At 46.7% G+C, this 71,718-nt stretch overlaps 2 protein-coding genes and 1 long non-coding RNA gene across 3 annotated transcripts; all 3 read left to right on the forward strand.

Moving 5' to 3' along the window:
* Positions 1-2,635: 2,635 nt before the first annotated feature.
* On the forward strand, positions 2,636-18,645 carry ZNF212 (zinc finger protein 212; the record flags this gene model as incomplete). The annotated part of the gene is given in 6 exon segments (XM_082847046.1): positions 2,636-2,683; positions 2,685-2,783; positions 13,871-14,260; positions 14,393-14,519; positions 15,745-15,834; positions 16,637-18,645. Coding segments are annotated over 6 exon segments (1,623 nt in total). The 3' UTR covers positions 17,506-18,645.
* A 79-nt stretch (positions 18,646-18,724) lies between these two features.
* LOC309966756 lies at positions 18,725-20,430 on the forward strand. Its single transcript, XR_014326479.1, has 3 exons — positions 18,725-18,913; positions 19,939-20,177; positions 20,263-20,430. It is a non-coding gene; the product is annotated as an uncharacterized lncRNA (long non-coding RNA).
* A 4,142-nt stretch (positions 20,431-24,572) lies between these two features.
* ZNF783 (zinc finger protein 783) lies at positions 24,573-37,322 on the forward strand (the record flags this gene model as incomplete). The annotated part of the gene is made up of 7 exons (XM_082847045.1): positions 24,573-24,596; positions 27,270-27,671; positions 27,750-27,876; positions 28,040-28,168; positions 33,416-33,544; positions 34,624-34,734; positions 36,484-37,322. The coding sequence occupies 7 exons, from the start codon at positions 24,573-24,575 to the stop codon at positions 37,320-37,322; spliced, it is 1,761 nt and encodes a 586-aa protein (XP_082703171.1).
* Positions 37,323-71,718: the final 34,396 nt, after the last annotated feature.

The following is a 71,718-nucleotide window of genomic DNA, read 5'->3' on the forward strand; positions in this document are numbered from 1 at the left end:
GAAGGGGGAAGTGCTAGGCTGACAAGGTTAACAGGTACCTACTACGTACGTATATACAGCGGGGTTCGGGGGTCAGCTTGAGCCAAGGAGTGTTCATTCTGGGGTTCTCACTGACCCAGAAGCTGAGTGGAATATGCTCCCCAGGGGGTTATTGATGGGAGAGGAGCACAAAAGACATGGTCCCGGACATCTAGAGACTTGCAGGGTAGTAAGGGGAACAGACTAGAAAGGGTCTCAAAGCTGTGGTCTATAAACGTTCTCGAGTTAAAAAAAATGTTTGGGCATACATATATGTACATAAATGTGTTAATATGTATGCTATAAATCATATGATAGAAAATTAAAGGGACGAGATAAATATTTTACAACATTATTAAACTTTATATTATTTGTGATTCAAAGAATACTTTTTTCTGTCACTGAAAATGAGGGTTCGGGTAAGATGATGTCTAAGCTTGCTCTCAGCTCTGCATGTTACGTTCATAGTGTACAGATGTGGAGATGACAGGATACAAGTACTAAGAGTATATTTCCTTCATTCCTCTAATACCACTGCCACCAATGGGAATAACTGTGAACTGCATTTAAGTTTATTTAAAGGCATGTGTCAAGATCTGAGTGTCATTGGCAAAGGACAAGTGGGTGGCATCTAAGAGATGCAACAAGGTGACATTTATCTTGGTGAATTCATTGCAGTTCAAGGCTTGGACCTTGCCAAAGCCAAAACAAACCAAAATGAGAAATTGCTTGTTACCGAGCGCTTGCTCTGTGTTAGGCATTCAGCTGCACAAGCACCTTACTTCCATCTGTTATCTTGCAATGAGTAATAGGGATCGGAAGTGCTTCTTGAGCTCCTAACCTGTGACAGGCACTGTTCTAAGCACTTGATTTGAACTAACTCATGTAATCTGCACAATAGCTCTATGAGATACGTGCTACTATTATCCCTCACTAATAATGAGGTCATGGAGGTGCTGATAAGTTCATGACTTGCCCAAGGTCCACATCTAGTAAGTGGCAGCGCTGGGCTAGGGACCCAGATGCTCTCTCTCCTCATCCCACTTTCTAATCACTGCACCATCTCTGCAAGCCCGTGAGGCTGCAAACCAGCACCTGGTGCTACCTCCCTTGCACATTGGGAATTTGATCTAAATATTTTCCCAGAGTTCCAGGCAGGGATGCTAAATCATGCTGACTCTCAGAGACTGACAGATAAGGCAGAGAATCAGTTTAATAATTTCCAGGGGTGGTCTGGACATTTGCATCCGTCTGACCTGCATGTTGTCTCCCAGAAGCTACACGGGAACCTGCATCATCAGAAGTTTGCCTGGTGGACATAGAAACAGAATAGAGAGTGTGAGTTCTATAACTGAACCGTTTAATCCTTTGTCCTGATATGTCTGCCTCCACAATCATAATACTTTTTTTTTCTGTATCTGACAGTAAGTTTTTGTTGGCCTGAGACATATCTCCAAGGCTGACTAATTTGGCCTGAGACATATCTCCAAGGCTGACTAATTTTCTCAGCCTGTCCCATTTTTTCTTTAGGTGTATTAATGATTCAACCAATCCCCTGTCAGTCTGGTTGCCCTGGACATCATGCATTCTCTTGGGGCTGACTTTTCCTATCCTTATCTTCTGATTCACCATTCAATCATCCAGAAATATTCATGAGCATTTCTGTGTGCAAGAAATGGAGGATAACAATGGAGATATTTTAGTGAAACATAATTACTATGCAAACTAATGAAAAAAATGAGGCTATTTCAGATAGTGATAAATGCTATGAAAAATTTCGGGCAGGATAACAGGATTGAGTGTTGGGATGGAGGAGGGTGTTGGGCTGTAGACAGGGTGGACAGGGAATGTCTCTCGGAGGAGGTAAGGTCTGAACTGAGCCCTGCACACTAAGAAGGAGCCAGTCACGTGAACATACTTTCCTGTTGATCTTAAGAGTTTAGCTCTCAGGGGAATTGCTTCATGCCTATCATTCGAAGTGGAAATTCATCGCCTGTCTCTATAGAGAAAATGTGGCACAAATTACATAATTATGTTGCATTAGTGTTGTGTGTTGCGTACTCAAATGGTAAGATAACCATGCTTTTCAATCCAAAACGCAGAATGCATGGTTTAACGTGTAGCGTGTGGGCTGGGTATGAAATCAGGGCTATCTTGGATTTTCCAAGGCATGATTACTATCATTGATAAGCTTCAGGGGGTTGGCCTGGGCACCTAACCCACTGCTGATATGAGAAGTGTATTTCTAGTTTCTAAAAAGTGAAATAACAGGTGTACTTTTGGAATAAAACTGCTTGCCATTTGGGACCGTATCTCTTTTCCCCAACCAGATTACACGTTCTTCCCTCAGAGCAAAGTCTGATTTTTATACTTTTTTGAATCCCTCAAAGCACCTACCAGAGTGCTGGGTACGTAGAAGACACAAAAAGGTCCATGGGTTTGCCTTAAATTCCGAACATGCACTTGACTGGGAAGCACCGAGTCCTTTTGTCCCTCTCGGGCTCAGAGTGCCGAGGTGCTGTTCACCCTCCTGCCGCATGGGGGCGCAAAGGGAATGCCGCGCGGTGAGGAGGAGCGGCTGGAGCCGGTATTGGCCCGGGAGGGCCGAACTCCCATAATGCACCTTGTGTCAACACGGCGTTGGGGGCAGCTTCGAGGAGGTGCCGGGGGCGCCCAGTGGACCCGCACGCACCCCGAGGCGTATCAGGCGGGGCCCGGGTGTTGGGGGGCGACTGGCAGCCATGGCGGAGTCGGCGCCTGCTCGGGTAAGAGTCCTCCTGGCGCGGACCCGAGGGCGCGTTCGGGACGGCGGAGCCCCGGCCGGGGCGGGGCTTCGAGGTGCGGGGCTGGGCGGCCGTGGTCCGCAGCTGGCGTGGGTCAACGCCGACCTCCCCGCGCAACCCCAGAGTTCTGCCCTCCCCCTGTCGGTTTCCTCCGCGTCGGGCCACAGCCCCAGTGCCACGCGCCTTCGCCGAGAAACTTCTCGGAGGTTTGTTTCGTGTTCTTGGATTTGCTACCGTCCCTACACGTTTTCGTCCCGCCCTAAGAGAGCCCGTTTCCAGGCTGGCGAGGGGGCGCGGATTGGAAACCCTGGGTCCCCGTCACTGCCAGTGAACTTGCCCGGTGCTTCGGGGACCCCAGGACTCTGCCTCTCTGCGACCAGCTCGTCCTCGGGCTGATGGGTTTCCCTCGTTTCTTCTGCCGTGCTCTCCTGCTACAGACTCTGCCCTGGGTTGCAGCCGCAGGTTGAAGTCAGGCTGGGCTTCCTCTCCTTGGGACAGGTGTTATCTCACTGTGTAGTTGTTGGCTTTTGTCTGTGAAGCTGTCGATCTCTTTCCCTCTCCCCCTTCCCCAGATGTCCCCATTCAGGGAATGGCAAGACGTGGAGCTTGGGCACGGTGTCGGGAAACTAGGTGTCAGCCGTTACTCAGCTCTCAGCTATCCACTTTAGTGATTTTAGGCAACTTTGTTCACTTGAAGCCTCCTTTTCCTTAGCTGTAAGTTGAGAGTGTTGGACTAGTTACTAGACGATCTCTAAGGTTTCTGGCAGCTCTGACACTCTCATATTATTACAAAGTGGTGGTTATTTTAATGATACAGGATGATTTGTTATAGGAAGGGTAGATGGAGTTTAATTGGTTTTTAGTGCAGCATTTCTCGATCTAGAAACACTTTCAAAATCGTGTGAGACCTTTGTGAGGATAGAGGGCTAAGGAGATCCTGTAGTGAAAACTTGACCATGAACTGGGTGCATTGTATTTGGTTCTTGTAGGAAGTGGGTAAGAACTAAGAGGGGAAGGATTGGAAGACTTAAAGAACACAGTGTTTGCTTTCAACAAATTATGGAAACAAGACACAGATGTTCATGATATCACAATATTTACCTCGTTTTGATTCCTTTAAGTTAAGGTGATCCAGTCAAAGACTTGCCTTTTCCCCAAGATCAAATTGTAGTACTAAAGTCGGGCAGGAGGACAAGTTACTAATTTCCAGAGTACTTCTTGACTGGTCAGCGCCGTTACCTACATGTCTACAACAGACCTTGTTAAAAAGAAGTCTTGGGTTTCCCAGGTGCCGCAGTGGTTGAGGGTTCGCCTGCCGATGCAGCAGACGTGGGTTCGTGCCCCGGTCCGGGAAGATCCCATATGCCGCGGAGCGGCTGGGCCCGTGAGCCATGGCCACTGAGCTTGCGCGTCCGGAGCCTGTGCTCCGCAACGGGAGAGGCCACGACAGTGAGAAGCCCGCGTACCGCAAAAAAAAAAAAAAAAAAAAAGAAGAAGGCTTAAAGATCCTCCAAAATCCCCAACTATCCTTTAAGTAATTTATGGATCTGTCATTGCAGAACGTATTTAAATTGTCCTTGAGCATATTTCTTTGCTCATCTTCAGATGAAGATTCTGTACCTCTTATTTGACAGTATGGCCAAGTGGGTGCCCTGATGAAAACAACTAAAAATGCTGAGGGGGAAAACAAATATATTTGAAATGTAGCTAGTAGAGAATACATGGAGGGGCTTCCCTGGTGGCGCAGTGGTTAAGAATCCGCCTGCCAATGCCAATGAACCTGGGTTCAATACCTGGTCTGGGAAGATCCCACATGCCAGGGAGCAACTAAGCCCGTGCACCACAACTACTGAGCCTGTGTTCTCGAGCCTGCATGCCACAGCTACTGAGCCCAAGTGACGCAACTACTGAGGCCCATGTGCCTGGAGGCTGTGCTCTGCAACAGGAGAAGCCACTGCAATGAGAAGCCCGTGCACCACAATGCAGAGTAGCCCCCGCTCGCCGCAACTAGAGAAAGCCTACACGCAGCAACGAAGACCCAACACAGCCAAAAATAAATAAATAAAATAAATTAAAAAAAAAAAAGAATAAGTGGAGCCCAAAGACTAAGTGGAAAATGGAGTGCTTAAGAGGTAAGCAGAGTTCTGAAGCCAACTTTGAGGGCATTTGCTGAACATTCATCTGTAGTGTTTATGACCTCAAGGGGCCTGGAAAATAGAAGACAAAACTCAGAGCCTATGGGTGGGGAGTCTAAGACGCCTCCTACTCCAGTCTCATAGAACTGAGACTTCAAAGGGCTACGTTCAGTGTGAACTGGAAGTAAGCTCTTACCCCCAAGGAGTGATTGCAAAGAAAATCATGTCAAACCTTGGTGCTGGGAGATGGGTGCAAGGTGCCCCTTGAAAATTCATGTTGACTCTCAAGTGGGTTTATTGCCTGAATTCACACGACCTTGGTGTCTGGGAAACCTTAAGCCAAGAATTTAGTTTAAAGTAGAGCCTCCAGCCGTCTATAAGAAATAAACACAGATCTTCTCCAGAGGAGTCTACACTTAACTCAGACTTCAGATAATTCTCAGATAAAATTCCAAGAAAAATGAATTCACAATAAAAAGTTATCCAAAAAGCGATGAAAAACTATGAGAAAAAGCCAGTAAAATTAATGGGCAACAAAATTAGACCTTCAGAGATTTCAGATATTGCAATTCCAGAAGAAAAACATATTGGAATTCCAGTAGGAAACACACACACACACACACACACACACATGCACACACACAGTCTGCACTGGAGGACATATTTGATGAATATCTAGTGGCTGAGGATATTGTAGGACTGATGCAAATACTAATACTTAGAAGTCCCGTAGATCCCAATCAGGATAAACATAAAGAAATCTCTACCTAGACACGTAATAGTGAAAGTACAGAATACAAGGCAGAGAGATTTCTTAAAAGCAGCCAAACAAAAAAGATTAACTTCAAATGAACCATTGTAAGGCTGATGAAGTTCAGCTTCTCAGCAACAGTGGAAGCCAGCCAACAGTAGAATGGTTTCATCAAAGGGCTAAAAGAAAATAACTATGTAATCCCATATTTTAAAACTGTGCAAAAGTACCTTTCAAAAAAAAAGGTAAAATATTTTCAGACAAATTAAAACTGACAATTTGTTACCAATATACTCTTATTAAAGGAAGTTCTAAAGGATATACTTCAGGTACAAGGAAAATTATCTTAAGTGGAAAGTGAAAGTGTAAGAAAGTATGATGATCCATTAAAATGGGTAAATCTAAACAACTATTGACTGAATAAAACAGTAATAATCTCTTGTGGGTTAAAACCAAAGGCAGAATTAAAATACGTGGCAGCATTGATGTAAACGTTAGGAAGAGATAATCAGAATTCAGATATTTAAAGGTCTTTGTAAGTAATTTCTAGGATGGTTGCTAAAAGACTAGAAATTGGCTGTATAACTTACAATTTAAAAGGGGAGATAATAGAATAAGAAAAAATTATCTAAAAGAAGGCAAGAAAGAAGATGGGGTAAATAGCACAAAAAAGGTAAAAATAAATAAAAATAGGTCAACAATTACAGTAAATGTAAATGGACTAAATGTTCTAGTTAAAAGGCAAAGATTGATAGGATTGGTTAAAGTTCAGCAAATGGCTTATAAGAGATACAACTGAAAGATAAAGCTATAGAAATGGTTGAATATAACAGGATATGAAAACATGTACCAGGCTAATACTAATCAAAAGAAAAATGGCTTAACTGTATTAATATTGCTAGAGATAGACGGCTACTACTACTTTTATAATAGTAAAAGACTCAATTTACCAGGCTGATAGGACATTTCTAATCTTATGTGCACCTAATTATACTGTCTCAAAATATATAAAACAAAAATTGATAGAACTACAAGGAAAATCCATTATCATAGTAGAAATTTTAACACAACCTTAGTATTTTATCAAGCAGAGAAAAACTAGTAAGGGTGTAGTGCATTCAATAGAACTTTCTGAGATGATGGAAATATTCTCTCTGTCCTGTTCAGTGTAGTAGCTACAAAGTACATGTGGCTATTTGAGCACTTGCAATGTGGCTCAATAGCTGAGGAACTGAATTTTTAATTTAATTTTAATTAATTTAAATTTAAGCATCCACATGTTTCTAGTGGCTGTTATATTGGACAGCACAGATATAGAGGATAATACTAATTTTTTTATCCACATATCAATATATAATTTCAATGTTCAGAGAGATTAGTGAAAAAAGAGAGAAGGCAAAAATACCCCATTAGAAATGAAAGTGTGTTCTGGTGGCTGATGCTGACTGTAGGCCGGGACCTTAGGGTTGTTGAACAGAACATCACCATCACCACCACCAACATCCCTCTCCATGTGGCTTGGGATTCTTCAGGTGATTCCAGCACCTACATGCCTATGATTTGCTCTGCTTGACATGGAGTGGGGCAGACACAAACTGTCCCTGACAAACCCTCCTTTAATTGCAGATTCGTGAACAAAATAGATGTTGTTGTGTTAAGCCACACAATTTGGGATTATTTATGATATAGCAATTGATGATTGGAACAGATACCTATGGAATATATTTAAATACCAAAAGGTATTAAAAAATACCTTACAAAAGGGGTATATACTGTGTGTGTGAATTGAAACATTTTATCCTAAAGATGTCACTTCTCAAATTTATCTATGGATTTGATGCAGTGCCAAACAAAATCTCTAAAGATATTTTTATGAAACCTTTCGAGCTTGTAAACTATCAACAGGCCAAAATTAGTCAAGATACTCCTGTAAAATAAGGAGGTGGGACTTGTATCAATAATTATCAAAAAGCTGTGGTCATTAAGATGGTAATTTTGGTAAAGCAGTAGAAAAATTGACCCATAGAACAGAACAGAGATGCCAGAAACAGACTGACTGTATGTATGAAAACTTGATTTATGACAGAGATAACATTAAAAGTTAGTGGGTAGGGCTTCCCTGGTGGCGCAGTGGTTGAGAGTCCGCCTGCCGATGCAGGGGACACGGGTTCGTGCCCCGGTCCGGGAAGATCCCACATGCCGTGGAGCAGCTGGGCCCGTGAGCCATGGCTGCTGAGCCTGTGCGTCCTGAACCTGTGCTCCACAGTGGGAGAGGCCACAACGGTGAGAGGCCTGCATACCGCAAAAAAAAAAAAAAAAAAAAAAAAAAAAAAAAAAATTAGTGGGTAAATGATGGATTTTTCATTATATAGTATTAGATCTATTTATTGACTTTCCGTATGAAAATGAAAGCTTGCACTGTACACAAATACTGTCTCAGTTCTAGTTGAGATAAATGCTTAAATGTGAAAGTCAAAACTATCAAGTGTTTAGAAGACAGTATTGTGGGATATAGATTTTTTTTTTATACCTGACACAAAAGTTCAAACCACAAAAGAATTAATACTGATAAAACTCAACTACATTAAAAATAAGGGCTTTTAATCAAATGATAATAAAGAGAATTTTAAAATGAGGCACAAATAAGGGAAGTTATTTGTAACACATATGACTGATAAAGATTAGTATACAGAATTTACAGAGAAATTGTATGAGACAACTTCATAGATCCTATGAGAAGTCAGATAACCCAAAAGATAAATGGATTAAAGATTTCAGTCAGAGGAAGTTTGAATGGCCAATAAACATAAAAAAGTTGCTTATCCCTTGTTAAAAATCAAGGAAAATGCAAGTTAAAACCATGATGAGGTATCATTTCAGATCTACTAGAGGGATGCAAATTTTAGTTTGACAGTAACAAATGTTGATGAAGCTGTGGAACAGCCAGAATACTTACAGACTTCTGACAAGAATGAAATTGGTATGACTGCTTTGGAAAACATTTGACATTATCTGCTTAAGTTCAGGATGTGTATATACCCTATGAGCCAACAATTCCCCTCCTAGGACTATACCCTTGGGAAACTTGCCCATGTCCACTAGAAGCCAGACACAATTCTATTTATCATAGCACTGCTTGTAATGACAGAGATGGGGAAACATCAATAGTGGAATAGAAAAATAAACTGTGGTATAGTCACACGATGGAATATTATACAGCAATGAAAATGAATTAATTAAAGCCACCTGCAACAACAAGCTATTCCCAGGAGTTGTAGAAGAGTGACTTGTTCATATAAAATCCTAAAACATGCAAAATTTAAAGAATATATATTTTTTGGAAACAAACGTAAAAAAAAACAAACATGAAAAAGGGCAGTTAATAGTAAAAACCAAATTTCGGATAGTAGTTACTTCAGAGAGTTGCACAAAGGACTGTAAAGGTGATATATATAAAACACACACACACACACACACACACACACACACACACACACACACAGGCATACCTCATTGTATTGTGCTTTGCTTTATTGCACTTGGTAGATACTGTGTTTCTTACAAACTGAAGGTTTGTGGCAACTCTGTTGAGCAAGTCTGTCATCGACCATTTTTCCGTGTTTGCTCACTTTGTGTCTCTGTGTCACATTTTGGTAATTCTCAAAATATTTTGAACTTCTTCATTGTTTTTATATTTGTTATGGTGATCTGTGAACTTTGATGTTAATATTACAGAAGGAAGGCTCAGATGATGGTCAGCATTATTTAGCTGAAAAAATTTAATTTTTTAATTAAGGTATATACTTTTTTTAGATGTAATGCCATTGCATTAGACTACAGAATAGTGTAAACATAACTTTTTCTATGTACTAGAAAACCAAAAAATTCATGTGACTTGCTTAATTGTGATACTTGCTTTAAGAACCCACAGTATTCTCCGAGGTATGCTGTGTGCATGTGCATATGTGTGTGTATATACATATATATTTAATTTTAATTAATTACTTTTTTAAACTGAGTGGTGGTTACATGGAGATTTGTTGTCACTACTTTATATATTTTATGTATTATGTAAATATTCTTTTTTAAACTATTCAGTAAGGCATGGTATCTCAGAGTTAGAAGTGACCTTAAATATCATCTAGTCCAGCTTAAGCAAGTATCACTTTAGAGCGTTATTTAATTGTTCAGTGTTTTACTCAAGCAGATTGTAGGTGTCTTAACAACAGGGGCTGTGTCTTGTACTTAATGGGTTTCAGACCATGGCTGCAGGCCCAATGTATGATACATGATCTGACACTATGATACAATATGCAAGCAGGACTGTCCCAGAAAATCTAGAAATACAGTTAGTGTAAGTATACTTTTAAAACATTTCTCACTACCTTCAGGAATTTTCTTATATATGGAACTTAAGAAAAAAATTATGGAGGAATACGTGTTTATTGAAAAAGTCAAACAAGCAATAGTTTATAATCAAAGATTAAAATTCCTCTCTCTCATATCCTGAGGCTGACTCATGTTAGTATAGTTTGGTGAATACCTTCCCAAACCTTTCTGTGTGTGGAAATATATACACATATCTTTTCTCTTCTTTAGGAAAATGAAGTCAGAATAAATATGTTTCCCTAAAAGTTGACAGCCTATCAATGTATGATGAACAGTCTTCCAAACCATACATATAGATCTAACTCATTCTTTTTAACAGTTGTATAACATCATCTTTGGTCGTGCCATAATTTATTTAACCATCCTCTTATTAATAGACATCTAGAGGGAGTTCCCTCGTGGTCCAGTGGTTAGGACTTGGTGCTTTCACTGCCATGGCCCGAGTTTAATCCCTGGTTGGGGAACTAAGATACCGCAAGCCACGCGGTGTGGCCAAAAAAAAATATTAGACATCTAGATTATTTCCAAGTTTTGGCTATTCCAGAGAATGTTGCCAGTAATCATCTTTGTATGCATGTCACTACACAGTAATGCCATTTATTTTTGAAGATTCCCATAGCGGTACTACTAGGTGAAAGGGTTTTTAATGACTTTCTGGATATTTTCTTTCCTCAAAGTTTGTAGTATTTTTCATTCCTTCCAGGAGTGTTATGGAAGTGCCAGTTTTACCACGTCATAGTCAGCTCTGAGTGTTGTTCCTGCCCCTTTCTTTCATATTTCTCAACCTCGTGGGTGAAAAGTGGTTTCACTTGGTTGTATGTGCATTCCTGACTGCTAATGTGGCTGTCTTTTCATTGGCTTATTGACCACCTGCATTTCCGCTTTCGCAAATTATTTATAGTTGCAGTTTTATCTTTGGGTTGTTTATCTTTCCTTTGCACTTCATATCCTGTTTACAGATATTCTCTCCCAGTTTGTTTTTAGACTTTGTTTATGGTATCTTTATAATAGCTAATATTTTCTCCTTAACATTCTGAGTGTTGCTTACTGAGATATAATGTACATACAGTAAAATTTACTCCTTCGGCATAACTGTAGTTAAGTGAGTTTTGAAAAACGTGTAGCCATCATATTACCAAGTTATAGAATATTGTCATCATCCCAGAAATTACCCCTAAGTAATTAATTTCCCCCAATCCCCGCCTCTGGCAACCGCTGATCTCTGTTTTGTGTCTGTAGTTTCGCCTTTTCCTCAATGTCACGTAAATGGAATACAGTATGTAGCATTTTGTGTCTGGCTACTTTCACGTAGCCTAGTGATTTTGGTATTTACCCATGTTGTTACAAGTCTCAATAAGTTGTTCCTTTTCATTGCTGAGGAGTATTCTGATATACGATATGTCTTTCCTAGGGCTGCTGTAAAAAAATCCCACCAACTAGGTGGCTTAACCAAAAAATTATTGTCTCACAGTTGCGGAGGCTAGAAGTCTGCAATCAGGGTGTCCACCGGGTTGGTTCCTTATGAGGACTGTGAGGGAGAGTCTGTTCCATGCCTCTCCCCCAGCTTCTGGTGGTGCCAGGTGTTTCCTTGGCTTGTTGCCGCATAACTCCAACCTCTGCCTCCACTTTCACGTGGTTGTCTTCTCCTTGTATGTGCCTTCACATTGTCTCTTCTCTCTCTGTGTGTTTGTCTCTGTCCGTATTCCTCCTTCTTTACTAGGACACCAGTCACATTGGATTAGAGCCCACTGTCATGACCTCATTTTAACCTGATTACTCGGTAAAGACTATCTCCAAGTAAGATCACATTGTGAGGTACTAGGGGTTAGGACGTCCACATACCTTTTTGGGGAGACACAATTGAACCCATAACATACGAATGGACACAGTTTGTTTGTTTATCCATTCACCAGTTGATGGACATTCAAATTGTTTCTGTCATGATAGATAATTTAAAACAAAAGAAAAGAGGAACCTTGGCTTGCCTGCTCTTTTTAGCCTTTGACTATGTGGAAGAGGAGAGATGTTATTTCTCTGCTCAGATCCCAACCCACCTTCCTGTTTAGAAAAAGTGCTAGAAAGCAACACAGTGCTGGCCACAGAAAGGAAAGAGGAGATTCCAAAAAACTAGAGACTTAGAGACTTAAAGTTAAAAGCAGAACATGTGATGAAATGAATTTACCCAGTAATCTAATTTTTTTGTTTCATTTGTATTTTTCTTTTACATTAAACTTTCCTTTAAATCTTTTTTAAGGGGGATATTTAAGCTTTTGACTGTATGCTCAATAATGAACTGAGTTGGTTAACTGGAGTAGGTCATGGCCAAACTTAAGAGTTCAGTTCTGTGCCGGTTGGTTTCATCTTGTCCCCTCTTTCTCCAGACCATAAGCTCTGGCCCTAGCAGTTCTTTCAAAGATATTTCCTTTCAGTGCCTTGTTCTCAGTGTCCTCATTATGGTTAGAGAAGCAGCCTTGAATCAAGTGTATGCTGTTACACTTGAGAATATGAAGTTTCAGGGGTTTAGGACTGAAATGAACATGCAGTGAGACAGTGAGGGCAAGAGGCAGTTCAGGAAGACTTCCCAAGTGTTGGTTTTAGTAATTTTGAGGTTCAGCCACAGTGATTTTTCTACTGTCTGGGACAGACCATAAAAATGTGAAGTCTAAGGACAATGTCCGAGGACTTAGTCAAGTCATTTAAGTAAATGTTTATGAAGGATTTAGTAGGTGTTTTCACTATACTAGTTGCTAGGGTGCAAAGATGAATGAGGTGAGTCTTGTAGGTCCTGCTAAGGAATTTTGTCTTGATTGTGGGGAGCCACTGAAAGGTTTTTAGCAGGGCTGACATGATCAGCTACAAGTCAAGAAGGAATGTGAAGTTGAGTGTGGATGTAAGCTACATCATTTATCATAGCGAAGTGTTAGAAATAGTCCAAAATATCAAGTAGAAAGAAATGGGCTTAAAAACTGAATACTGATGCAGGAAAGTCTTACGGAATATGCTGACAGTGAAACACAGGTAACAAAACATGTACAATATGATTGCAGTTTTGTTGAAAAAGAAATAAGTTAAAAGATGAAAAAAACTTATAGGAAATACACCAAAATTCCAAGCTTATTTCTGGACGGTGGTATTTTACATACATTTTTCTTTCTTTCTTCTTTTCAGCTTTTTCTTGTTACAGGATAGATGTATAGTTTGCAGCATCAGAATGTAAAAGCACCTGCTTTTTATTTTATTTTTTTATGTTTTTCATACTTTTATTAGTTTACTGCGTGGTATATGCCTCTTAATCTTTTTTTTTTAAATAAATTTATTTATTTATTTTTGGCTGTGTTGGGTCTTCGTTGCTGTGCGCGGCCTTTCTCTAGTTGCAGTGATCGGGACTACTCTTTGTTGTGGTGCGTGGGCTTCTTATCGTCGTGGCTTCTCTTGTTGTGGAGCACGGGCTCTAGGCGCGCAGGCTTCAGTAGCTGTGGCACACGGGCTCAGTAGTTGTGGCTCACGGGCTCTAGAGCGCAGGCTCAGTAGTTGTGGCACATGGGCTTAGTTGCTCCGTGGCATGTGGGATCTTCCCGGGCCAGGGCTAGAACCTGTGTCCCCTGCATTGGCAGGCGGATTCTTAACCACTGCGCCACCAGGGAAGCCCCGCACATGCTTTTTAAATTGAAAAGAAAGAAAAGAAGTAGAAACTAGGTGCTGTAAGCGCTCCTGGACCCACTGGACCCATTGTGTTTTTTCACCTGTTGTTTGGAAGTGACACTGACTGCCTGACGCCGTATCTGGTTCTTCAGCACAGGAGGAAGCGCCGCTCCACCCCTTTGACTTCCTCCACGCTGCCCCCACAAGCACCAGAGGAAAGCTCCTATTTGCAGACCACAGATATCTCACTCTGGACAGTGGTGGCCGCTATTCAAGCTGTGGAGAAGAAGATGGAGTCCCAGGCTGCCCGGCTGCAGAGCCTGGAGGGCCGGACGGGGACGGCTGAGAAGAAGCTGGCCGACTGCGAGAAGACGGCCGTGGAGTTGGGGAACCAGCTGGAGGGCAAGTGGGCGGTGCTGGGGACCCTGCTGCAGGAGTATGGGCTGCTGCAGAGGCGGCTGGAGAACGTGGAGAACCTGCTGAGGAACAGGAACTTCTGGGTCCTGCGGCTGCCCCCGGGCAGCAAGGGCGAGGCCCCCAAGGTAAGCCTTGAGGGTTGAGAGTCAGACCAGAGGGGGTGGGCCCAGCCCTTTGTTAGTGAAGATTCTCAGTGGCTGGCTTTTCCTTTGTGGCTTTGGTAGGAGACACTCACTATGTGACATTTGTGATTTCAGGTGTCCAGGTCACTTGAAAATGATGGAGTCTGTTTTTCAGAGCAGGAGTGGGAGAACCTGGAGGGCTGGCAGAAGGAGCTGTACACAAATGCGATGAAAAGCAGCTATGAGACTCTGGTCTCTCTAAGTAAGTAGCAGAGTTTTCTCCCTAGAATTTGCTCTCAAGCATCCTACAATTCTTGGCCAAGTAGCTTGTGACCCAGGCTGCATCTGTGATTCTAGTGGGCTGTGGATCCTCTCTTGGCCTCAGCCAGGTTGAGAAATGGGAGTCTCCAGGCCCTCAATTTATGAAGACTTTCGGAAAGGTCTTGGTGTTGTGCATTTTGTATTTCTTCCCTGTGCTCATGTAGTCAGTTCACCGCTGTGGCCTGTCCCGTTGCGGAGCACAGGCTCCGGACGCACAGGCTCAGTGGCCATGGCTCACGGGCCCAGCCACTCCGCGGCATGTGGGACCTTCCCGGACCGGGGCACGAACCCGTGTCCCCTGCAGCGGCAGGCGGACTCTCAACCACTGCGCCACCAGAGAAGTCCCCAGTCAGTTCTTGATAATATTTACTAATAGATAAGATGTCATCATGTGCCTTAGAGTTTAACATGGCTAGGGTTCCTCATGCTGCATTTAATACTTAGGACTGCTTGACAGGAAATCCTTTGTTGCCTGGGATGGGCAGACAGCATGGGCTCACCAAACACTGTTTCTTGGCGTTTACCTGGAATTACAGATGGTCCTTGTGGTCCCAGTGTTCATTTTGTGTTGATGAGAAGTGCCGATTGATAGATGTACATCTTTATATGTAAAATATAGGCTATTACATAATAAATGCATTTTGTTTGGTTGACAAAATCTTTTAGCACCTAGGTCCGTGGAGCCTTGTCAAGAAGGCCAGCGTGCCTGGAGCGAAGCGGGGGGGAGGGGAGTAGCAAATAGGTCAGAGATGGGACTATGTGACCTCGACTGGCTCACGTGTTCTGCTAGTGGCTGTTTCCTTGTCTGTCATAGTGGGGGATAGCGGTGCTGACCTTACCTTGCAGTGCTGTAGCCCAGATGAAGTTAGATACCCGGAGAGGAGCCCATGTCTGTGGGTGGCAATGGTGGTGTTGGAAGGAAAGCAGTGGGCTCTGAAGCCTGACCACCTGTGCCTCAAACGGCTGCGAAGGGGCATTGAAGGCAGCAGTTAGCTGAATGGATCACTCGAATTGGCCATAATTTTCTAATTGTCCCAAACTGCTAAGGGAAAGTGACTTTGAATCTTTTGAAGTTTTAATATCAGCTCCTTGACATTGGTCACCTTGTTCATCGGCAAATGACCAGTACTGTCTCCTGGGCTCACACTGTGCCGTTTCCAACCCAGAGGTGCTTGGCCAGCCAGAAGGAGAAGCGGAGTTGGGTACAGAGATGCTGGGTGACTTGGAGGAGGAAGACTCTCGTGGTGTCCACCCAGGTGAGTGGCTCCAGAATACTCCACCCCATGCCCGCTCCCTGCAGCCTGTAGTGAGCTGCCCCACTGCTAAACTGCCAAACACTGATTGTTAGTAACCTCACCTGGCATTTAGTTGTTCTAAAATCCTTTATGATTATCATCAGCTCACCTATTATATGTGTATCTTACCTCCTTAACTGCTGTGTGGAGTCCCTAAGGTTCACGGCCGTGTCATACTTCTGTATGCCCTGCAGACAGTGTAGAGTGTCTAACAGGCCTTAGTCAAAACCCACTGGAGATTGAGAATAGGGTTGGTCAGATCTTCAGGAGTGAAGCTAACTGGGTAAGGGGCAGGAGAAACCGTTGTAAACCAGGTAATTTGGGGAGAATATGCAGGAAGAAAAGAGCTGGATACGTGAATTTTTAAGCTATAGGATCAGTTGTTTGGTTTTTTTAGATTATTCACATGTATTATTTTAACACTCTGTAACACTTAAATTAGCTTAGGTGTTACCTATGTATACTTTACCATTTTCCACAGAGTTGAATACAAATTTGTGGACAAGCTTAGAGAATTTATAACACTGTTCTGTAAGAATAACATATTCGGATTTCTGATCAGCATGTCTCTACCTGAGTATAGGTTACTTTTTCAGGTCTTGCAGCCCAGTCTGTCTCATCCTCTTTCAAATTATCCTGATTCCCTTGATCCTGGGGTACTTTGATTTGAGCCCTTCTGAAATTCACAGATGTTTGTTCAGCTCTGAAAAAACCAAAGGTGCTAGAATGTGATCTTTTTTGTGGCTCTTCTTTGTCTTGGCAGCGGAAGGGGTTATGATCAAGCAGGAGATACAGTACACGCAGGACGGCTCTGCGGATCTTCCTGGAGAGTTCTCGGGCATTGCTGAAGAGCACGCTTTCCTGAGCCCGGAGCAGCCTGAGCTCTGGGATGGTCAGGGACGTTCTGTCCTCTTGGAATCAGGTCCCGGAGACACTAACCCAGAGGAGCCCATTGAGGGCAGTAGAGACCCTGGCAGTGGCAGAACTCTGGGCTGCCCCCCGAAGCAGAAGTCTAACAGGCAGCTGCAGCTGGGTCAGCAGCGTGGGCAGGGCCTGAAGCTGAAAAGGGACACTGCTGGCCCCTACGAATGTTCCGAGTGTGAGGCCATCTTCCGCTGTAAGCAGCAGCTGGCCGCACATCTGCGGACCCACTCAGGATGGGAGCCTTGCACGGCCTCGGAGCCAGAGGAGAGCCTTCGGCCCCGGCCCCGGCCCCAGCTTAAGCCCCAGCCCCGGAAGGCGAAGCTGCACCAGTGTGATGTGTGCACAAGGAGCTTCAGCTGCAGGGTGAGCCTGCTGACCCACCAGCGCTGCCACCTGCAGGAGGGGCCCGGTGCCGGCCGCCGGGTCCAGGAGCGGTTCTCACCCAACAGCCTGGTCGCCCTGCCCGGCCACATCCCTTGGAGGAAAAGCCGGAGCGCCCTCATCTGTGGTTACTGCGGCAAGAGCTTCAGCCACCCGTCCGACCTGGTGCGGCACCAGCGCATCCACACGGGCGAGCGGCCCTACAGCTGCCCTGAGTGCGAGAAGAGCTTTGTCCAGAAGCAGCACCTCCTGCAGCACCAGAAGATCCACCAGCGGGAGCGGGGCGGGCCAGCCCTGGAGCCCGGAAGGCCCAACGGCCTGCTTTAGGGGTGCCGGCCCCTCGCCCGACTGGGGGAGGCGGAGGGGGCTGGCACTGTCCCCCCGAAGAGACAGTGTAGCGTCAGGGACTGACTGCTTTCTGAGGGGAGTCACTTTGATTTGCTTTCCCTTGACCAGGCGCCAGGCCGAGCCCAAAGGCTGCCCTGAAAACCACGGAAGAGGAGGAGTCGGGGCCAGGCCTCTCCTGCTGTCTTCACCCTGCTGCCGAGTTTGCCATCTCTGTGGCACTGTCAAGTCTCTGCTTTTCCCATCCGAGTTGATAGTCGTGGGCTGGGGTTGGCTCTCTGAGCCTGCAGGGCTGGTGGCCTGTTCCAGGGCCCGTCCCGGCATTCAGGTCTTCCCGAGGGTTGAGTCGGGCCAAAGGAGCGAGCAGACACGTGGAAGCCCTCTAGCTGCTCTTCTTTTGTCATCTCCTTGTTAATAACAAGTAGAAGAAATAATTTAAATGAACTGCTTACCGTGCTCTGAAGACCCTTTTTTTTTGGAGTTAGATTTTAGTTGGTTAAAAAAAAAGTCTGACAATTTTTAGATTTCCAGAGTTGTAGAAGTTGTTCCTAACATGGGGACTGGGCCTGCCCTCTGGGAGGGGATCACTTATGGGGCTCTTTTAGCCCACCCACATTTAGTCAGGGCCGTAGTGCTGGGCTCCCTCTTGTGCGGGTGCTTGGCACTCCGGAACAGGGCTACCTGACCGAGAGGAGGAGAGTAGTAGGGTTAGACCCCAGAACCCCTGCTGGGAATGAAGGGTCCTGTAAAGGAGCTGAGATACGGTCCTGCTTCTCTGAGTTTGGGTTTCTCTCTGCTCTTCCATCCCATCCTTGCTGCGGTTCTACAGCCTCCCAGCATAGAAGACTACTTTTTACTTAAGGTTGTTCAGCTTATACCAGTCGTTACTTGAGTTGGTTTTTATTATACCAGTTGTTTCTTGAGGTTGTTCAGATCACACACTTTCCACAGTAGCTCTGGGATTGACTATTCCTGAAATGGTGGAAAAAAAGCACACAGATGCCCATCTCTCAGGAGTGTTGAATGCCTGCCCCACTGTTGTTTGGGGAGATGAGAGTGGGCTCCTGGGTCCTATGTGAATGTCCCGTTTGATGTTTGCAGTTGCCTAGAATAAAACTTAACTACTAGCAAAAAAAAAAAAAAAAAAAACCCCACAAAACTCCTGTTTGATGTTTTTCTCCATTTGTCAAGAATACCCTCCTGGGGCCAAGATGGAGGCGGTGCCTGACCTGGAGCAGTGCCAGAGGCCTGATGGCATAGCCTGACCTGCATCCTTCCTTAAACCTAGGGAGATGAGAAGAGGCGTGTATGGGAATACTCACCAACACCTGTGGTGGTCGAGGGCTGCAGGCAGTCTGAGCATCTGAACGTTGGGAGGTAGAGAGGGCAGGTGAGACACGGTGGGTGCACCAGGAGTCCTGGGGAGCACTTCGGGGTATTGGCTTAGCTACACATGTGGCCGTGTGGGTCCATCTTAAACATGGTGCTGAGTGGCGAATGTAAGAAGTTGAATGAGATCTATAACACAATACCATTTCTGTAAATTAAAAACATGTACACAAAACAAATCACTTTGTAAGAACACATAGAAGCGAAAAGTTACATACAGGCATTATGGTTGCCCATGGGAGGAGTGAGTGGGATATGGGGTTGAGAAGAAACTAAATAAATAGATAAAAATGAGCTTGGTCGCTGTAAGGTAAGGGATTATCTCGGTGTAGAAACGGAATGTGGAGGGAAGCTGTCGTAGGGCAGCGCCGTGAGAGGTGCTCAGCTTCATTGTATGGAGGAAAACGTCTGGAGCGTCTCTCCTAAACCCCTTCTCCAGTCTCCTGCCTGCGGGTTTTTGCATTAGAGATACCCCCTATCCCATCCTTGGCTATTCTTACCTCCCAGTGAGTGCTTTAGTGTGACCAGCCTTTGCCTCGCATCATGGGGAGAAAAAGTACAAGATAGGCTCCTATTTCTCCAGCAAAGTTAGGTGGTTCTTGAGGCAGGGAAATGATTGTCTTAATCCGTCAGACTAGTGTGATAATGGCTAATGTTTACTGAGCACTCATGTGCTAGTCACTGTTCTAAGTTCTTCACATAAAAGTGAACTTAATCCTCACAAGACCCTATGTGGTGGGTACGATTATTACCCCATTTCCCACGTGAGATGCGGGAAGAGACCTGAAAGGTGATGCAGAAGCAGAGGTGGCTGTGAACCAGGCCATCTTGCTTCAGTGCTCACACACTCCACCACAGGCTCTGTTGCTTCTGGCTGACCACGATTAAGGACCTCGTGTCTGGGTTGGATTCTGAGTCCTTGTTACCCAAAGTGTGGTCTCTGCACCAGAAGCATTGGCACCCCCTGGGAGCTTGGTAGAAGGGCAGGCTCTGAGACTCACTGAATCAGAATCTGCATTTTAACAGGATCTCCAGGTCATGCTCTGTACACAGAGTACACTGTTTTAAGTGATACAAAAAATCTTGGCCTGCTTCAACTGTCCTTCATTGAAAGTCTGCTCTGCTGGGTGATGAGAAGGAAACAGACTGTGCAACTGCCTGAAGGACAGGGATGATCAAGTTAGATTAAATCAGCATATAGTGAAGAGTGAAATGCCAAACATCAGAGACTCATCTGTCCAATCTTCTCCTTCCTATTCCACCAGGTAAGGGCCTAATCATCGCCCACCTAGTTTTCACTCAGTAACCTAACTGGTCTCCTACCCTTAATCACGTCCTTTTTGCTACCAGGGTTATTGTCCTGGAACACAGATTGGACATGGGCTTTCCTCAAAGCCTTGCAGTGCACTGACGCTACTGACGAAGAGCAAGCTTTTAAGTGTAGGTTCAAGACTTGGACAACCTAACCTGCTCTGGGTTTGTTCGCTTCTCACACTAAATCCTCTCTCCTGCTGCCACAGTGGGATTCCCGTCACTTAGTCAATAAGCCGTACTTTCCCACGACTGAATTCAGCTCAGGCTTTCCCTCTCCGGGGACTGCCCTTCTCTGTGAACCAAGTCCTATTTATTTTTCAGCACTCAGTTCGTGAAAGCTTCCCTTGTTCATTTCTTTTATTCAACAAATATATGTTGAGCACCTATTATTTAGGTACTGTTTTAAATACTTGGGGTATGTCAGTGTACAGAAAAACAGTCTTTGCCCTAGCTGAGTTTACATTCGATCAAAATACATTTCCTTTAAAAAAATTATTTTTAATTGAAGTATAGTTGATGTACAACATGTAAGTTACAGGTGTCCAGTATAGTGATTCACAGTTTTTAAAGGTTATACTCCATTTATAGTTATAAAATACTGGCTATATTCCCTGTGCTGTACAGTATATCCTTGTAGCTTATTTTATGCCTAATAGTTTGTACCTCTCAATCCCCTGCCCCTGTGCTGTCCCTGCCCCCTTCCCTGTCCCCATTGGTAACCACTAATTTGTTCTCTATATCTGTGAGTCTATTTCTTTTTTGTTATATTCACTGGTTTGTTGTATTTTTAGATTCCACATATAAGTGATATCATACAGTATTTGTCTTTCTCTGTCTGACTTATTTCACTTGCATAATACTCTCCACGTCCATCCATGTTGTTGCAAATGGCAAAATTCCATTCTTTTTTATGACCGAGTAGTATTCCATTGTATATATGTACCACATCTTTATCCATTCATCTGTTGATGGACGCTTAGGTTGCTTCCATATCTTGACAATTGTAAATAATACTGCTGTGAACAGTGGGGTGGAAATCTGTTCCCTTCTTGTACTGTACCTTTGCATACCTTAGATTTTGTTCACTCGTGAATATCTGAGTAGCCTCCATGTGCAGAGTCTACAGAGGGAGGGATAAAAGGTTAAATCAGATTTTGTTCTTGGGCTCACAGGCTGTCAAGGGACTTTAACAGAAGATAGAAAATGAAGCTAAAATTCTGTTAAGAGAACAATTACATTCAAGTTGCAGGACATTGGGAAAGGCTTTATGAGAGATGACATTTGAGCTGGACCTTTAAGGATGAGATGAAGGACATTCTAAAAAGGAGAGACATGACCAAACTAGACCTTATGGGGCATGTACCAATAAACACCAATTCATTCGACTTGTCTGGAGGGTGGAGTGGGAGGAGGGGAGTAGGGGGACGTGGTTGGAAAGAGAGGTTGGGGTCAGACTAAGGAGTTTGGATTGTATTGAGTTAGTAATGGGGAGCTGAGAGTTTTGAGCAAAAGGGTGACCTGAATCTAACTGCGACTTGGGACTGTTAACCTAAGAAGAGGTACAGCATGCTTTTGTTGTTGCCGGGGTGGGGGATATGTTAGAAGGTTTTTGAGTGAGAACAGCGAGAGCCAGTGAGGATCTGCCTGGGTGCCGCTTCAGCGCGAAGAGAGTGATGGACAAGATCACCGAGGTGGAGTCAACAGGAGGCGATGCTCTTTGAAGGCAGGGACCAGGTCTTAATTGTATCCAGATTCCACAGCTCTGAGCATGGGGGCTTCCCACATAGATGGTCACAGCACGTTTACTGAATGAACAGGTATAACAGGAATTCACAGGATAGGGAGCTCAGTGCTGTCTGAACTAGGGAGGGCTTCGTGGAGGAAGGGGGATTTGGTTATACTTCTGGTCTCCCTCTTCTAATACTTCCCCTCCTACCACTTTACAATTCTGGGTGGGTCCACTTTCTAATCTAAAGGTAGGGTGAGGGGGCCACGGGAATTCTCTCTGAGCTGCCCCATCTCCTGGCTGAGGGCACTAGCACTTGAGTATCTTGACCACCCCCCAACACTACGTGACCCTAAGGTGTTGTTTCAGTGGCCCTCACCTGACCAGCCCACCTTCTGCAGCACAGGCCGATGGCCAACTGTCTCAGAGTGGGCTGCACCTGGGTGGAGTCACCCCTGTCCCTGCAGGGTCTGTGCCTCTACTTTGGAAATCCAGTGTTGTCAACTCACCCAGAGGTGTTCAGGCCCTGGAGACCTGATCTAAAAAAGAGCAAATCCACAGGAGACAGATTAATAACGAAGGATGCAAGTAATTTTAATTTATATTAGAGCTATACCTGGCCTGACACCCAGGCTGGTCTGCTGTGGAAACCACATTATGGTGTCAAGTTTCTGTATTTTTTGTTCAATATATTTATAAAGTCAGAGCGTGGGAATGAGAGGCAGCTCTGGGAGCTAATGCACAGGGCAGTGTGATCATTCAACCAGTAGAAGCAGCATTTCATGGCAACTAGTTAGAAATGAAATTCTGGACTCCTACCCACTCCAGCCGCAGGCCTAGAAACTCTGAGACCGGTGCCCAACAGTCTGTATTTTAACAAGCACTCCAGGAGAGCATGATGCACACTGAAGTTTGAATACTGACTTACAGAAACTCTTCCAAAAAACTCAGACCAGCTGTCAAAAATTAGAGCACTCTTCCCTGAACAAAGCTTGTTTAATACTAGCATCTTCCTCTCCAATCCATTTTCCAGACTCTTTCTGTTTGCCTTGGACATTAACTCTTACTTTATGAGATCACAACTTATCAATTTATAAGAAATTTATAATCCTTAATATATTGGTCTTACCCCTGCTGAGAACCGAGGGATGCTCTTCCTGTCTTCAGCACAAGTTTGCAAACTGTCTTAAGGTCAGGTTACTTCAACAAGGATTTCCACAATAAACAATGCCATATATTGATTTGACTTCTTGTTACCTTAAAGTAACACTTCCTAACCTTGCCCCAAATTCTACCGGTGCACCTTACTTGGAGAAGGTATCAATTTACTTATGTTCTTATATTGATTGACCACACTTTTGCTTGGATCAAATACATGGGCAAATCATTTTCTCCCTCCCTCCCAAGAGAAAAATACTAAGAAAAGAAACAAAAACAAAGCATACACACAAAGAAACAAAACTGCAGAGTAATTTCTAGTGGGAAGAATTTCCGGGCTTGTTGGACAAAGAGTGAGGTGATTGGGAAATGCAGAAAAGATAGAAAATAAAAGTTAAATGGCATGCAGCATATTTTACTTTATATTCAGTGATTAACTGGTTTTCCAGAGCAAGGCTCGGTGGGTTGCAGATGAGGAAAATAGGTCCTAGATTGAGTCGTTCATTCAAGATGCCTCAGGGCCTGAATTAGTGATGGATTTACTCTTGCTGCAGAGGATCCCCAGCTGGTGGCTGATGCGCAAGTGAAGACTGGGCGTGGCAAAGAGGGCTTCAGAGCACTCTGCGGAGGATGCTCGAGTCGCGTGTCTGCTGGGAAGGTGGGCCCCAGGGAAGGACGAGGAGACCCAGGGTCCCCAAAGGGAGGTTTGGGGAGGGAGGTGGGGCTTTTTTTTTTTTTAAGGAAATAAAATTTTCCTGAGGTCTTTCTATTTGTTCTGGAAAACTAATAAAGTTTAAAAACCCTTATTGATCCCTCCCACCCCCCTGCCTTTTCCCGGGCAAAATGTATAGTCACTTTGGGTCCATTAGAGGTGTTCAAACGGCAAATCAAGTGCATACACTTGAGATTACCCGGCAATGACTGACCTTCTTCCCCCAAAGCTTCGAAGTTTCCTGCGCGTTTCCTTTATTAGCTCCCTGACTGGATTGCCCCAGCACCCCGGAGAGGGGTTAGGGTCCCACCGTGCCGGCCCTGCGCGTGGCCCGCGCCGCTCGGCGCAGGCCCGAGGGTCGCCTCCGCCCGAAGGTAGCCCGTCTGGAGGGCTCCGCGGCGCGTGAGGCCCGGCGTCGACTACCGCGGCCCAGGACGGGGCGGGCACCCCGCTCCCCCCGGGAGACCCCCGCGGCCGCCGCACCGGGTGGGCGCAGAAGGCCGCGGGCCGCGGGCGTGCGGTCCTTCGGGCTGCAGGGGGCGCTGTGCGCGCCCTCGGGCAGGGCCGCGAGCGCAGCTCTTGTTTAAAGGGGCGGCGGGGCACGTGGCTCGGACGCAGCTCGCGGCCGCCCGGCAGGAGCTCCGAGGCTGGGCGGCTCAGCTCCGCCTCCGCCGCCGCTCCGCGCAGCGCCGCGCCGGGCCCGACAAACCGGGCCTGAGGAGAGCCGCCCAGAGAAGGACGCGGGCAGCCATGGCCGAAGAGGCGCCTGCCCCGGTAAGCGCCCCCGCGCGGACGCCCAGCCCGACCAGGCCGCCGACTCCACCATCGCGTGGGCCCGCGCAGGTCTCGGTCGGGCGGCCCGAGCGGCCCGCGCGCCGCCTCCGCCCAGGCCCGCGCTTCGGGCCCTCTCGTGCCGCCTGGCCGCCCTCGTCCGCCTCGTCCGAGCGGCCGGGCGGCCCAAACGCGAGGCCGGGCGCGGCGGGCGGACGGCCCCGACGTCGGGGGACAGGCCGGGCTTTCTAGTTACACTTAAGATGACAAGCCCTCGTCTTTGAACCGAATGGCTCTTTCCCCGCCCCGTCCATTGTCTCACTGGAGGTCCGGCGGCCCCGGAGGCAGGCAGGGGGGCAGGGGCGCCGGCCCCATTCGGTTCTGACGACCGAAGTCTGGGGCTCGGGGCGGGGAGCGGTCCGAAGTCGCCCACCTAGTAGAGGCCAGAGCCTGACGCCCACCAGGGGCTCCGGAGTTACACCCCCATTAAGGCGCCCAAGTGTTCTTCTGACACCTAAGAGGTGTTGAGTGCTGTTTACTGGCGGGATTGTAGGTGTGGTGCTTTTGTTGTTGTTTTTCGTTTTTTTGTTTTTGTTTTTAAGATTAGTTTAGCAGATGTTACAATGTTGGCTGATAATGTGCAGTGTGTCCAATTCGGAGAAAATAATCTGTCCTTTTTTGACATACTCGAAAAACATTTGTAAAGAGCTCAATAAACGGTATCTACTATTATTAATACATCTTAATAAAGTGTTTGAAGCCGTGATCTTTCTGGATGCTGATTATTGTGGATGATTTTTAAGGAGGAACTTTTCTCTCCTCTTTAACTAGTGAGTTTGGTGTGTGCTTTTTTTAAGGGTCCTCTGAGTGCGAGGCAGAAGAGGATGGGAGTTCTTGGCGTTTATGGCCCCCAGGAAGGCCCTTCTGTAGGGGGACAAGTGACCTTTTCAGCTCCCACTTAGCCCAGGGCCACTTTCTCAGTACTCTTTCTGACCATTCTTATCCACCCGCCCCTTTTCCTCTGCTGTCTTGTGTAGCACCTGAGATCCCAAGAAACTCCTCAAACAGGACAGATTTGCCCTCAACTTTCGATAGCCCATGGTATCACACTGTTATTTATTATGACTATTTTTGTACAAAACTTTTCTCCAGGAGAAGGAAGAACCACATATTTTTTTCTGCATCCCCATTGCTCGTTTACTATGACAGATGTTCAGTAATTGTTATTGGATGAATGTGTTGTTTAATTGTTTAGTCAGTCGCTCATTCAGTAGGTATTTATTGAGCGTCTTCTATGAATGAGACAGTCTTTTAGAAACTTACGTCATCATGGAGCTTATGTTCTCATGGGGGAAGCAAACCATAACACAGGCATACACATGGCACGATCATAGATTATTAGTGCTGTGAAGGAAGGGACTAGCAGGGGGCCTATGTTAGATGTGTCCATCGGCGAAGGTCTCTTTGAAGCAGTGTTTAAGCTGGAGCCTTATACGAGAGGGAGCCAGGCGTACAGAGAGGTGTGGGAAGAGCTAACAGAAAGGTGGAGGAGAGAGCTGGGTGCATCATAGGAATCCAAGGAGACCAGGGTAGCTGGAGTGTAGTTGATAGCCAGGAGGATATAAGCTCAGGGAGGTAGGCTGGGATACGATACGAAGTTTAGATTTTATTCTGGGTACACGGGAAGCTGTTGATCGGGGACTAAAATGATCTAGTCTGTGTATTTAAAAGATTACTGATCACCCTGTGGAAAGTGTATTGTGGGGGGAGAAGGGCGAACTGGGGAAACCAGCTGGGCAGGATTGCAGTGGTTTGGGGGAAAGATGATTGGGATTTTGACTAGTCACGGCAGAGAAGGAGAAAAGAGGATGGATTTGAGATAGTTTCAGAAGTTACACGGATAGGACTTGATGGTGATTTGACCATGAGGATGAGTGCAGTGAAGGGATGAAGTGTCAATTCACCTTTCCAACAAAGCTTTCAGCGAGATGAACTGGGACTGAGACTTTGTCATCAGGCACCAAGGTAAGCTGAGGCACTGCAGGAGCTCTTTTCCGAGATGCTGAAGGACATTGTAATGAAAGAGGTGGAGGACGAAGGCCATATGAACTGCTGCATCCCTGAGCCAGAGCCACCATCGTCATCATCCCCCTCATGATCAACAACACAGGGCTCACATTTATTGAGTATTTGCCATGTGCTGGACATTTACAAAGACTGTACCATCAATTCTCACAATCCTATCATGTAGGCACTGTTATTACCCCCATTTCATAGATGTGGGATTGAAGTTGAAATGCTTAACAAACCTTGCCAAAGTCAGCCAGCTCGTGAGCAGTGGAGCTGCCAGCTGCACTCTGGTTGTTTGACTGCAGAGCTTCTGAGTTTCAGAGGAGGAGACTGAGACCCGGAAAGGAAGTCACCTGTGTGAGGCCACAGATGCTTTCCTGCTTGGCCATGCCTTTCCTCCTGTTCCCACTTGCTAACACCTTGGTCCAGCCAGTGTTTCCTGTCCTAGAGGCTGGATGTCCCCCCTCCCCATCCCCGGCTGCCTGACTGGTCGTCAGGATCCCAGATGGGGCTTCACCTGGGCAGGTGCCATTCTGAGGTTTCTTTTAGAGATGGACATTTTGACTGGATAATTCTGATAACATCTCTCTTTTCTCTTGTGGACAGGCTCCAGAGAGGGACAGGCAAATAGGGGATGAAAGGCCTTTGACGCCTTCTCCATCACCCCAGCTGGCTGCTGAGAAGAGCTCATACCTCTACTCCACGGAGATCACGCTGTGGACGGTGGTGGCCGCCATCCAGGCGTTGGAGAAGAAGGTGGATTCCTGCCTGGCCCGCCTGCTGACTCTGGAGGGGCGGACAGGGAAGGCTGAGAAGAAGCTGGCCGACTGCGAGAAGACGGCCGTGGAGTTGGGGAACCAGCTGGAGGGCAAGTGGGCAGTGCTGGGGACCCTGCTGCAGGAGTACGGGCTGCTGCAGAGGCGGCTGGAGAACGTGGAGAACCTGCTGAGGAACAGGAACTTCTGGATCCTGCGGCTGCCCCCGGGCAGCAAGGGCGAGGCCCCCAAGGTAAGCCCTGGGTGCCGGGGGTGGGACAGCCCGTGCCCGTCAGCGTGCGGGTGAGCGTGCGTGACACTGTGGTTCCAGGTGCCCGTGACCTTTGATGATGTGGCCGTGTATTTCTCTGAGCCAGAGTGGGGCAAACTGGATGAGTGGCAGAAGGAGCTGTACAAGCACGTGATGCGGGGCAACTACGAGACGCTGGTCTCCCTGGGTAAGGCTGTGTAGGTGGCACCCTGGGCCTCGGTGCACAGATGGGCCTCCTGTGGTCTGGGTCTTGGCTTTGGCTTCTGTTCCTCTGGGGGTCTCTGCATCTCTGTGGGCAACTGCATGGTGGGTGTGCAGTCCTGACCCAGCTGCCTCTGTTCTGTGTGCAGATTATGCCATCTCCAAACCGGATATCCTCACCCGGATGGAGAGGGGAGAGGAGCCTTGCCCTGAAGGCCCGAGGGGCCGGGAGGAGGGGAGTGACAGAGAGGAAGCACGCCCAAGGAGGCTGGGCGCTGGTGAGTGGGGGCAAGATGGGGGCGTGGCTGGGGACAGTCCATTCATGTCCCCAGCCTCCTGCGCTTCCGAGCCGTGAGGCCAGGACGGAGCGCAGGCCCTTAACCCAGGGTGGGCCGTGCCCTAGCCCCCTTCACCCGTTTCACCTACCTCCACCCCTCACCTCTGACAACCGCCAATCTGTTCTCTGTATCTATGACCTCATTTTTGTGTCTTTGTTTTTAATAGATTCCACATATGAGTGAGATCATACAATGCTTGTCTTTCTCTGACTTATTTCACGTAGCATAATGTCGTCAAGGTTGTCGCCAATGACAAGATTTCATTCTTTTTTGTGGCTGAATAATATTCCATTGTATGTATATGTGACATTTTCTTTATGCCTTCATTGATCAGTGGACACTTCAGTTGTTTCCATATCTTGGCTATTGTATATAAATAGTGCTGCTGTGAGCATCAGGGTGCAGATATCTTTTTGAGTTAGTGTTTCTGTTTTCTTTGAAAGAATACCTGGAAGTGGGATTGCTAGATCATATGGTAGTTCTATTTTTAGTTTTTTGAGGAACCCCTATAGTGTTTTCCATAGTGGCTACACCAATTTACATTCCCACCAACAGGGTACAAGAGTTCCCTTTTCTCCACATCCTTGTCATTTCTTGTCTTTTTGATAATAGCCATTCGAACAGATGTGAGGTGGTATCTCATTGTGGTTTTGATTTGCATTTCCCTGATGGTTAGTGATGTTGAGCATCTTTTCATGTGCCGGTTGCCCATCTGTATGTCTTCTTTGGAAGAATGTCCATTCAGATCTTCTGTCCATTTTGTAATTGGATTTTTGTTGCTGTTGAGTTGTGTGTGTTCTTTATATATTTTGGAAGTTAACCCCTTATCAGATGTATGACTTGCAAGTATTTTCTCGCATTCGGTAGGTTGCATTTTCACTTTGTTGATGGTTTCCTTTGCTGTGCAGAAGCTTTTTAGTTTGAATTATTCGCTCTTGTTTATATTTGCTTTTGGTGTCAAATCCAAAAAGTCGTTGCCAAGACTGATGTCAAAGAGCTTACCGCCTGTGTTTTCTACTAGGAGCCTATGGCTTCAGGTCTTACCCAGTTGCCTTTCTTTTTCTGATTGTGAGCCTTATCCTTCTGTTATAAAGTTCCCCGTCAACTTTTCACCTAATGATTTTATTAGCCATTGAAGATTGTTGCCTGGATTCATTATTTTATTAGGGGTTGCAAAATGGTGAAATTTGGTCATTACTTTTGTACCTAATAGCTGAAATTCTTTTTTTTGGTACGCGGGCCTCTCACTGTTGTGGCCTCTCCCGTTGCGGAGCACAGGCTCCGGACGCGCAGGCTCAGCGGCCATGGCTTAGGGACCCAGCCGCTCCGCGGCATGTGGGATCTTCCCGGACTGGGGCACGAACCCGCGTCCCCTGCATCGGCAGGTGGACTCTCAACCACCACGCCACCAGGGAAGGCCTGAAATTCTTTTATAAAGAATAATTTCCCTAACTAACTCTTAGTTACCTTGAAATATAGTCTGTACAGAAAAGGCAGGATAGGTGCTTAATTCTTTCCCTTCATCAGTTTTTAGAATGAAGAGTTGCTTCCTTAGACGCCTCCAAAGGTGACCAATACTTGGGCTTTTCTTTCTTTTTTTTTTTTATTATCATTATGACTTCATAGATTGTTAAGTATTTTATACATGCAATCCTTTGCAGCCATTATTTTCATGCTTAAGTTGTCCCATTTTTAGCTCTTGGGAGCCCCTTCAAGTTGACCTATAGGTCATTTTGATGTAACTTTGATGGCGTTCAGACACCGTAAGATGTTCTAGTTTCATCTTGTATATTTCCTTCCCCAGACCTGGAATAAGAGTTTCTCCAAGAAGTTTTATTTCTTTCAATAAGGAATGGTATTCTGAGGCTGCAGTATGAGTTCTAGTAGTTGCTAATTTTTGGCATTACTTCTAGGCCTTCTCAGAAAATATGTATTTTTGAGAAGAAAAAAATCATGAGTTCGTAATGATATTTAGAATTCAAATTTAATGTCCTTTGATTTTATACTTGTATGTCACTTTTACATGGACATCTTAAATTCCTCACTATATTAGCATAATTACTTACTTGCATTATTTTGTATCCAAATCTTAATATTTCATTATCCTATAATATCTTATTTGGAATAATAATAATTTGGAAATAATTTCAAATAATTGAGTCTGTATTACTACTAACAATTACACTTCTAATTGAAATTTGAGATTTCTTTGCAGCTCTTTTTGTCATCTGAATGCATATTTCATTCAGGACTTAATAGACAAAATAATGCCTTTTAAAGTCGCTTGAAATAATTATTTTCTCCATGTGGTTATGCCACCAACTTGATATACAGTTAAGTTTTTTTGTTTCTGCTTAATTTTACTTATTTATTTTTATTTATTTATTTAATTTACTTATTTTTGGCTGCGTTGGGTCTTCGTTGCTGCGTGCGGGCTTTCTCTAGTTGCAACGAGCAGGGACTACTCTTCATCGCGGTGTGCAGGCTTCTCATTGCGGGGGTTTCTCATTACGGTAGCTTCTCTTGTTGCGGAGCACGGGCTCTAGGCACGCGGGCTTCAGTAGTGGTGACACACAGGTTTAGTTGCTCCGCAGCATGTGGGATCTTCCCGGACCAGGGCTCGAACCCGTGTCCCCTGCAGGCAGATTCGTAACCACTGTGCCACCAGGGAAGCCCCTGCTTAATTTTAGGTTTTTAGCGATGGCTCTTTTTAATTATGATTTAATTTAACTTTTTGAACATGTAAGACATGGTTGCAAAGTCAAAATGATTTAACAGGATACACTCAGGGAGGTCTCATTTCCACCCTTATCCCCTCCCTCTCCCTATAGATAACCATTTTTATTAACTTCTCGTTTATACTCCAGTGTTTCCTTTTGAAAATATCACTAATACATAGATACCTTTGTATTCCTCCGTACTATTTGTCTTTGAAATACCTCATAGCAGTATGTAGAGATCTTCCTAGTTTTTTGTGTGAATATGGAATGTTCCATGGTGTGATATACCATAGTTTATTTAACCAGTCTTCACTGATGGATTATTTGGGGAATAGCCATTATATTGCTGATATAAATAATGCTGTAGGAAATATCTTGTGCATAAATCAGTTCATATTTTTGTCAGTGTATCTTTGGGATACAGTCCAGAAGCTGGACTGCTGGGTCAAAGGTAAATGAATATGCAATTTTTAAAGAATTTATCACCAAATCCCCCTCCATAGGGGTTGTATCATTTACATTCCCGTCAGCATTGTGAAAGAGGGCCTCTTTCCCCACAGCCTTGCCACTAGAGAATGTGGTCAGACTTGTCGGATTTCTGTCTGCATAATAGGTAAATACTTCAGTGTAGTTAAAAAAAATAGATTTATTAGAACTAATTCACTCATTTAAAGTATACAATTCAGTGCTTTCTATCATATTCATAGATAAGTGCAGCCAACACCACAGTCAATTTTATAACATTTTTGTCACCTCAAAAACAAGCTCTGTGTCTTTCAGCTATCACCCTGACCCCCTTCCCAGCCCCCCAGCCATAAGCAACAACAAATCTGCTTTCTGACTCTGTAGATTTGCCTATTCTGGACATGTCATGTAAATGGAATCACGTAGTATGTGGTCTTTGGTGTCTGTCTTCTTTCACTTAGCATAATGTATTCAAGGTTCATCTATATTGAGCTGTGTATTAGCACTTTATTTTTTTTCTTATTTTAGTCAAATACATATAACATAAAATTTACCATATTAACTGTTTTTAAGTATACAGTTCAGTGATATTAAATACATTTACCATGCTGTGCCACCATCACCACCATTCATCTCTTTTATTCTTTTACTGAAATTCTGTACCCATCAAACAATAACACTCCCCGCCTTTCTCAGTCCCTGGCAGCCACAGTTCTACTTTCTGTCTCCCTGAATTTGAGTACTCTAAGTACTTCATGTAAGTGGAATCGTACACTCTTTGTCTTTTTGTGGCTGGCTTATTTCACTTAGCACAGTATCATCAAGGTTCATCTATGTTGTAGCACATGTCAGAATTTCCTTTATTAAGGCTTTTATTATACTGAGGTAGTTTCCTTGTACTCTTAGTTTTTTGAGTAGTTTTTTCATAAAAGGGTGTTGAATTTTGTCAAATGTTTTTTCTGCATCAACCGAGATGATCATGTGGGGTTTCCCCCCCTTCATTCTCTTAATGTGGTGTATTCCATTGATCGTTTCATATGTAGAACCATCCTTGCATTCCAGGAATAAACTCCACTTGGTTATGATATTTGATCCTTTTAATATGCTGCTGAATTCGGTTTGCTAGCATTTTGTTCATATTGGGATATTGGTCTGTAGTTTTCTTGTAGTGTCTGTCTGGCCATGGTAACAGTGTAGCTTTGTTTGTTTATGGCCATTTTAATTTTTTATTCTGTGAAATATTCATGTCTTTTCCCGTAGGAAGCTTTTTTTAAAAATAAATTTATTTATTTATTTTTGGCTGCATTGGGTCTTCTTTGCTGCACGCGGGCCTTCTCCAGTTGTGGCGAGTGGGGCTACTCTTCGTTGTGGTGTGCGGGCCTCTCACTGCAGTGGCTTCTCTCGTTGCCAAGCACGGGCTGTTGGCATGTGGGCTCTGGAGTGCAGGTTCAGTAGTTGTGGCGCACAGGCCCAGTTGTTCCGCGGCATGTGGGATCCTCCCGGACCAGGGCTCGAATCCTCGAATCCGTGTCCCCTGCATTGGTAGGCAGACTCTCAACCACTGCACCACCAGGGAAGCCCCCTCCCCTAGGAAGCTTTTTAAAAATGCATGCTTCCTAGGCCCACCCAGAACTAACTGTTAAGAATCTTGGGGGTGCTCCCCAGGGGATCTTTATACACCAGCCTGGTGGAGGACCTGGGATTGGGAACTACCGTTGAAATGTTCTGAGCCAGGAGTCCTTAAAAAGCCAGACCTTTGGTCCTGCTGTGTCATGACCTGTGTGGTACTATCGGATAACTTAACATGCTATATATACCATTTCCTTTTCTCAGATATGGAGGCTTTAGTCTAGAATCTAGTTACTAGACGATCAGTAAAGTTCACTTAATTATCATACCCTGTGTTTGACCTGATGCTCCAGGTGACTGCATTTAGCCACTCCCCAGAGGCTCCTGGGAGACCTCTGCGTTGCCCGTAGTGTCACTGATTTGCATTCCCCAGGCCTTCCTCCATACCCAGAGCACACCTCCAGCCCAGTCAGCCCTGCCCAGAAGGAGCCAAAAGAAGTTCAGGCCTCCAAGCACCAGCAAGACTCAGAAACAAGAGTAACCCCACCCGAAACGAGCACCGGTGAGTGAGCGCTGGGCAGCCGTGTGAACAGGACCAGACAAGCGGTACTGAGCATAAGTGCTGCAGCTCGAGGCGGGGAGAGGTGGCTGGGGGCTGGGCCAGGCCGGGCAAGGCTGGACTGGTTTCCTGGAAAAGGGGCCCCTGAGACGGGCCTTAGAGGTAGATTTTGCTGGGAACACAGGGTATTTTCAGCGGGAGGAAACAGTCTAAGCAAAGGTATGGGTTACTTAGGTATGTTGGGGGCCAGGTACACTGATCGGGCTGGAGTGAGGGGAAGGGCACAGGAGGGGGACATTGGGTCTCTTCAGGGTTCTTAAGACAATCCCGTTAATGGGGCAGTACGTGCCGTATGCCTAGCAGAGTGCCAGCATGTGTGCTCCTCAGTGAGTGTCCTCTTCTGAAGACCGGTGAAGCTCCAGTCACCGCTTCCAGTGTTCTCTGCTTTTGTTTAAAGGAAATTCTTGCCCATCCTGTCACAAAAATGGAGTATATTCAGGGGGCATTTAGCATAGCACTTGGCAGGTAACCCAGAGCCTTGTTTTCTGTCTCCAGACTGCTCTGTGCTGGCTTGGCGTCCCCCTCCTGCCGGCCCGACCGTTCAGTCTCTGGGTTGCTTTCTATCCAGTTACTTCTGTGCATCTTCCCCACTGAATATGGGCCCCTGCAGTTGGAGGTGACACCCCATCCCCGCTTCCCTGTGTCCATCCTTCCCAGCCAGTGTGTAAGAGGACTGGGAGCTTCTCATTGTCCTTTTGCTCTGTTGCAAACCCGGTGCTGTGCCCTGGGGCCTCCCCAAACCCTCTGTCCTTTTGAGGCCCATCAGGGTGACCCCCAGATGCAGAGGGGCCAGTTGTTAGCACCACGTGCATGGGAATTGGGGGTGTGGCCTTCCCCGGTCTCCGCCCACCACTGAGCAGAGGCTGCGGGGTGGGGCACCTGCCACCCTTGGGACAGAACCCAGCGCTCCCTCTTCCTGGGCCTCAGGCACTTGAGCGTGTCCTGGACCTGCTAGGGAATGGCTGGGTCTCCCTGTGGGAGCCTGCTGTTGGGAAAGGCCCTCATGGGACTCTCTCTCACAGGACCACTAGCCAGCACTAGCGTTTTGTCCTCGGTTAAACGGGAGGAAGAATCTTCAGATGGGGAGTCACCCACCTCCCCTCCCAGGGACATCCTGCCCGGCATGGGGCCAGGTGAGTGAAGGGAAGAGGCCCCGTGGCCACAGCAGAGCCTCGGAGGAACTCGGGGGCCCTTTGGGAGTGGGTAGGGGTTGCATGATGGACCTGGTAAGGGGTTTCCTCTTGAGGGCTCCCTCCCTCACCCCCCAAGTATTACTTCCCTGGGGCTCTGGGGACCCAGATCACCTATGGTCCTGTTCCTCCCGCATCGTGGTCTGGTCTGGCTGGAAAGGTGCTGCTTAAAACAAGCTGTGTGCCACCAGGTGTGGCCTCCTCACAGCCACCCTGTGAAGTGGCCCAGCCCACAGCCTCTGGTGTCTTGCAGCTGGAGTCTGGAGGCCTGTGATTTAAATTTAGCTCTTCCTGCTTAGAGTCTGTGTGTTTTCTATAAACCGGGCTTACCTCCTGATAAGCAGGAAGAAAGAAAGCGATTATTGCCTATTTTGGCCCAATAGAAAGGGATCCAGCTGCCCTCCCATTCCATTCTGGTACCTGCTTCGGTGGGAGGCAAGCATGAGATCTGGGCCCGCCTTGGGGTTGTGGTGTGGCTGCAGATGGGCTGCAGTTGAAGAGATCTGGGAGCCTTGGCCTTCACAGAGAAGAGGGCCTGAGACCCTCACTAATTTCTAAGCCCAAGACCACCATGGGGGCCTCTTCAATGCAACAAGGTTTTACCTCAAAGTTTACATGATTCTTAGACTCTTAACGATTCTGTAGCTGGAGGACTAAATTAAAAACAGTGGGTCATTTCTGACATAGAAATAAAGTTCTGCCCTGAGTTAATTTGTGAGGATTACTGGGTGAGCGGTGAGCAGAGAACCCAAGGTCTTGCTGTCCGGTGCTGCCCTGGAGGTTCACCAGTTAAGGGGGCTCTTCCTCAGTGGCCTCCCGGCTTGCGGTTTAAGCTCAGGCTTCAGCAAGAATAGAAATCACTCTTGTCTTGGACCTTGGAAGTTGCCTAATGAGGGCTGTAAGTTTTCATTCTAATAGGCAGCGGGCAGGGTTCTCTTGTCACCGTTGAGCAGACTGTGCGGTCTAGCAGCTGAGGGTGCCGGATCCTGGGGGATGGTTGGCTGGCTCCAGAGGAAACCAGAGGTGACCAGCAGCTGGAGGAGGTGGGAGAATGCTGGGTTCCAGGCAGGGCTCTGCGGCCAGGACCGGCCTCCTCAGCGACAGGGACCCCTGGAGCTGCTGCTGAGACCACCTGTCGCTGCCTGAGTCCCACCTCAGAGTCAAGTGTGACCCACACTGAGGCCCAAACGGGAAGCCCAGGACTCGTGCCTGCTTTCTGTCAGGGCAGGTGGTGGACGCTCGGTGTGGACTTGTTACTTGGCTGCGTAGCTCTGAGGGGGGCTGAGTCACCCACCACCTCCAGGCCCGAAGCCTCTTACCTAGTCTGGGGGCAGTGGTGGCCCGCAGGGCTCATCGTCATTCACAGATCAGAACTAAAGTCGTCAGAACTTTGGGGGTTCCGCGTGGTCAGCATGCCGCAGGGCACAGGACGTAGGCCTCCCTTTGTCTGCCTTTCATTTTCCCACCCATCTGCCTCCCCGGTCTGACCCCTGACCCCAGCTCCTGGGTTTGCAGCAGTGTTTCCCTGCTCTGGCCGGGAGCGCTGGGAGGAAGAGGGGCCCGGGGAAGGCTGGGGGGTGGGGGCGGGGCTGGTGTGGCTGGAGCACGCCGGGAGGCCAGGACAGGGTCTGTGGCCCGGGTGGGGGCCGGCGGTGTGGTCCGCTTGAAATCAACGCAGACTCCATTTGCCAGGTGGTGGCGGTATGGTCATCAAGACGGAAGCACAATCTGAGGACGAGATGATGCCTGAGCAGCTCTACCTGGGGGAGTCCCCGAGCCAGCCAGAGTGTAGACTCCCCAAAGGGCCCAGGAGCAGGACCGGGGGTTCTGGCCGGCCTCACTCGGGGGCAGCGCCCAGGGTGCGGGCAGGGGACCCTCTGCCACCGGGGGCACCGGGGAAGGGGGGCGAGCCGCCTCGCGTCCTCCCCCGCCGGCGAGAGCGGGCCTTCCCCTGCCCTGACTGCGGACAGAGCTTCCGCTTGAAGATCAACCTGACCATTCACCAACGGACCCACGCGGAGGAGGAGCAGCGCGCGGAGGCCCGGGGCGGCTCGGCCTCCGGGGCCGGGGGACGTGCCCAGCCCGCGCTGGAGCCGGGGGAGGTGGTGGTGCCCGGCCCCGTCATCCGCTGGCTCCCAGAGGGGCCCGAGGGCCGCCGCTGCTTCGTGGGGCGGAGGCCGGCGGCCGCCAAGGTGTACCACTGCAGCGAGTGCCTGCGCTTCTTCCAGCAGCGGAAGAGCCTGCTGCTCCACCAGCGCCTGCACACCGGCGACAGCCAGGGCTGGCCCGCCTGCCCGTACTGCGGCAAGGCCTTCCGCCGGCCCTCGGACCTCTTCCGGCACCAGCGCATCCACACGGGCGAGCGGCCCTACCCGTGCCCCGAGTGCGGCCGCGCCTTCAACCGCAACCACCACCTGGCGGTCCACATGCAGACGCACGCGCGCGGCCAGGGCGGCCCGCACGTTCCGGCTCCCCCCGCCCGCCTGGGCAGCCCGCCGCTGGCACGGCCCAGCCCCTCCGAGGAGGGCTGACCGGGCAGGAGCCTGCGGGGCACCCCCTGCTCCAGGACCACCTCAACACCGGCGGAGCCCTTCCACTTGTGCCTGATGCTGGTTCCTCCTTCTGCGATGGCTTTGGAGAGATCTTTTTACATGGGAAGCAGTGGCCTTTTTGATGACAGAGTGTATGCGTGCCAGATGCCTCAGTTTCCTAAGTTTGTCACTCTGCTGCCTTTTCTACATTCCTGACTTACACAGGGGCCACTAAGGCTTAGGGGATGCCAAGCTTTGGTGGGGGCCTTTGACGGGTACCGTGGACAGGCAACAGGACCAGAGGCCATGGCCTTTCTAGTAGGGGGTGTTCGAGACACGGAGAGCCTGGGGTTTGATTTTATACACAGAGGTCTTGGCCTTCTGTCAACACGAGAAACAGCAGAGTGGACAGACAGCCTGAAGAATAGGCACTGGAAATTTGAGTTTTCTACTGTTATTTTGAAACTTTTTTTAATGGAGATTTTCTAAGTGCTTCTGTAAGTATTGTGTGTGGTTGTAAAGGGGACCAAGAACTCCTGAGGGGCAGGGATTATTCTGCCACCTTCTTGTGTGTGGGGATGGCAGAGGGACTGTCCAGACCAGCCTGGGAATGCCTGTTGATGGGGGTGCCTTGGCTGCTGCCCTGGAAACCAGGTGTCTTCCCAGGTGTGTGTTCCTTGGCCTAGACTGATTCCCAGTATTCCTGGTCCTTTCCCCAGTGGGTGTTCACATCCATGATTGCCTTTGGTAATCAGCTGAGAGCAGGGAACCGCAGCCTGGAGTGGATGACATTTCCCCCAAGGTCTCAGTGTTCACGGGTGTGCACGCTCCATGGACTGGACCCCACCTGACACCTGGGGGGTGGGGGAGGTCAGGTGCAGAGCGGGCCCAGGAAGTTCCTCCCGAGAGGAAGATCCTGGTCTGAGGGAGGCTGGTCAGCCCACGTGGACTGTGGGGTTGCCAGGCCTGATGTGTCACGTTAAAGGAGGGGGTTGTCTTCTAGAACTTGGGGCTCATGGCAGAGTTAGGCCAGGAGATCTAGGTGAATCTTTTAACCACCTCCATCCTCGTGTTACTTGTCTGTCGAAGGTGGTAATGACCCCAGTGCATCCTACCTCACCTTAGAGTTGTCAGGGTCATAATAGATTTAGAGGCAGCAGGACAAATAGGAAGCCTGATTTCGACCTTCCTTTCAGGTTCAGGGCCCCCTTTCTCTTTCATGTTGATCTTCCAGCCCTCTTCCCAGTCAGAATCACTCAAGAAGGACCTTTATTTTCTGGAGTGGAAGGTCCCACAGGTGCAAAGTGAGGTAAGACTTTCCCTTTGGGCTATATCCGCTTGGAGCCTTTTGTACCTCAGTGGAACAAATTCTCACCAAAGCAGTGAGGTTCAAACTGTGGAGGTTCGGGCTCTAGCGTCGCGCCTCATGGAGAAGTCTCGATGGCACCTAGCTTCTTGTGCCTCTTCAGTCACACCACTTTGGGCGCTCCCTATAAACCAGCCCTTGGTCTGGGTGACTTTGAAGCTGGAGTGATGGGTCCTCAGCTCTTCTGATTGTTGTCCTATTTATCTGGCACTATGTGAAGTGTCCAGCGTTCAGGCCTGCTTCCAGGTGCCTGGGTCCCTGGCTGTGCCACTTCCTCTTGCCCCCCTCTGACCCTCGTACCTCTCCTAAAGTCCTGAACAGGGTTGGGGGCAGATGGAAACATTGCTGTCATCTCTGGGGCGAGAGTATACGCGTCAGTGACTGCTCAGCCAAGCTCCTCTGGGCTTGGGAGAGGCGCCCCCCTCCCCTGCCATAGATCCTGCTTGTCTGATCTGGTATCCCCCAGCTCTTGCCAGGGCCCCCGCAGTCAGGGCTGGGCTGTCAGCAAGTGCTCATACAGGATGTGGTGCTAGTGAAGCTGCTGAGAGCTTAGCCCTCAGCTGCAAGAGCTAGTCTCAGGTGTTTCCTTGGAAGGCCTCAGGGCTCAGAGTTTCCAAGCTTTTCTAATGCTTAATGCCCTGTGTAAATACGCAAACTCTTAACAGACGCAGTAATCACTGTGCAGTGGTGCTCCTCTTCTTCCAAAGCATTCAATGTGCCGGGCTCCCGGCTAGGCCCTGTGAGTTTGCCTGGCACTCGATAGGTGTCCAAAGGACATTCTTTACACTGAAATGAGTCAGCGGAGGCTGCGTGACCTGGGAGGCTGGAGCCTGGTCTGACCCCAGTCTCACTCCCAGCTCTGGGTCTCGGGTTCCTCATTTGTAAAGCAAAGTTGGGGTTCTGGTGTTAAAAGGCCCGTAAGAACTGTGACGGTGGTGAAACCTTGGCCCCCATCAGTGCTCAATAAATATGTTGGACTCTGTACGTGCACGTGACCTGGTTCCTGCTCTCTGGGAGTCCGCGGCGGTGTGGAAAGTACCCCCCGCCACGCGGGTGGGCTGCTCGGCCGAGCTCGGGTCCGCATTCACGCTTGAGAGCGGCCCTCGCGCCGGGCTCTCCCACGGATCTGACGCCCACCCCTGCCCCGCGCCCACAGAACCTTGGCGCACGCCGCGGGGGCGGGGCCACTGGGCCGGCCAATGGGGGGCAGGCTCCGGGCTGCCGGGGTCGCCCGCGCAAGGGGCGGGGGCGGAGCTTCCCGGTCTGGCCAATGGGGAGCCGCCTCCGGGCGGCGGGGTGGGGCCCAGCTCGTAGCCCGGGGCAGCGCTGCTGCTCGTCCGGGTCCTTTCTTTCCCGCGCGTCCGGAGCAGCCCGGCCCGGCGGCCGCGAGAACACGAGAGAGCTTGCAGAGAGGCCGGGCGCTGGCCTGTGTGGGCCGCCCGGCGGCGGCGGCGGCGGCGGCGGCGGCGGCGGCGACTCCCCCGCCCGGCCGGACAGTGCAGGGCCATGGCCGAGGCGGCCCGGCTCCGGTGAGGGCGGCACTCACAGAGGATGTCCTGCCCCACCCCGCCCCTCCTGGAATTGGGGAGGCTCAGCCTGGGTAGAGGGTCTAGGAAAAAGACGCTTGAGGCCGAAGGGCCTGAGGGGAGCTGCCTGAGGTCTCACGATAAAATCCCTTCTCCTTTCTTGGCCCCGGTTTGCTCGCCTATAGACTTAACCACAATGTTTCCGAGGTTTCCGCCAGCCCTGACGTTCTGTGACCCGGCTCAGGGGCTCAGGGTGGGTGTGTGGGGCGGATGGGCTGTGACCATCCTCACTCCAGAGACACTCCAGGGCCCCCCTCCTGGACCTGTCTTTCAGCCCCCATCCCCTAAAATCATCTCAGGGAGACCGTGACCCCATTCTCATCCCTTTCCCGAGCTAAGATCAGTGCTATTGTCTGGTGACCTTATTTCCACTCCAGTCTAGGCCCTTGGCTTCCTCCCATCAGCAGTCTTGCCTCTGGCTGTGAGGGTCGTGTAAAGCTCTTCTAGGTATGAACTCTGATTCCTATCAGGATGTATTTGGGTGTCTGCTCACTCTTTTCTGAAATTGCCCAGGGTGTCCCTCCTATTGCTGCTAGGAGGGGTCTGCATCATAGAGGACTTCTGGTTAGTGGCTCAGGCTCAAGTTTGAGGCCATCCCTGGCCTGTGTGACAAGAGCCATCAAGATGAGGTTTTTCTATGTCTCTGAAGGCGGAGGAGTCATCTCCTGGTGGACATAACTTTGAGATGGTTTTAGGTACATTCCTGGATGCCAGATTTGTGACAGGGCACTGTGGGGAGATAAGCTGTTTTGTCCCTAATCTGTGGAAGTGGGGTCTGCCCCCTCTAGGCTACACCTTATACCGGTCAGAGACCAGACTCAGAGGTGGAACAGTTATGCTGTGAAGGAAGGAAGGGACAAGTGTGTGGTGATCAGTCCCTAGCATGTGTGGGACACTTGGCTAAGCGCTTTTATGGAGAAGGTGTTGGGGGGACCTCAGGTGCACAGAATTGGATTAATCACAGTCTTTGGTTTATAAACATTATGATCATTGGTCCACAGCCTTTATATTTGTTTTAGTGATGTAATACGTGCCAATATAACGCTCCCTGAGTGCTTTTCCATACCTACAGTGCATTTCAGCCTCGCAAAATGCACAGATTTCAAATGGCAGGATAGGTGTTGAGTCAAGTTCTAGCAGAGTTCCATTTCTAGGAACGTTTCCATTAAATATCAGTTGTCCCCACTGAGGCATTCATGAATTTCTTATTACTCCTAGTAATACACGGTACATTTTCCACCTCCCATGGCAGGATATTCTTTGAAATATTTCTTTCTTCTGACCACTCTTAAATGCTGGCTTTTGACTTTCTCTGGCTCCATCACCTGGCAGCTAGGACCTGGCCTCCTAGTGTGGAGACAACCCTGAAGCTGGTTGACAAGGCACCTGGGTCACGGGGACCTGATATCTCAGGCAGGTTAGGAGGTCACATACTAGTAAATGTCAGGGTGGAAGTGCCGTAGAAATCACATCACCAAGGCCAGAACAACAGGGCCTCGCTCACCTCTGTGCCCAGGAATGTGGGCAGTAGGTTTGCTCTAGAACACCCAGGAACTGAAATAGCAATCTGTGTGTACATTGGTCCCCTGAGAAATCTTCTGGATCTCACTCACTTCCTTTCTTCTGCTGGGCTGTGTTCTTGGGTGAAGTGGTTGGTTAAATAATTGACTAAGTTTATACCACTATTACGTGGTAGGGCTGGGATTCAAATTCCTTATACTGACTGTCCATTTATGATGGTAATGCTTTGTCATACCATTTACCATTACCCCTGGGTCTTGGTTCAAGATTCTTCCCACAGGAGCTCTATGGGGTCAGTGTCTGCTGTCTTTGACAGTCTGCCGGGTAGGGTCTGTTTGGAGGTCTGATCAGTGAGGCCTTCTAGCACCTGGAAGAAGTTTCCCCTTATTCCAGGGGATCCTGACCTTTCCGTAGCTGGGAATGGCTCTGGCCCCTTTCCTGGTGGCTGACGCACCTCCCTGTGTCTAGTTGCAGGCATGGCACGTGGGGACTGACCTCCAACGAGAGGCCCAGATCCAGTCTGCAGAGATTTCCCTTCTGGCCATCTTGGCTGCCATTCAGGCTGTGGGGAAGGTGGAACGCCGGGCCCATCCGACTTCAGAGCCTGGAGAGGTGAACAGAGACAGCCGAGGAGAAGATGGCTGTGGAGATAAAGAGTCCGCTGGAGGGCAAGTTAGGACCCTGCTGCAGGAGCACGGGCTGCTGCAGAGGTGGCTGGAGAACATGGAACAGGCAGCAAGGGGAGCCCCGCAAGGTACAGGAATTGGGTGTGGGTGGAGAGGGCCTGCTTGGACTCAGTGGGGTCCTCAGACTCATAGTGGAGGGAAGCCCGGTGGCTGCCAAGGCCTGACCTCTAGGTGCCTAATGCTAGTCACCAGTTGACTTTAAAGGGCTTGAAAAACGTCAGGAGGAAGGTGTGACACAGCAGAGATGTCTGCTGTGGCGGATGGCGTGGAGTTGGTTGGGGAGGGTGTGGCTGTGCGGCAGTGGTGTGCCTGCTACTCCAGGAAGACCTCTGAGCATGAACTCAAGTAAGGGAACTCACAGGACGTGTGTGTGCACTTAGGAGAGGGGATGAGAACCTAGGAGCCCTGGTCTTGAGTCCTTTTAGCCACTGGCCTCTGCCCTTTATCTGAAGTAAACGTGATGGAGATGCTTTTGCAGTTGCCCAGTGGTTTGGCCAGTGATGCCCTGTGGTTTGGGGCGAGAAAAGAGGAGACTGGAGCTGGTTTTAGCTGTTCTCTGAAATGGCTGGTGACTCACGTTGGCGCAGGTGACCTGTACTTCTAGGTGTGGGCGACTGCAGAAGATGGGGCCACGCGCTCCTTAGAGTCGGAGTGGGGCAGCCTGGGAGACAGGCAGAGGAGCTCTGCGAGCACGTCGTGAAGGTGAGCCCGGGTAAGGGGCCAGCCGGGCGACTTCCAAGCCTGAAGTCCTTGGAATAAAATCCTTTATTGAATCAAATGAGCCTCTAGGATCTGAGAGCTGGAAGCACTTTGAGATAATTTGACTGGCCCTCTGTCTTCAGGCAGGTAGAAGGTATCCTTGATTCTCATTTTTAGTTTTTATGAAATGAAATGCAGGGAGGTTAGCTGTCTTGCCCGAGGTCTCACGGAGACTAAATATGAACTGGCCTCTGCTCCGCACTGTCTGCCCTTCATGTAGCACCAGAGGCAGCTCTTACACACGCGTCTTCTCACTTGCTGGCGAGCTAGGGCCTCTCGTTATCTGTATTTGCAGCCCTCGGGCTCACCAAGCTGTACTCTGCACTGTGAGTACTCCAGAACAACTGCTGAATGAAGGATTCTTTGTGGGCCCCAGGCCCAAAAAAGGAGGTTCAGTCCTGGAATATTAAGTTCTTCAGGCTGTGGATTAAGAATAGGTGTGCATGAGCATGCGTGCTTGTGTAAGACACAATTAGATCTAAGTTTTTCAAGCTACCCCGGCCCCATTCCGTCCCAGCTTGCACACCCGGATTCTCCCACTGCTTTGAGCAGGTAAGTAGCTGGCTTGTGTCCACTCTCCCCTCCTAAGGGGGCTGAGGCCCAGAACAAATGACTTACTTGCCTTCACCTGGCCGCCAGGGTTCCTCTTCGGGAAGGGCGTCCAGCATGCTGTGAGGCCATGGGGAGAGGGAGGATGTGGCCTCAGGGGAGGCGGGGACTATGTGGAAGGGAGGACGGCGGGAGGCCTGCAGAGTGGACGGTGCGCCCAGCTGAGAGCTGACTTCCAGGCATGCCTGACTCCCCCTCCCGGACCTGTTTCCCCGTCTGTCGAATGAGGTGGCTGGGCTGTGACTTCGGGCTCCTCCTGTCTCTCTTGGATTCCACTTCTTCCCTTGTGAGGGCAGCGGGATGTGCCTCCCAGCTTCGGTCACCTGCACTGCCGGCCGGGGAGCCTGGGAGCACTTGTGCTCCGCCTGAGACACGGCGCTTCCCCCCCGCCCCCAGCACATCAGGAAGAGGGGCGCGGCGTGCTCTCCCTTCCAGGCTTGCAGAGCTGAGCCCCGTCACCTCGCTTATGGCATACGGGCCCGTTTTCCTCCCTCATAGACTGTGCCGCCACCGAGCCTGAGCTGCGGAGGTGGGAGGGGAGGCCCTCGGAGCCTGGCCTCCCACCTTTGCCTGCTGAGGGCAGCCTGGTGTCAGGGGTCCGTGTTTCTGGAGAAACAGAGGGAGAGGAGAGTGGGATGAGCTGCTCGATGTCACACAGCTGACGGTTAGGGCAGGCCCAGGTGTTCTGGTGCCCAGGGAGCGCCTGTGCCACTTGCTGCACACATATCACTGTGGCCTGAGATGGCCCTGGGAGCTTGAGGGAGTGGCAGAGGGCAGACCAGACACCCAGTCCTGAGACTGAGAAGGTTGTCGTAGAGCAGGCAGAGTCCTGAGGGCAGACATGGGCGGGAAGGTGGCCTCCTTCTGAGACCTTCTCTGACCAGTATCTGCCCCCGCGTCTCTCAGCACCTGCTCTCAGGTGCCCCTCACTCTGCACTCCAGCTCCTTCTTCCTTCTTCCTTCTCCTTGGCTTCAGTCTCCTTGTGGGAAGGCACTGAGTCTTTCTGGAATGTCCCCAGCACCTAACACAGTGCCTGGCACGTGTGTAAATAACAAATAATGAGTGATGATTAAATGAATGATGAACCAAATAGGAGCTCAGTTTTCTTTATCTTTCAAATAATAGCACTGGATCTGATATGCAGTTTTCAAGGCTTTTTAAAGGCGAGGAACCCTGTATTTAAATGACAGCTAGAAACAACACAGGGCAAAGTGGGACTACCCTGGTTGAAGCAGGGGACAGGAACCCAGGAGCCCTGTTCTCTCAGGACATAAGGGATCATGCCAAGACACCTGTTCCTTGCTTTCTAGACTCTGACATTTTATTTGGGGAGAAAGCCTTGCCTTTGAAGCAGGTCCTTCGAGTAGGTAAATTAAGTTACCATGAGCTCAGAGCTGGGAAGAAGGTAGGTATTGACCAGGGTATTGAGTGGCTGGCATGTAAGACTGGTGCTAAAAGTGGCATTTTCAGACTCCCGCCGGGACGGGGCACGACAGCAGGACAAAAGAAGCAACGAGTGAGAGGCTGGCAGGTAGGGTTGCTCTTGTGGTTTCTGACCTGTCTCTGTGAATGCCATTACTGCAGGAACCTGGGAGTTGCTTCCTCCTCTGTGGGGCAGGGAGTGAGCTGGGCCAGCCCCGCAGTCAGCCTGTAGCCACCGGGGCTGGGCCCCTACAGCAGACGTGTCAGGACTGGGCTGTTCACAAACTCCTAGGGAGATGCAGAGCATGCAGGGCCTGGTCGAGGTGCCCCGGCTTCAGAAGCCCCCAGCCCTGGCTCAGCTCTGCCATGGAGCGGGGCTTTGCTCTTGCGTGGGGCTCGAGTGAGCATTGGGAGGCAGAGGAATGAGGTCTTCAGGGGACTCGGCTACCATCCTGTGGTCTGGGAGGTTCCTGATGTTTCAGAAGTTACTTCCTTGCATTCCACCCTCTCTGTAAGCTTTTCCAGATTCATTAGGAGAGAGCTGTGCTTCCTGCCTAACCCCCAGGACAGGCCCTGCTCCTGGGAGCTGTTTCCGCACACTCTGGCTCAAACCTGCGGGCTGACAGAGTGTGTGCAGATTGCTTTATTTACTTGTGTTTCCAGGGGCAGGCTTCTCTTACTGGAATTCTAGGACAGGTGTATCCTGTGTTCTCCGTCAGGAGGTCTGGGCGTTGAAGTTCCAACATGTTCCTCAGGGGATTCGGAGGCAGGTCCACATTGGAGGACCAAGGTTGGCGATCCCTCTGAACAGACTAACCAGCCTCTAACCTTTGGAAGTGTTTGCTTTTTGACTCTGCAAACGTGTTCTTACAAGAATACATTCTCACCAAGAAAATGTATGCACATGAAGCTGAAGGGCTCTCTGTGCTGGCCGCACTCCATCCCCAGCCCTCTCTCCAGGGTCTCCACTCTTGTCATTCTGGTGTGTAGCCTTTCAGCCTCCTTCCTTATGCATTTTCATACGTGTAGGTAGTGCGGAAAAAGGTTTAAAAGGGGTTAAAAACCACGCATACCATACTGTGTGTATCATTCTGCAGCTTGCTGTTTTCACTTAGGAATATGTCTTAGGGACCTTTTCCCCTTGGCACATTTTGATCAGCTGCACTCTGAGAGCCTGGACTCAGCTGCATGATAGGAACTTGGTTTCCAGAGCCCCGATTAAGTGTGGCAGCCAGTAACAGAAAACTACTAGAGCTCATCAATGAATTCAGTAAAGTTGCAGGATACAAAATTAATACACAGAAATCTGATGATTTCTATATACTTAACAATGAAAGATCAGAAAGAGAAATTAAGGAAACAATCCCATTTACCATCGCGTTGAAAAGAATAAAATACCTAGGAATATACCTACCTAAGAAGGCAAAAGACCTGTATTCTGAAAACTATAAGACAGTGATGAAAGAATTTGAAGACGACACGAACAGATGGAGAGATATACCATGTTCTTGGATTGGAAGAATCAATATTGTTAAAATGACTGTACTACCCAAGGCAATCTACAGATTCAGTGCAATCCCTATCATATTGCCAATGGCATTTTTCACAGAACTAGAACAAAATATTTTAAAATTTATGGAAACAAAAGAACCTGAATAGCCAAAGCAATCTTGAGAAAGAAAAATGGAGCTGGAGGAATCAGGCTCCCTCACTTGAGACTACACTACAAAGCAACAGTCATCAAAACAGTATGATACTGGCACAAAAACAGACATATAGCTCAATGGAACAGGATAGAAAGCCCAGAAATAAACCCACGCACCTATGGTCAATTAATCTGTGACAAAGGATGCAAGAATATACAATGGAGAAAAGACAGTCTCTTCAATAAGTGGTGTTGGGAAAACTCGACAGCTATATCTAAAAGAATGAAATTAGAACATTCTCTAACACCATATACAAAAATAAACTCAAAATGGATTAAAGACCTAAATGTAAGACTGGATACTATAAAACTTCTAGAGGAAAACATAGAACACTCCTTGACATAAATCGCAGCAATATCTTTTTGGATCTGTCTCCTGAAGTAATGGAAATAAAAACAAAAGTGAATAAATGGAACCTAATTAAACTTAAAAGCTTTTTCACAGCAAAGGAAACCATAAACAAAACAAAAAAGACAACCTACAGAATGGGAGAAAATATTTGCAAATGATGCAACCAACAAGGGATTAATTCCCAAAATACACAAACAACTCATACAGCTGAATATCAAAAAACAAACAAACAACCCAATCAATAAATAGGCAGAAGATCTAAATAGACATTTCTCCAAAGAAGACATACAGATGGCCAACTGGCACATGAAAAGATGCTCAACATTGCTAATTATTAGAGAAATGCAAATCAAAACTACAATGAGGTATCACCTCACACTGGTCAGAATGGCCATCATCAAGAAGTCTACAAATAATAAATGCTGGAGAGGGAATGGAGAAAAAGGAGCCCTCCTACACTGCTGGTGGGAATGTAAATTGGTGCAGCCACTATAGAAAATGGTATGGAGGTTCCTTAAAAAACTAAAAATAGAGCTACCATATGATCCTGCAATCCCACTCCTGAGCATATATCCTGAGAAAACTCTAATTCAAAAAGATACATGCACCCAGTGTTGATTGCAGCACTATTTACAATAGGCAAGACATGGAAGCAGCCTAAATGTCCATTGACAGATGAATGGTACACACACACACACACACACACACACACACACACACACACACATACATATATACATGTATATATTATATACACACACCATGGAATATTACTTAGCCATAGAAAAGAATGAAATAATGTCATTTGCAGCAACATGGATGGACCTAGAGATTATCATACTTATCATACTAAGTGAAGTAAGCCAGACAAAGACAAATATCATATGATATCACTTACATATGGAATCTAAAAAGATGCAAATGAACTTATTTACAAAATAGAAATAGACCCACAGACATAGTAAACAAACTTACGGTTACCAAGTGGGGAAGGGGTGGGGAGGGATAAATTAGGAGTTTGGGATATACACACTACTATATATAAAATAGATAACCAATAAGGATCTACTGTATAGCACAGGGAACTATACTCAATATTATGTAATAACCTATAACGGAAAAGAATCTGAAAAAGAATATACGTGTGTGTGTGTGTGTGTGTATAACTGAATCACTTTGCTGTACACCTGAAACTAACACAACATTGTAAATTAACTATACTCCAATTTTAAAGAGATTGTGGCATCCAGGAGCAAGTGGCTAGGCTGGCTGTCCCCGAGCATGATGGTGTCAAAGTTGCCTGCGTGCACCACAGAAACAGAAGAGCTGTACCCTGTAGTCCTGGGGACAAAATCTGGCATGGTGTTGCGAGATGTGGGCGGCCATTAGATATTGGTGGTCTGGAATGTCCTACATTCATTCATTTAACAAAAAGTGTGCTTCAGGGAGATTGGCTCGGTGCTTTGTGACCACCTAGAGGGGTGGGATAGGGAGGGTGGGAGGGAGACGCAAGAGGGAGGAGATATGGGGATGTATGTATATGTATAGCTGATTCACTTTGATATAAAGCAGAAACTAACACACCATTGTAAAGCAATTATACTCCAATAAAGACGTTAAAAAAAAAAAAGAGTGCCTACCCTGTGTCAAACCCAGGCAGGGAAAAGGAGCAGTAATTATTCCTTATTCTTAAGATGGGTTTTAGAAATTGGCGCCAATTGGTGAGGTCACCCATTCCACCAGCCTTGCTGTCTTAGAATGTCAGTGCTAGATAACAAGCTAGCAAACAAACAAAACAACAACAACAACAAAAGTTATCGATCAGGAGACGTTTTTGGAAGGCAATGATGTGACCAGATTAATTTTGTAGATGTTATGGGCTGAATTGTGTCCCCCACCAAAATTCGTAGGTTCAAGTCCCAACCCCCAATACCTCAGAATGTAGTCATGTTTGGAGATAAAGCCTTTAAAGAGGTGATTAGGTTAAATGAGCCCATTAGAGTGGGTCCTGATCCAATAGGACTGGTGTCCTTGTAAGAGGAAGAGACACTAGTGCGGCACATGCACAGAGGAAACGACCTGTGCGGACACAGTGAGAAGGTGGTCACCCGTAAGCCGAGGAGAGGGGTCTCAGAAGAAACCAACCCTGCTGACACCTAGATCTTGGACTTGCAGCCTTCAGAACTGTGTGAAAATCAACTTCTGTTGTTTAAAGCCCCCAGTCTGTTGTACTTCGTGATGGCAGCCCAAGCAGACTAAGGCAGCTGGTAAATTGCTGGTGGCTGTGCAGAGGGTGGACGGCTTAGTGGATGGAGGAATGAGCTGAGGCTGGCAGGCTGAGGCTGCAGACATGGCCCCCAGACCTCCTCTCTCTGTGGATGCGGCACCAGGATCTGCATATGCTGCAGGTGCCGGAGGTGCCTCACCTCCCCCCGCTGCTGAGCTGGAGAAGGCGCTCTGTCAGGATTGGCCTTTGTCAGCGCAGAAAGATTCTCTCAACCTGAGTTATGTACCAGGTACTGCGTTCGACGATGGGGCTTCAGAGGCAAATATAACATAGTGGTTGTTCTCAAGCAGCTCAGTCTACTGGGGATACCTGTAAATAAACAAATTATCACACTAGTGCTAGAGCCAGTGGTCTGTAAAGTTAAGGTGCTAGAAATTGCAAGTATACATCCTTTTTTATTTGCATTTTATTATAATTTACACAAAACAGCTGGATTTGGGAACTGTATCACTCCTAGTATCTTTATTGTGAATGTTTTAATAACTTTTATTTTTTGTACGAAAAAATGTACATGTTTATGTGGAGGATAGATGCCCAGTGGGAGGGGGTGGAGGTGAGGGAGAGCGTCACAGAAATGGTGACACTTGGGCTACATTGTGTTTCTGTTCTTGTTACACTTTCTTTTTTAGATGGGTAATGAAATACGGAAATAATGCATTTGCATGGTTCAACATTCAAACAGTAGGAAAGGGTGTGCAGGAATATTCCATCTAACCTCTGCCCCCCCCCACTTCCCCTCCCTGCAGGCATCTAATGTTGGCCGTATATCTTTCTAGAGAATTTTTATGCATATGGAAGCAAATATATTTTCTCCCCTCCTTTGTTCCTCACTGACGGTGGCGCTATATGGTGTGTACATACATTGTTCTGCAGCTTGCTGTTTTGTTTCTTCTTTGTCCGTCTTTCCGTATCGGTGCATAAAAAGAAGAGCATCACCATTTTTATGGCTGTTTATTAGTATTCGACTCCAGGATGTTCCATGACTTATTTAACCAGTCCTCGGATGAGGGACAATTGGGTTGTTTCCAGTGTTTTGGAATTACAAATAATGGTGCAGTGGAATAGCCTTGCACAAACATCATTCCACAAATATGTGCATATGTCTTTAAGTTTCTAGAAGTCTCATTTCTGGGTCAGAGTTATGTGCTTTCGTCATTTCGAGAGTCATGGCCAGCTACCTGCCACCAGTGTAATCAGTGCGTGCTCCTCGAGGACGCGTGCCCACCCCTGTTCCTGCGCGTCGTTCACGCCGCCCCAGCGAGGAGCAGTTGGTCAGCTCTAAGTAGAAGAGCTGGGAAGAGGAGGGAGCTGGAGCTGATGATGCCCCAAAGTGAGGGAATCAGAGACTCCGGACTCCCCAGTGAACGGTGTTTGCCCATGGCTATAATAATACCGGCAATAGCTACTTTTTATTAAGTATTTGTTATGTATCCGGCAGAACTCTATAAAGACTCGAAGTCAGGAGTCAGCACATTTTATTCTGAAAAGGGCCAGAGAGTACATATTTTTAGTTTTATGGGCATTTGGTCCCTGTTGCAACCACTCAACTCTGCCCTAGTAGAGGAAGGCAGCTGCAGATGGGTGAGAGCGGCTGTGCTCTGATAAAACTTGGTGGACTCTGAAATTTGCATTTCTTATAATTTTCACATGTCACAATATATTATTATTATTAGAAATAACAGCTAATGTTTATTAAGCACGTACTCTGTACCATTTCCTCCCTCCAGCCATTTGAAAATATCAAAACCATTCTTTGCTCCTGGGGCTGTACCCTGGCTGTGGGCTATAGTTTGCTGACTCCTGCTCTAAAGGATCTCATTTAATCCGCACAATTGTAGGGCCTTTTATAATCCCCACTTAACAGATGAGGAAACAGAGGCATAGAAAGGTCAAAGATCTTGTCTGCCAAATGGGCTATGATGTGAATAAGAGAGGACATTCAGAACATGGAGACAACATCAGGACTTGAACCCCAACTTCTTGACCTGCCGTCAGTGCTCCAGCCTCAACACATTGGTGGGTCTGACTATCCCTTCTCTCTCCCTGGAGTTACACCCAGGGCCCACGTGACTCATCAGTTCCCGTGGGGGTCCTGCTGCCTACAGACTGTGCCATCTCCTCTCCAGGACCCCCTCCCACCTCACCCAACACCAGCCGTGTGCACCAGCCGTTCTTGAACCTTGTCAAGAGCTTCACCTGATTCCTTAGTCCTTAGTGCCATTTTCACCCAGAATTCCTTCCCTACCTCCCCTGTTTATTAAATGAGCCCCTCAGAGTGCACAGCCCATTTCAAATGGGGAGGATGTCATGACCCCCGCCTCTGGTCAGGCTTCTAATGAATGCTCTCTCTCTGTGTTCCCATAGCGTCCGGTTCTCACCATGTTAGTATCACTTGTTGCCGTGTCAGACATCTCCTCTAGGCTGTCCGCTCCTGAGGCCAGGAACTGTGCAGTTGTTAGGGTCAGGCACACAGTAGCCACCTACGAAGTACTTGTTGGATAAACGAGTGAAAACCGTCAAGGAATCTGTGGCTGTGGAGGGCTTCTGAGGACTCCAGGCCGCAGAAGCAATAGACTGCTCTCCTGCTTAGTATGGTAGACTCGACCGGCGAGGCCCAGAGCTGCAGAGGTGGCCCCCTGGGGCCATGTCTTGGCTGCCCCTGACTTCTTTTGGGGGTCACCCTCCCTCCCTGTACTATAGACGTGTATTCTGAGTGGGAGCAGATACATTCTTATGTGACATCACTCCTGAAATGGTTATACCACTTAAGTACCCTGTCCCCTGGTTGCACTACAACCCAGCCAGGCCAGGCCTTCTCTAGGATTTTTCAGAGTTAAGCCCTTTTCTCTCTGGCAACCACGGTGTGGAGATGTGAGCCTAGAGGTGCTGGAGGTGGGGTATCAGCTGCGTGGAGAGATTGGTTTGAGAGATTAAAGCTGATTTGAGAAGGAAGCAAAGAAAAGGGAGAGTCCTGATAACTTTTGAATTTCTGGAAGTCAGTTTCTTCTCTGATCTAAATTGCTTAAAATTTTTTTTTATCAGTTGAAATTTAATCTCTGCCACTGACTGTCCGTGTTAACGCAACATGATTCTGCACATGAAATGATATTAGCAGGACAGTTGTAACTGGGGGTATAGCTCAGGGGTAGAGCATTTGACTGCAGATCAAGAGGTCCCTGGTTCAAGTCCGGGTGCCCCCTTGTTTTCTTCACTCACATGACCAACCTTAGAGCTCATCTCTCAGGTGAGAGTATTTGGGGGAAAAGGTGAGAAATGGGGGATTAATAAAGAGCTGGAGAGATGGATGCTGGGTAAACAGACTCAACAGATATCGCTAGAGGCAGTGATCAGATTGAAACTTGAAACAACAAAACCTTGTCTGTTCCTGCACTCTTTGGGTTGGAGGAGGACAAGACAGGGAGGAGAGACACTAGACTGTTGCCTGATGGCATGATGAGCTGGGCTGAGCATCGCTCCCTCTCCTAGACCCTCAGCCCTCGCTGCCTTCTCCTTCCCTCCCTCTTGCTGTGCACAAGGGCATTTACAAGACTTTGTTGGTCTGCACATGCAGCTCAAGCCACAGAGGCCCCTTGGCCTTGGGTGCAGAGACTAACCCTGGCGGTCTGAAACCAGGACGATGACCACGTTGTCCTTTGGCAGATATATCGCCAGGGAAGTCCCAAGATTGAGGTCTTAATCAGCTAGGGGTCCCCAGCACCTGGCACAGATGGGAATATGGTAGGGGCTCAGGAAATGTCTGTTGAAGGCATGAACTAGCCCTGGGCTCCTCCCCCACTCTCCCCTCCTGTGTGTCTGACCTCTACAGGCCCTTACACATCCTGTCTCTTCTCCCTACAGCCCCCTGCCCCAACCTTCCCCAGGTGCAGATGTGAGAAGGAAGCCCTTATTGAAGCAGCTCAGGGAGAGGGTGGGCACATGGAGACAGTCCTAGTGTCAGCACTAGGCTCTAAGGAATAAAAGCTTGTAGAAGAACATTTAACTTGTAAGGAGCTACCTGGAATTTTTTACTTGTGGTTCAGCCACCTGGCCTGAGTTCTGTCCTTTGTTCTGCCCTAAACTCAGAGGAACTCATTTCCCTCTTTGAGGAGGTAGGGACACTTAGCACAGCCATTCATATAGGATTTATTTCCCTTTCTTTCATTCAACAAATATCTATTAAACACTTACTATGTACTAGATTCAGGCTCAGTGCTGAGCATCATTAAGAAAAGTGAGGCAGGACCCCTGTTCTCAAGGGACACATAGACCAGTGGGCGGTAGGTGGCCCTAAGCTCAGCGCTGTAGTATAGAAAGCAGGCATTTGAGATGCACATCCTGTGATCATCAGTGATGCTTCCACCTTTGAGGTCTTGATTTCAAGCACAGTATCTGACCATTACCTGTATCTTCTGACCTTGTCAGGTCCTCTTTCCTGTTCCTGTTTGGCTTTTCATCACCCACCTCCCCCTCGTGTTCTCTCCTCCTGCCCACACAGCTTGGATTCCATGACCCAGCGCATCAACCACTGTCTTGCAAATCTCTTACCTGTTTGGCCCTCTCTCCCTGTATTGTGCCCACCTGGCAAAATCCCAGTGCAGGTATTGGCTTATTCCATGCCCACATCCGAGCAGCCTAACACTGCTGGGGAAAATCGTACAACTGTGCTGACGAAGTTCACCTGTGACCAGAATCTCAAGTCAGCATTGAACATAGCTGGGCAGTCTTGTGTACCTTTGCTGGCTCACTTTCTGAGACAGCTACTTCACCTCTTCTGTGCTCTTTTTTTAAAAAAATATTTATTTATTTATTTTTGGCTGTGTTGGGTCTTCGTTTCTGTGCGAGGGCTTTCTCTAGTTGCGGTGAGCGGGGGCCACTCTTCATCGCGGTGCGCGGGCCTCTCACTGTTGTGGCCTCTCCCGTTGCGGAGCACAGGCTCCAGACGCGCAGGCTCAGTAGACGTGGCTCACGGGCCCAGTTGCTCCGCGGCATGTGGGATCTTCCCGGACCGGGGCCCGAACCCGTGTCCCCTGCATTGGCAGACAGACTCCCAACCACTGCGCCACCAGGGAAGCCGTAAAAGTCCAAATATTTCTGTTTTATGGTATGACGATGTAAAAATTGCCAGTTTTTCCTCAACATAAAGCAGCACTGACAGCATCCTTTGAACATTTTGTGCAACAAATGGGTAGAGGAGGCTCCGGCTGGTCCTCTCTCCTACCTCTCCCACCACTGGAGCAGTTCCTGTGATCGCTGCTCAGCGAGAACACGCCTCACCCGGCTGAAAAGCCCTAGTTTCTTGCTTTCGTGAGTAACTGAAAAATTTGACTATGCTTAGTTATGGCTTCTTTCTTGGTAACGACAATTAACTAAAACAACGTGGAAGAGCTGTGCCTTCCCCATCCCCAGTGTCTCCGTGGGTTGGTCTCCCCCACAGACGGTCCTCAGCGTGTCTTCTCTCGGGGTCTTCCTTTCTGCCCCACCGCCCAAGGGCCTGTCCCTGCGAGCCCGGAGCGCACGCCCTTGGCTACTTCAGCCCCTCAGGCCTGTTTCCTAGCACAGCTGCTCAAACAAGTCCTCTTCCCAGGGGGTCCTGGAGTGGCAGCCGGTGTCATTGGGGTGGAGACTGCGGGCCGGGGGTCCTATATGAAGCAGGAGCCAGCCGGTGAAATCCTGCCGGGTCTCTGCCAGGGAAGGTGCCCACCAGGCTGGGCCGACCTGGGCTCGCCTGGTGAGGGAGAGGGTCCATATAGGCAGGTGTTGTGCCCCAGGACACCTACCTCGTCGGGGACCAGTTCCAGCTCCATCAGCTGTGCTGGGGCGCTGGTTGCCACCCTCTTCCCCCGCGGTAGCTGAAACTGAAAATGTCACCCCCTTGGGTCAATGAAGGGAGGCAGGTCACAGCGGCCTCGAGAGCAGAGGAGGGCACAGTAAGTGTGCGGTCACTTCAGGTGCCAGGAAAACTGGCCACCAGCCAGCCCATGGGGACTAGGTCTCCCCTCAGTATTTCTGGACGAAATAGCTACTTCCCAAAGCCCATGAGCCTCGTAGACGTTGCTGGAGACCGCTTCCGTGGGGAGAGGAAGGGTTGATGGGGGAGTCGAAGCCTGCTTTAGCTTCTCCCTCAGAGGCCGGGAGGGGACGCCCCGGCTCCGTTCCACACCAGCGCCCAGCCTTTCTCGTGAGAGGACAGCCTCCTCCCTGCCTGCCTCGCCCTTCCCGCTGCCCAAGCAGGGCTGCCCACCCTCGGCTACGGCTGTGGAGCTTGCCGCCCGCCGCCTTCCATTCCCCGGGGCTCACAAGCAAGTCATCATGGTGTTCCACCCCCTCCCCAAATCAGTTTTCTCCTTGAGATGAAATTCGGAGCTGGTTCAACTTATTTCTCCACAATATTTGCGGGTTGAGTGGGTGAAGGGGGTTGAGTGAAGGAAGGGCGTGGGGAGGGGAGAAGGGGTGGTCATCTGTGTCTCAGGGCGTGGTGTCCTGGCCAGGCCCTCGTCCCCGCTCCCCACGCTGTGCAGGGCCCTCTCTGCTCCCCAGCGCCTTAGTGCAGGAGGGGAGGCGGGGACCACGGTCCTGTGAGGTGGGGAAAGCCAATGATGGCCCGCTGCAGGGCAGACGGAACTGGGGTGGCAGAGGCGGGCGGGGCCAGAGAAAACGGAAGGACAAGGAAGGATGTGTCTGGCACGTAGAAACTGTTCAGTAGGTGTTTGGAGGTGGGCGAGTGAGTGAGTGATGGTAGTGAGAGCAGGCTGTCGCGGGGCAGGCTGCCTGCTCCCGGAGCTGGGCTGTAAGAGGCCGGAAACGGCAGTCAGGTGCCCAGATCAAGAGGTGCAGTTCACAGCAGAGGCAGGCTTGTGGCTGTAGCGCAGGGGTAGAGCATTTGACTGCAGATCAAGAGGTCCCTGGTTCAAATCTGGGTGCCCCCTTGCTAAGGTCACTTTTAATTGTGATAAGAAGTAAGTATAAATAAATAGGACATCAAATAGGAAAGAGGCAGTTGTCACCCACAGCCCTGGGGCACTCCATTACCATGTTCTAGTATACGCGGTGTTCTTGATGTTACCTGGGCACACCTGTGTACCTCCCTGTGTCTACAATTAGACAGCTGGGGTTTTAATTAATTGAAGTTATGGCTAGTTGTGCCGTGTGTCACAAGCCTTCCTCCAATGACAGTCGTGGTGGGTGAGTCCTACTCATCACCAGACTTCCAAAGTGTCTCCTGGGTTGAAGAGCACACTTTATATGTGACATCAGTCTCAAGCCTCACTGAGTTCCAGATACACCTGACCCACTTATTTATCTGTGATTTTATTCCTGCCTTGGCTGGAAAACCCCTCCAGCTGCTTCTTCCAGCAAACCCCTTGCCCATCACCTCCAGAAGCCCCTCCTGACTTCGCAGGCGGGGTAGCTCTGACTCCCTGCTCCCAGAGCTCTCTGCTTGGGCTTCTGCCACCCTTTGGAAATCCTTTAGTTCATGGGCTCGTCTCCTATTTGGACTAAGACTCTGAAGAACAGGGACAATGTTTTGTTTGTCTCTGTGTCCTCAACATGGATGATAGGGCCTGGCACCTAACATGTTCCATGAGTGTTTGTTGAGTGAATGAATGAATGAGTGAAACAGTGAGCACCCTCCTTGAGGCCTCAGAGTGTGGAGGAGGCTCTCCCTGCGCTGAGTCTGAGGTTCACTAAAGACCCGGAACCAACGGCTTTTTCCTGTTAACTATGTGCCGGCTGAAGTAGAACCAGTAGTATAGACTCAAATGACCAGGTGTAAGAGATGGTGCCATTACCACGACCTGAGGAAGAGGAGGGCTGGAGAGGGGAAGACAGGAGAGCGGACTACAGTGGAGAAGACCTGCCACCTCCTGGGACATGTGGAAAGAGCAAGGAGGAATAGGCAGGGAGAAAGCAGCACCGTGGGTGAAAAGGTGCTAATGAAAAGCTCAACATAAGTGGGGGGTATGGCTTAGGGGTAGAGCATTTGACTGCATATCAAGAGGTGCCTGGTTCAAATCCACATGCCCCCTGCTTTGCTCACATTTTCAATTACTGAAACAGAGACTGTAATTTCAGGCCCTTCCTTCCACATTTGAAATTTAAATTAATGTGCTATGTCTTGTTATACAAATTTAGGGTCCGGACTAGGACCAGCTCCAAGTATCCTCCCTTGACTATCACACAGACAAGAGGTACTGAGGTCACATTTCTCTGAAGAGGCTGATGAAGTTAACCCAGTTTCCCCCCCACTCCCCCTGGGGACTCGTCCTTCGTGGCTGGTGTGGAGACCAGTTTCTCATTTCCTCAACCTTACAGTAATCTCCAGAAAGAAGGCTATCTCTTTGCTTTTGCTGCTACCACTTGAGAAGTATAGAGGGTGTATATGCATCTTCCTTCCTAATTTCCAGAAGTGACCGTAAAGATTTGAAAACCACATCAAAAGTAAACCCTCTTTCCTCCCCCTGGGAATTTCTCAGGGTGTTGCCTCTACCACAGATTTGGACCACTTGATTCTCCCTTCTCCCTCCTTTCTCTCCTACCACTTTTTCTTTTTTGAACCTCAGTCAGTATTTCCTTAGTGAGAACGCCTAAAAGTAGACCGTACTTTATATAATAAGATCTAAAAATCCAGATAAAATAGTTAAGAGATATAAATGGTAAAAAGAAACCTGCAAAAGAATCTCCACGTTCCTTAATGGATAAGGTGATTTGAAACACTCTTTCCTATGAAGACAAATTAAAAAGCTGGAAAACTATTAAAAACATCTCATTAAAAGAATCAAAGAACTAACCTTAGACAGAAAATGCTAGGTGGAGATTTGAAAATGATGGGAAACAGAAAGTTAATGCTCCATACTACAGGCTGTTTTGGCCCTGAGTGTGTTTTTCGGTCCAAAAGAGGCAGCTGAGAGGCTAAGTGGAACTTTTGGAAGCCTCCCAGGATCAGGGGGATAAAAGTCAGAATTCTGGGCCCCCCTGAATAGGGACACTGGTAAAACTATCTCTAGCTTTGGGCTTGAATCCTGAGGAGTAAGGGTGAACTGAAAGAAAACAGCCACTGCAAGAATTTGTGACTGGTCTTTGTGACATCCGAAAGGCCCAGAAAACTCAAGCCTTGACATTATGCTGAGGTCCTTTGACTGCTAGAGCTGCTCAGGTCCCTGGAAAAAGCAAATGAAGGAAGATATTATTATCCCCAGCCTCGAGTTAGTTCTACAAATGAAATTTTGAATACAATGCTCAACACACAGTCAAGGATAACTATGTGCACGGGGAAGCAAAATGCCATCAGTGAAAATCAACAGAAACAACAGATCATATAACTAAACACGGGGACTTTTTAATTAGAACTGTCAGAAATGCACTGTAAAATGACAGTGCTTGCTGTGTTCAAGGAGAGGAAAGCCAAGCTTCAATATTTCAGTAGGAAACTGGAAAGCATAAAAAGTGACTAAGAAGATTTGAAAAGAGAACAACCTAGAAAAATTTTTTTGAGTTTTTAGAAATTTTATATCTAAAAATCAATAACTAAAATTAAACACTCAATGAATATGTCTATGTTCTACCCAGTGAATAGATTCAGCTAAAGAGAAAGTTAATGAATTGGAACATTGGGAAGAAAAACTATCCATAATAAAGCATGGAGAAACAAAAGTATGACAAACACAGAATAGAGAGTAGTAAATACAGAGGCTACAATGAGGTGGTCTAATGTCCATTTAAATGGAGTCCTGGAAGAAATGGGTGAGAATGAAGTGGATGCAATATTTGAGGAGACAGCCATTGAGATTATTTCACAACTAATGAAAGACATCAGTTCTTACATTCAAGAACCCTAATGAATCTCAAACATAATAAGCAAGATGAAATCCATACCTAGAGTTACTGTAGTAAAATTGCAGAAAATCGGAGATAACAAGAAACTCTTAAAAATATAATAAAAAAGAAGACATATTACTTTCAGTGGAGTGCGAGTTAAATTAACAACTGAGTTCTGAAGAGCAACAATGAAAGCCAGAAGGCAGTGGAATTGTGTGTACAGTTGGCCTTCAGTATCCATGGGTTCTGCATCTATAGATTTAACCAAGTGCAGAATTAAAATATCTGGAAAAAAATTCCAAATAGTTCCACACAGAAAAACTTGAATTTGCCTCACACTGACAACTATTTATATAGCATTTACATTGTATTAGGTGTTATAAGTAATCTAGAGATGATTTAAAGTATATGGGAGGATGTACATATGTTACATGCAAATACTATGCCATTTTATATAAGGGACTTGAACATCCGTGGATTTTAGTATCTGGGGTGGGAGATCCTGGAACCAGTCCCCTATGGATACTGAGGGACTGTACTGAAACACTGTAACTGGTAACATAAAATTCTATACTCAGGTAAAGTATCCTTCATGAGTGAAGGTAAAATAAAGACAATTTCAGACAAACCAAAACTGAAAGAATTCATCAACACCAAGCCTGCACTAAAGGAAATTCGTAAGGGGATATTCTAAGCAGCTCGGAACTGATCTGGATGGAAGGATAGAGATGTAGGAAGGAAGAAAGAGGCAAAGAAATAGTAAGTATATAAATAAATCTAAGTGAACATTTACTGTATAAAACAGTAACAATAATGAGGTTAAGACAACATGTGGAATAACGTAAGATGGGAGGAAAATAAGTGGAGTTAAAGTGTTCTAAGATGTTTGTATTACCTAAGAGGAGGATATGCTATTGGTTAGCCACAGACTTTGATACTTTGAAAAATAACTATGCATATTGAGTTTCTAGCATAATCACTAAAATAGAACAAATAGCATTTATATTTTTCAAACTAACGGGGAAATAATGGCATTACAAACATCTCAATCAATCAAACAAAAAAAGGAAGAAGGAGAGAAAAACATAAGTGACACATATTGAAGCACAAAATAAGGTGGTAGATTTGAATACAAAAACATCAGAATTACATTAAAAGTAAAGAAATTAAATGCCCCAGATTAAAAGACAATGATTATCACATTGAGTTAAAACAACCAACTATGTTTTATTTACAAAAGACACGTCTAAAACTTAGGCATACAGAAAGATTGAAAGTAAAAGAATGAAAAAATATATGACTTGTAGAACATTAACAAAAAGAAAGTGGGTGTATATTATTATCAGACAAAATAGACTTGAAGACCTGAGATATTATTAGAGATGAGAAGATCACGAATTTATGCTAAAAGGCTGAATTTACCAGGTAGATATAAGAATTCCTAACTTTTATGTTTCTAATAATATAGCTTCAAAATATGTCAGGCAAAAACTTGACAGAATAGCAAAGAAAACAAATCTAGAATTAGAGTGGGAAATTTTTACATACTTTTCTCACTAACTAATAGAATCAGACAAAAGCATCATGAATAATTTAGAATTTTTTGTTTAGTTTCTTTTTCCTCTCAGCTTTATTGAAGCATAACTGACAAATAAAACTGTAATGTATTTGAAGTGTACAATGTGATGATATGATATAAATACATTGTGAAATGATTACTGCGATCAAGTTAATTAACACAGCAATCACCTCACATAGTTACCTTTTCTTTTCAGGGACGGGTGAGAGTGCTTAAAATATACTGTCATAGCAGCTTTCAAGTATACAATACAATATTATTAACTGTAGTCAGCATGCTGTGCAGCAGATTCTCAGAACTTCTTCATTATAACTGAAAGTTTGCATCCTTTGACCAATATCTCCCCGTTTCCCCCTCCCTCCAGCCCCTAGCAACCACCAATCTACTCTCTCTGTTTATATGAGTTTGATTTTTTTTTCCAGTTCCATCCATGTTGTCACAGATGGCAGGATTTTCTTCTTTCTGGCTGAATAGTATTCCATTTAATATATATATATATATATATATATGTATATGTATATATACCACATTTTCTTTATCCACTCATCCATTGACAGATACTAAATCAGCATTTAAAGGAATACTTACAGCTTTGAGCAATATACTAGAAAAGAAGAATAAATATAAATAAACGAAGGATCCATCTCAAAAGTTAGGGGAAAAAACTGGATAAAAGAACACTACGAGGGCTTCCCTGGTGGCGCAGTGGTTAAGAATCCGCCTGCCAGTGCAGGGGCCATGGGTTTGAGCCCTGGTCCAGGAAGATCCCACATGCCGCAGAGCAACTAAGCCCGGGCGCCACAACCACTGAAGCCTGCGCGCCTAGAACCCGTGCTCCAGAACAAGAGAAGCCACCACAATGAGCAGCCCTCACGCTGCAACGAAGAGTAGCCCCCGTTCACTACAACTAGAGAAAACCCACATGCAGCATCAAAGACCCAATGCAGACAAAAATAAATAAATAAATAAATTTATTTAAAAAAAAAAACACTACGAGAAAGGAAATACAAGGAAGAGCAGAAATCAATGAAATGGAAAACAAACATGCAACAGAGGTGACTAACAAAGCCAAAAGTTGGCCTTTGAAAATCAAAATAAGTTTGATTAACTTTTGGTGAAAATGATAAGAAAAATAAGAAAACAGACAAAAATAATCAAAAGCATGAATTAAAAAGAAAAGCTGCTTGGGAGATTGAGATTGACATATATACACTAATATGTATAAAATAGAAAACTAAGAAGAACCTGCTGTATAAAAAATAAAATAAAATTCAAAAAAAAATGCTGCATTGGGACTTTCCTGGTAGTCCAGTGGTTAAGATTACACGCTTCCAATGCAAAGGGTGTTCCCCTGGTTGGGGAACTAAGGTCCCACATGCTGCGTGGCGTGGCCAGAAAACTTTTTTTTTTAATTAAAAAATTAAAAGAAAATGAAAAGCTTCAGTCTTTAGGCTTTAAAATAATAATCATAGAACATTACGAAAAATAATGTAGAAGAATTTAAATCTATTTAACAAACCTGTACAAAGAACTTACCATGTGGCAGGCACTATTCTATATACTTTAAAAATACTAATTTATTTATCCTCACAACAACTCCACAAACTAGGTACTTATTTCGCTCATTTCTATTATCATGCCCATTTTATATATGGCAAAACTAAGGCTGAGAGGGTTAAGCAACTTTGCCAAGGTCACTCACTTATGATCTAGAATCTGAATCCATGCATCATGTTTTAAGAGTCCAGGGACTTTATGACTATGTTATGTGGAAATTTAGCAAGAACTTTAAAAACACTACAACTTACCAAAGCTGACACAAGAAGAAACAGAAAAGATGAATAGTCCTCTAGTTTTAAATAGTAATTTTATTAAAACAGTTATTTGAAAGTTTCACCCCCAAAATTCAGATAAGGTGGTTTCACTGGTGAGTTTTATCACTTACTTAATGCAAAATAACTCTATTTTTGCATAAAAACCTTTCTAAGAATAGAAAGGATGTATACATTGTACGACTTCGTTTGTGAAGCTAGCACAACCTTGATACCAAAACCCAACAAGGATAGTATATAAAAATGTATAGGCCAATCTCACTCATAAATATAGGTACAAAAAAATAAATAAGTTATTATATAACTGAATCCACAAATATATGAAAATGATAGCGCTTCATGACCAAGCTAGTTTTATATCTGGAATGCAAAGTGTGTTTAATTTTACAAAAAGCAATTAAGTGTAATTCACCATGTTAATAGACTAAAGGAGAAAAATTATATTATTATCTCAATAGATGCAAAAAGGGGGTGGTTTTGAGAACATTCTACATTGATCCATGATAAAAAAAATTGTTTTGCAAACTAGAAATAGAAGGAAAATTCCTTAATCTGATAAAGACCATTTACAAAAAGTGTAGCCCACAACATTTTTTTTTAAATAAATTTATTTTATTTATTTATTTTTGGCTGCGTTGGGTCTTCCTTACTGCATGTGTGGGCTTTCTCTAGTTGCCGCCAGCAGGGGCTACTCTTTGTTGCAGTGTGTGGGCTTCTCATTGCGGTGGCTTCTCTTGTGGAGCACAGGTTCTAGGCACGTGTGCTTCAGTAGTTATAGCACGCGGGCTCAGTAGTTGTGGCCCACGAGCTCTGGAGCGCAGGCTCAGTTGTCATGCACAGGCTTAGTTTCTTCGAAGCATGTGGGATCTTCCTGGACCAGGGCTCGAACCCGTGTCCCCTAGCATTGGCAGGCGGATTCTTAACCACTGCGCCACCAGGGAAGTCCACACAGCATGTTCTTAATGGTGAAATGTTGAAAGCTTTTCATTTGAAATCAGAATAAAACAAGATATCTACCATCAACACCTTTTTTCAACATGATTCTGGTGGTTCTAGCCATTATGATAAGGTAAGAAAAAGAGATAAAATAAGGATTGGAAAGAAGAAATAAAAATTTCTTAGATGACATGGTCATCTATGTAGGAAATCTAAAAGAATCAACAAATAAATTATTAGAATTAATGAGTGTTTAGCAAGACTATCAGCATATACCCTTCATTCCCGTACCTCCTTTTTCTCAGCAAAACCACAACTTCTAAAATGATACACTAGAAATTTCTGCATGCAAATTTTAAAACTCTAAAGTTAATCAATATCTTCATCTTCTTTCCCAACTACATAAAGACATTTTAATTCTTGTGAGCCCTTTCCTAAAATATTATTGTTAGCTAGTATTTTAGTTCTATCTTTAAAAAAAAAAACCCTTATAAATTAGACATTAACACTGTGTTATATGGACGACTTTTAGATCTACTCGCATATCTACCAATTTCTTTGTTCAACATTCCTTCTTGCATCTCAGACCTCCTATATGGAATCATTTTACTTTTCTCTAAAGTATATATTTTAGATTTTTCTTTAGTGAGCATCTGTTGGCCATAAACTCTCCGACAGCTTGTGTCTGTTCTCGAAGAATGGTTTGGCTGGGAGTAGAATTCTAAGTTGGCTGATATCTCCTCTCAACATATTGCTTGTGTTACTGCGCTAGCTTCTGGCTTCCTTTGCAACTGTTGAGAAGTCAGCCAGCAGTTCAACTATTCTTCCTCTGTAGGTGATCTCAGATTTCTCTCTGGCTGCCTTCGAAGGACAAAGTCCTCATCCTCAGCCAGGAGACCAACGTACAAGCAGGATTGCATGGTAGACCAGGGGAGGGGAGAGTGGGAAGACCAGAGGAGTGGGACAAACACATCGTCTGAGCAGAGCTGCCTTGCTTGGGTCAGAAGGGTCTTCTCTGATTCTTTACCTGCTGCAAAGCCAGATTCAGCAAGCGGAGAGGAAATTGGAACTCCCTTACCACCTTTAGTGACTAAAAGGGTAGGGGGCACCCAGATTTGAACTGGGGACCTCTTGATCTGCAGTCAAATGTTCTACCCCTGAGCTATACCCCCTGCCATGTCAGCAAGGTCCAATTAACACCATTCCATGTGCTGCCCCAGTTGCCCCTTCAGAATGGGTTGGCTGAGTTGCCAGACCTGCTTTACTGCTAACTCATCCCCCTGCCTTAGTAGAAGCAACGGGCTCTTTTCTCCCACAGCTCACAGCCTCTACTGTCAGTGCTGGAGGAGGTATAACCTGGGGAGCATTCCCCGAAAGCTAGAAGGGTCTATAGTGACATCTCCATGGTGGTTTTGGTGCTGAGCACCTGAGACTCAAAGTCCCCACTGGCCTGGCCAAGCATGCAACACCTCGAAGACAGGACACACATGGACCGGATATGGGTCAGAGCGTACAATGCCACACCCTAGGATGCAGGCTGGCCTCTCTCCCGTTGCCCCAGATCTCCATGTAGTCAACCCTTTCACGTTGGGTGAGATGAAACGTCTGAAGAAATGATTGTCTCTAAGCTCCCAGTTCGCCTTTCTGTGCTCTGCTCTGTGCTGCTGGGTCTGGGACTCTGTAAACCTCTCTTGTCCTTTGCCAGGTGGATTCCTGGTTGGTCCTGCCAGCAGGGCTCTGTCCTTCCTGCCTACTGGGTTCCTGTCCGTGTCCCCGGCCGTGACAGTCCATCCCAGGGGATTGCCGCCTGCAGTTTAGTGCTCATAGGGCCAGCTTTGTCATATCACCTCAGGGACACTAGCACCACCTTAGGGGTTGGGGTCCCGCCTCAGGGGTTGGGGTCCTGGACCCACAGAGACCCTCCCCAGGTTTGTAAGATTGAGTAAGTTCATCCTCCTCCAGTTGTGTCCACAGACCGGGAGTCAGAGTGGTTTCTTGCAGGTACTCCCTCCATGATACTTAATCTTCCCTTTCACCCTTTCAGTCCTGTGATTTCCAATTGTTGTGGGTTAAATTGTGTCCCCACCCCCCAAAAAAGATGTGTTGAATCCTGGCCCCCAGTACCTCAGAATGTGACCTTCCTTGGAGAGGGGCATGAAAGATGTAATTAGTTAAGATGAGATCACAATGGAGTCAGGTGGACCCTTAATCCAATATGATGGAGTCCTTATAAGAAGAGGAGAGACACGCAGGGAGAAAGCAGCCATGTGAACTTGGAGGCAGAGATTGGAGTGATGTATCTACAAGCCAAGGGAGGCTGAGGATTGCCAGCAACCCCCAGAAGCCAGGGAGAGGCCAGGAAGGACCCTCCCCAGGAGCCTTCAGAGGGAGCCTGGCCCTACCCATACCTGGATTTCAGACTTCTAGCCTCCAGAACTGTGAGACAATAAATGTCTGTTGCTTTAAGCCATCTATTTTGTGGCACTTTATCACAGCAGCCCTGAGAAACTGACACACAGATTAACAATTCTTTATATTAAGTGCTTTCTGTTAAAATGACCAGTGCAATTTTTGTCTCCAGACTGGACCCTGAATAATACAGAAATTGGTACCATTGGGATCCCATGAAACAGACCCTCAAAGAGGGTACTGGGGATGCACTTGGTCTAGTTCTTCATCTTCAAGACAGGGCCCAGTGTCTGACAGGACCCTGAATCATAAGGGGTGGCCATCTAAGGTACTGTAAGCTCCAGCCAGGTTCTCGTTTTGAGAGTGGTCTCTATGGGACACAATATTGTCAATTCAGCTCAAGGAGGAAAAGGGAACTTTCAAAGGGGGAATCCAGACTTGAACCGGGGACCTCTTGAACTATAGTCAGATGCTCTACCACTAAGCTATACCCCTAGCTGGCAGAGAGATCCTGTAATTAACAAACTTTACACTTCCACTCACACACAGCCTGGCCATTCTGACTCAGCAGAGAGCTGTTAGTCCCACTCAATTGTACCTGGACCCCTTTATGCCATAACTATCCTCCTTTTCCAAAAAACACCATCATTTCTTGGCACCAGCTTGGAAGGTAACTGAAGATTCTGTTTGGGACAACAAAGCCTGTACCTGGCCTGATATACAGGCAGAAGATGAAGATCAGAGACTCATGGCAGCTTTTCAGTTGAGCCCACTTTCAAATAACCTATAAAGTGGGACGGAGATAAGCATCTCTCCCAGCTCACCTCCAAATTCCCCATCTGTTTAAGGCACTTGAACTTTCACATTGTTACTTTAGCCTTCTGCCTCATGGGTATCCTTCCCCACACTGCTCACTTCTTCCTGTCTTTCCTTTAGCCATCCCCTGCCATCTGCGACGACATCAATTTTCTAAATTTTTTGTTTCTTTGGATTTCTCTCTCATCGCCCAATCACTGTCCTTTGTGTCATTCCCCAAAGTGTTCCAGAGGCTTGGTTGGTTCTAGGGCAGTTGTCGGGTTGATGGCAGAAGGACTCGGCATTAGTTAGATGTTGGTGCATAACAACATACCCCCAAACTCAGCAGCTTAGAACAGTAAGTCTTTATCATATCGTGCAGTTCCAGAGATTCTGGAATCTGGGGGTAGCTTAGCTGGGTGGCTCTGGTTCAGGATCTCTCATGAGGTTGTGGATAAGATGTCAGCGGGGGCTGCATCATCTGAAGGTTTCACTGGGGTGGGAGGAGCCACTCCAAGCTGGCTCACTCACACAGATGTTGGCAGGAGGCCTCTATCCCCTGCTTGATGTATCCTTATGACATGGCAACTGGCTTCCCCCAGTGTCAGTCTCATCCCAAAGCACCCTCACAGACCTACCCAGAGTATTGTTTGACCAAGTATCTGGGCACCCCATGGCCCAGTCGAGTTGACACACAAAATTAACCACCACATATATATGCGTATAATTAGTTTTATAAGATCTTACCAAACTGTTTTGCAGAGTGGTTGTACCATTTTACATTCCTAGCTGCAATATACAAGTGATCCATTTTTCCTGTATCCTCACCAGCATCTGGTGTTATCACCTTTTTCATTTCAGTCGTGCTGATAGGTGTGTAGTGATATTCCATTGTGGTTTTCATGTGCATTTCCCTAATGGTTAAAGATGTTGACACCTTTTCAAGTGCTATTACCATCTGTATATCCTTTTCTGTGAAATGTCTGTTCATATTTTGTGCCCGTTTTCTTTTATAGTTTGTGATTTTTGGGGTTGTGTTTAAGAAAGCCTTCCCTGAGTTATACATATTTTATAAACAATGTTTGTGCCCCCACCCAAATTCATACATTGAAACCTAATCCCTAATGTCATGATATTTGGAGGTGGGGCCTTTGGGGGGCGGTCAGGTCATGAAGGTGGAGCCCTCATGAATGGGATTAGTGCCCTGGGTGCTAATTTCTGGGTCTATGGTATTTGGTTATAGCACCCCAATGGACTAAGACAATTTTATTTTGTATATTCTTCCAAAAGTTTGAGTTTATATTTAGGTCTTTAATCCATCTGGAATTTGTTTGTAATGGAGTGAAGTAGGGATCTTATGTGATTTTTTTAGGAGCCAATTATCCCAGCACCATTTATTATATATCCACCCTTTCCACATTAGTAACATTATTTAGGTCTTATATTCTGAGGTCATGCTTCATCCAGAGCAACACTGTCCAATATAAATATAATGCAAGCCCCAAATGTAATTATATATTTTCTAGTAGCCACATTAAAAAGCAAAAGTAATTATTAAAGTTAATTTTAAAGATCTATTTACTTAACCCAAAATATCTAAAATATTATCACTGCAACATGTAATTAACACACAAAATTAATAATGAAATTACTTGCATTCTTACTTTTGGTACTAAGTATTCAAAAATCTGCTGTGATTGCAAAGGATACGTTCATGTTTTCTGACTGTGCAGAGCATTTCAAATGCCCTTGTTGTGTATGGGGAATTTCTTTCCTTGCAAAACCCTCAAAAGAGAAGCTAGAAAACTCTGTTCTCCAGGCTCCTTTGAGTTTCTGGAATAGGTCCAGGCCCCAATAATGAGAGGTACTCGTGTAAGGTTTGAAGAGAGAAGAGGGAGGTGTAGAGTCTGTTTTGCTTGCAAGGATGGTGTCATTGTCCAGTGTTCAGGGCTTGTTTGGTACAGATGTAGTGCACGTGCTGGTTTCTGGGAAGGAAACTGGCACCTCCAGCTGGGCGGCACCAATGCAGTCGTGGTGGTTTTTCATCAGACCAGTTCTGCAGCTTAGCTTGGGTCATTGTTCCTGGAAGGCTGGTCTGCAGACTCTTTTTCCACCACTCCTACCTAGTGAGATATATATATATATATATTTTTTTGAGATATATATTTTTAATAAATGTTTACAGCTTAGTCTACCTTCTGTGGCAGGCACCCAAGGGCCCTGATGGCCACAGCAGACTAAATCCTAAAGTTCTTTACTGTTCCAGCCCAAGGATGCTGAGAAACATACCTCCAAGGGCATGAATTCAAGCAGTGAGTTTCCAACTATCTTTGGTCAAAGACTAGCTTTATTTTTAGTTTCTTAAAAAGCTGTCACAGCTCAATACTAGTACCTCAGACTTGCGGACTTTGAGACCCACTACAGCCAGATCTGGCCAGTGTCAGATTGTAGAATTTCTAAGCATCGACAAAGAGGTCTTGGGCTGGTTCCTGGACCACACTTTGAGCAGACCACGAATTCCTCTGAAATCTAGGGATGACTTTATCACTCTGCTAAGTTAGTTACGCAAGACCTCTGTAGAACTGCCTTCTCCAGCTGCTAGAAGAATCATACTCCACCAGTTAGGAACTGCATTCAGCTGCTGGTAACCAATTAGAAATGAGAGTGGCTATTGTGCTCCTCAGTACAGACTCATTCACCATAGTACCATGCATTTCTTTTTTTTAAATTTTTTTTTAATTTTATTGAAGCATGGTTGATTTGCAATGTTGTGTTAATTTCTGCTGTACAGAAAAGTGACTCAGTTATACATATATATATTCTTTTCCATTATGGTTTATCAGAGGATATTGAATACAGTTCCTTGTGCTATGCAGTAAGATCTCGTTGTTTATCCATCCTGTATGTAATAGTTTGCATCTGCTAATCCCAAACTCTCAGTCATTCCCTACCTCCCTCCCCCCACCCCCGGGCAACCACAAGTCTGTTCTCTATGTCTGTGAGTCTGTCCTGTTTCATAGATATGTTCATTTGTGTCATATTTTAGATTCCACATATAAGTGATATCATATGGTATTTGTCTTTCTCTTTCTGACTTACTTTGCTTAGTATGATAATCTCTAGGTCCATCCACGTTGCTGCAAATGGCATTATTTCATTCTTTTTAATGGCTGAGTAATATTCCATTTTATATATATATATATATATATATATGTACACCACATCTTCTTTATCCATTCACCTGTCGATGGACATTTAAGTTGTTTCCATGTCTTGGTTATTGTGAACAGTGCTGCTATGAACATAGGGGTGCATGTATCTTTTCGAATTATAGTTTTGTCTGGGTATATGCCCAGGAGTGGGATTGCTGGATCAAATGGCAACTTTATTTTTAGTTTTTTGAGAAAGGGCCATACTGTTTTCCATAGTGGCTGCACCAATTTACATTCCCACCAACAGTGTAGAGGGTTCCCTTTCCCCCACACCCTCTCAGCATTCATTATTTGTAGACTTTTTAATGATGGTGTGAGGTGGTACCTCACTGCAGTGTTGATTTGCATTTCTCTAATAATTGGCAAGGGTGAGCATCTTTCTGTGTGCCTATTGGCCATCTGTATATTTTCTTTGGAGAAATGTCTATTTAGATCTTCTGCTCATTTTTCGATTGGACTGTTTTTTTTTAATTGAATTGTATGAGCTGTTTGTATATTTTGGGAATTAAGCCCTTGTTGGTTGCATCACTTGCAAATATTTTCTCCCAGTCTATATGTTGTCTTGTACCATGCATTTCTGATGTGAAAGAAAGGAAGTTCTTGGGGGAACTTCAGGCAAGGAAGAATCCAACTGCACACAGTCCCCTGGGCTCTCTTTAACCTGAAGAGAGGTGGGCTTGAACCAGGCAGAGCTGGGCACACCATGGATCTTGCATCCGTAGACTTTTCTCCTGCACTGCTTTACCTTGTTACAGGGGAGCTGAGAGGGCCTCCCATTGACTGTAACAATGGGAGGTTCCTGGTGTAGGAAATGGCCTTGTTAGTGGAGCCTTTTTTAAATGAGTAACTAAGATCTACTGAGCTAGGTGCTTGAAAAGTTGTTGATGGGGAAAGGGCATGAGTCTCAGAATCATCTGGATTTTTGTCTTCTCTAGGTATAAACACGCTAGAAATGTCTATCTTTCTTTTGAAAAAGAGTATGTGGAGGTGAGCAGACCAGGGCTGGCATGGGCACTCCAGGGTGTCTTTAGGGACACAGGCTCTTTTTACCTCTCTGATCAGCCTTCCCTTAAATGTGGGTCCCATTCTCAAGGTTGACTCATGGTCCAGGTTGGCAGCTGGCACTTCAGCCATCACATCTATGCTCCAAGTAGGAAGCATGAATTAGGTCAAAAAGGGGATATGTCATGTTTGTCCTTCTTTTAAGTTTTCCCAGAACTTTTGTCTGATGACTGCTTCTTATCACTCATTTACCTCCCCTAGCCAACAAGAAGTCAGGAAATGTGGTCTTTTAGTTGGGAACATAAATGCTCAGTATAAAATCAGGGTTCTATTACTAAGCAAGAGGGAAGAATGTATTTTGGGTAGTTAACTAGTGAGCTCTGCCCCCTACACACACACACATGTATTTATACACATATGTGTGTGGAGCACAGTTTATGCTTATTTTTGTAAAGGGGATAAAATATGGACAATATCTAGGGTCTGTATGTTACATAACTCCAGGGACAATGTGATTGGTG

The sequence above is a fragment of the Leucopleurus acutus genome, assembly GCF_964270905.1.
Source record: "Leucopleurus acutus genome assembly, chromosome: 9".
NCBI lineage: Eukaryota > Metazoa > Chordata > Mammalia > Artiodactyla > Delphinidae > Leucopleurus > Leucopleurus acutus.